This window comes from Rhamphochromis longiceps, linkage group LG20, assembly GCF_057381845.1.
Source record: "Rhamphochromis longiceps isolate RC_006_pf linkage group LG20, R_longiceps_female_GT1.1, whole genome shotgun sequence".
Lineage (NCBI taxonomy): Eukaryota > Metazoa > Chordata > Actinopteri > Cichliformes > Cichlidae > Rhamphochromis > Rhamphochromis longiceps.
The window spans coordinates 12,806,952-12,870,620 of record NC_140576.1 but is presented as its reverse complement, the minus strand read 5'-3'; the positions used below and the strand labels follow the sequence as shown (position 1 = coordinate 12,870,620).

The window sequence follows — 63,669 nt, the reverse complement described above, 5'->3', positions numbered from 1 at the left end:
TACAGTGTCTATTTATGTCTGTCTCCACGTTGGGTGAGTGTTGAGTAATTGCATATGAGAGCATGAAGGTGGGAATGGATGTTTGTATCTGTGTGTGCCTGTTTGTCTGTGTCTATATGTCAGGTCGGGTATCAGACGCCACCTCTGTAGGGACATCTCAGGCCCTCCAATGTATGGAGGCCTATCTCCCCCACCATTCCCCCTTCCATTGGCAGACGCCCTCAGACATCGGTGCATTGGTGGTTCTTTGTGTCCGGGGATGGGCGTCCAGGTACACACCGGCTCACTCCTGGTGGCTGCTTGTCGGGGCCTGGAGCCTGGGGCTCGCTCGGGCCCCTTCGGGGGGTGGGGTGCCCTCGGCCTCTGGGCCTGGGGCTCGGTCACTCCGGCACAGCTGGCTGCCGGCGGAGCTCACGGGCACGTCACTGCAACTCCCCCTGGCCTCTGCTCCGCGGCTGCTGAGTGACCTCTCATCTGGGACTCTCCTCAGCTCTTTCTGGGAGAGTGGCACGGCTGCCCCTCTGTTGGTCTTCCTTGGTCTCTTGTGTTCTGGGGGCCTCTGGATGTCTGGAGCCAGGATCTCCTCTATACCTGCTTCATGTGCTGGAGGACGGGGCTATGGCTCCCCACACCCTCTAGCAGATCATTACATGAAGTAACCTTTTGAATACAAGTGCGCTCATGCTCACAGGTGTACACACGGGTGCTCACACAAACAAACTAAACCTTTTTTGGCTCCTACCTCAAAACACACTGTGCGCTGTTGATCTTATGTGCTGCACAATAATATTCAATATTTAGTATTTACTGTTATATTCACATAGATTATTGTGATGATGTTGTTTATTATATTGCTCTCTTTTTTTGCTTGTTTTCTCTTTTTTCTTTCTCACCAGGTGATTGACATATGTATTTTTTGTCTGTTTTGTTTTGTTTTGATTGTTTTGGTTTTATGCCCTTTATCACTGTTCCTCTTCCCCGCTGTTTTTCTTTCCCTCTTTCTTTCTCCCTTTTCTTTCTCCCAGTCATGTCTATCCCGTGTTTAGCAAGTGAAAATATATTGGTAAAGAAAACCCATTGGGCATCTTTCTTGGCCTTTAGACAATAATTCTGATGGCAAAAGAACCAAATGGGACAGGCGAAAAAAAAAAAAAAGAGTATCAGGAAGAAAGGTGACCGAACATGACGTGGTCGTTGATGTCAGATGGGCTGTATTTCCCACACTTTTTCATGTACTGGGTTTTTCCCACATAACCATCGCTAAGGGTTTATAGAGAGTCATCTGAAATGAGAAAATATCCAGTGAGCAGCAGTTATCTGGGTGAAAATACTTTGATGATGTCAAAGGTCAGAGGAGAAAGCCAGACTACTTTGAGCTAATAGGTTTGTTACAAAGAAGCTACAGAGAAGAACATCTCTGAAAGCAAAACAGACCAACAGACTAGGGCTGGGCCATATTATACCGTTCACGGCAATACCGGTATAATGTTAGGCAACGATAGGAAAATGAAATATCGCGATAGAATGAGTAAAACGCGAATGCGCAGTTTCTTTGTTTTCATACGCACATGGCCGATTGTTGAGTGAAACAGATGAACCAGAATTGGCTTGTAAAAATGGTGCAACTTCAGTGATGTGGAACTGGTTTGGTGTTTGTCCCTCAGATACACGACAAAGCACATTTTTTTGCAGAACATGCAAGCGGCTGTCGTTATTGTCGTATTTGTCGGACTAAGATGCTCTTAAATCTGGGAGTAATCTGGGTCCTAAACCCCCCTCTTCAGGTCAAACGAACACTGCAGCATCACTGAGAGTTAAAAACTGTCTAAATTCTTTCATCTTTAATAAAACGATCAGCATTGCTGCTTTACCAGGTGTAACTATGAAGTTTAACTTCCAGGCATCCATGAAAACAAAAGTTATTACATTTAACGGAGTTAGAAGTTAGCAGGAAGCTAGCGGAATTTAGCTCGCTAGTTTCGCTAGTTACCTAAGCATGATATAGCATGTTCTGACTGAGAGATTTCTGAAAAAAATCAAACGTACAGCTCTGCTATCACTTCCAACATAAATGAAGACAGGAAACTAAACAGCAGTGACGTTTGTAGGGTTACTGAAGTTGGGCTAGCTGGTATATAATGATGTGCTACGTGATCGCTAGCGACACAGCTATGTTAGCATAACATAAACAGTGAAGCTGGAGGACGAACACTAACACTTTTCCACTTATAAAAGTTAACGTGAAGGTTCTTCATGGTTAGAGACAAATGCAATCGCATGGCAGGATGCTGTAAACGGACCAAACTTCAGTCAGGAGAACAACTGAGATAATCCATCCACAATACGAGGTTAGCCATTAATATACTGCAACAACATGGGAATAGAGCAGCTGCCAGAGAATTCAACATTAATGAATCAATGGTACAGAAGTGGAGGAAGCAAGAAGAATGAGTTTAATAAAGTTTGATTTCCTGACTGCTTTGTTTCGCTTAATGTGCCTTATAATCCTGTGCACCTTATGGTCCGAAAAATACGTATTGCACACTGCAGTTTAATGTTGCAAAGCACCTCTTTTTAACTTCAGTGGATATTATACATGGTTATGCTCAGGATATGTCAGCCCATTTCTACTGGAAATGCCTTTTGGTTAAACTTTCAGCAAGGAATTTGCATTTGCACTGTTACATTTTTATAAAGCTTTAATGTACATAAAAACCAGCTTCTTGTTTAAGTGAAAATAAATGGAAGGTTGTCTTTTTGCGCTAGTAATGTTGTGGAGTTGTATTTTGTCTCGCATCAATTATATCGTCAGTTATATCGTTATCGCAAATTTTCAAATATATATCGTGATAAATATTTTTGGCCATATCGCCCTGCTCTACAACAGACCTTGAAGCAGACAGGTTACAGTAGCAGAAGACCACACTGGAGGCTACGCCTGTCAACTAAGAACAGGAAACAGAAGCTCCATTTCGCAGTAACTCATCAAAGTAAGATAATACAAAATTGTAAAAACACTATCAGTCCATTACAGAACCTTTGTGATGTGGCTGAAGGGAACAGCTAACATATCTCTCACTCTCAGGTTACATTAGCTTAGTAAACCTGTACTTTTGACATAAATCTGAGTAATTTTAAGACTGATTTAGTGTTGAATATAGAGAACTAATTTCCTCATAACATTCAATTTTACTGTTGAAAGTAAAATACTCATTTGTTCTAAATCATTATGCAGATTCCACTTTTGTGTGTTTTATCTATACAGTCACCACAACGGCTGAAGTGACACACAGGCTAATTTAACCTGTTATTCTGTGAAAGGTTTTCACTGAGAACTTTAGAGGCGGTACGCCTAAGCAGCTTTGCATTCAACTGCATGCTGACCTCTCCTGTTTGATGAATGTCACTGAATATCACCGATGTCATAACCAGAAAATTCACTAGAGCACAGACGTCAAACTTATGGGCCACATACAGCCAGCTTCGATCTTAACTCAGCCGGTTTCTTTATGACAGTGTCAAGAGGTTTAACAAGGCTTGACATTGTCAGGAAGGAACGTTTTCAAACCTGAGCTCATCATTAGAATAATCATAAAGTAAAAACAAGAATCAAAGACACAATGAAATTAAATTTCAACATAATAATGTAACAGTGATCAAAACAGGAATGAAATGCACAGATATTAGCAGCTAGCTGTGGTTAGGGAAATGTGCTTCTTAAATGAAGAAGACATGCTTACTAAATTATTATTTACTGATGAGCATAATGATGATGGCCACATTGGAACGCGGTGCTTTTAATTATATGTTAATTAGAATCTGCAATATTGATCATAGAGGATTTAATACATTGTATAAATATCTTTTATTCATTAGAAACTCTTTTGTTGCCAGGCATTGAAATAGAAAATATTGGACTCAACAGGCGAACTTAAGACATAAAGCTTATTTCTGAGTCATTTCAGAACAGATTTACTGGATGAAAGTAAAAGCGACTGTTGTTATTGTGTTTTACAGAGGTCTGCGAAGACACTTTGGTGTTTTCAGTAATAAGTCTACAGTATATCTATGTGGGACACAAATACACACATTCACACTCAATGAATCTTCTGTACAGTGTGACCTGTTTATTAATCCTCAGGGCTGGCATCACTCATTTCCACATCTGCATTGGGCTGGTGTTTGGAGCTCCAGGAGGTCTGCTTATGAGAGGGACTGGAATTGTTTTTTTTCAGTCCCTGGAGCTACTGGCTGACAACCAGAAACTCATGGGATACAAACACACAACAAGTCCCACCATAGGAGCTCTGATGGGGTGGCAGGGCCAGTAGGGGTATGCAACAGGAAAGCTACAGATCAATATGGACAAGTTGCAGATAAGTATGGAGTATGTAGGAAGGTTGGGGGTGACAGTGGGGGCAGCTGCAGGAGGTTTTCTATCCTCGTGTACTCACAGCGGGCCGTCAGCAGTGTTCATGGGTCTGTGTGCAGCCATGGTTCCTGCTGCTGTTATCGTTTGTGCAAAGGCATGAAACATGCTTGTGGTGTTTGCATATAGTATTAGCTATACTGCTTTTAATATGGTTCTACTGCTCTTGCTCTTGTCATCATTCTCAAAGTTGGAGGAATTTTCATTTTAGCATTGATAACCTTAGCTACTAAAACTGAATTCTGTGTCCTTTGTAGTGCAAAGGAGGATTTACCACCTAACATTTTCAGCCTTTCTGTACTTCAGGAAGCAGAGGACAGAGTCAAGCAGAAAGGATTTTACTCAAAATGGTAAAGGAGGAGTCAGTCTTCTTGCTGTCAGGAAGGCCAGACATAGGAGCAGGAAGGTGAAAGCTCAAAAGCCGGCGTCTTGTATTTCAAGTCCCACAACTTCAGAGCCCTAGCTAACACAGTACTTCTCATCCATAATGGAATTAAGGTAAAGTTGGTCTACTGTCTGGCCCTCCTCCACCCCATCTCCTGCACTTAAGTAGAAGTACAGATACTTGTGTTAAAAAAAATAATCCAGTAAAAGTACTGAGTCAACTTCTTTACTCAAGTTAAAGTGAAAAAATACAGTCTCTGAAATCAAAGTAAGAAAGTCCTTACTTCTACCATCCATCTACCATCTATTTTTATGCTCAAGTAACTCGATCTTCAGCGATATAAATATAAAACTAATATAATATTAGTACATGACAATACAAATGATCATCGAAGCTAAATTCTAGTTCTAAAGAACAAAGTGGTGTTAGGTGTGGCTGTGTGCAGACAGGAATAGGACCCAAGGTGCAGACTCCGGAGACAGAACTTAAACCAAAACAGCTTTAATGCTGAACTCAAACATAACATAACTGGGGGAAAAAAGGTCAAAAATAAACTAACACCAGCGGATTGACAAAACACACAGCAAAATAAACGGTAGATCGCGACACGGACACAGAGAAACACAGGGCTTAAATACACAGAGGGAGCAATCAGGGAATGGGTAACAGGAGGGAAACACAGCTGGGGCAAATCAGGCCTAACGAGACAAGGGGAAGCAAAACCAGACACATTAACATCAGACATAGACTTTCAAAGTAAAACAGGAAACACATAACACAGACTGAACAAAGACACAGACTCGCACGCACTGCAACAGAGGGAACAGAGACGTGGGACCAGGGCAGACACAAACACTGACTGGACACGGGGATATAGCCACTAAGGACACACAGAGACGCGAACTAGACAAGGGGATACAGCTGACAGGGGAGACAGAGCAGCTAGAGAAGACAGAGACATAAACTATAAGACAGAACTCAAAGAAACCAAAGACTAGAAAGTGTAAATAATATAATAAACTCAAAACCCCTGGGTCAACGACCCAGGCATCCTAACAAGTGGGGGAACACTAGGATCTGTTGTAGTGGCTCAGCGTGGGGAAAATACTAATAGCTCACAATAATAATGGGCTGTGATCAGCTGACCTGCTGTTATTTGTGGATTTACACAAGTGAATTCAACAAAATGTAAGCAGATGTTTCACATCTGGGCTGAGTTCCAACATTTTTCTATATATTGTCTTTATATCAGACAGTATGAAGTTGGTATGAACTTAAATATAAATGAATCTCTGCTACACTTGATGTAACCTTTCGCTGACCACCACAGTCACTGTGATTTCTCCACGTTAATGGTAAATGGACTGGTTCTTATACAGCGCTTTTCTACTCTGAGTACTCAAAGCGCTTCATACAACTTGCCTCATTCACACCAATTCATTTTTCTGCATAAGTGCTTTCTATCTAACAGTCACACACATGTATATGTCATTCATACTCTGATGGACACATCGGAGAACAACTTGGGATTAGTATCTTTCCCAAGGATATTTGGCATGCATACTACTTTCCACATCCTGCTCTACATTGTCACATTACATGTGTAAATCTGCAGTTTATTTCACTGATTACAACACACTGCACTCGTTCCGGCCCAATTTGACTCCTGAGTATGAACACAATCACTGCAGTACTTTCAGCTTTCTCTTTCATTTCTCTGTACCTCAGGAGTTTGATCCACAATGAAAAAACAGCGCACTCTAATGGCTTCAAGCTGGAATTTGAGCTCACTCAACAGACCAATGGACGTCAGATTCCTGTTATGCCTTGTGCCACAGCTGACTGTGATCTTGAGTGGGCTGAACTACTGACACAAGTGTCAGTTTTTCTGCTCTAGTAAATGAAAGAAATCTTTTTCAGCATAAAGTGCAGTAAATACATGTGTCAAGGTTCAGATATCTCATTACTCAAACTGTCTTATAATGAAAAAAGAGAGCTCTTTAATCACTGTAAAATCAGAAATTTCTATAGTTGTGAAATAACAGAAAGATCTCTATCATTTAAACATTTATTTATTGACTGTCTGTCCATGGTGTTACTGTGTCTGCTTGTGAGTCTGTCTGTTGAGTTCAGTGTCTTGTCTGGTTCTTTGTGTCTGTAAGTTTCCTGTTATATTCTGAAGGTCTTTGTCTCATGTGAGTGTGGTCAGTTTACGTTTCCCCTGTCTCGTCAGCTCTGATTTGTCCCAGGTGTGTTCCCCTCCTGTCTCCCATCCCTTGGTTACTGCTGTGTGTATTTAAGCCCTGTGTGTTCTCTTGCCTGTTGCTAGTTCGTCTGCGTTAATTCCCTGTGTCAACCTGTGTTCCTCCCTGCGTATTTCTATGTTCCCGGGTCTCCAGTTAGCGCTTCAGGTTCGTTTTGTTAGTTTTCTACAGTTTAGGTTATGCTTAGTTTCCTACACACCTCCGCCGTTTCTGTTTGTATCTCCATCTTCTCAATAAAACTCTCCTGCATCTCAGCTGCCAGCATCTCAGCTGCCAGCATCTTGGGTCCTAGTTAAATTCCACACAGCTCACCCCACGAGCCATGATACCTCCTAAGGAATTGTTGACTGCATTAATTAAGTCCACTTTGATGTTTAATTGGCTAACTTAATCTGAAAATACCATCGCAGATTTGTTTGATGTTGAATTCTCCCAATTCTTTGAATCTTTGGGCTGAAGGAGGGACAATACTCGGTGTATAAATGCTCAATCAACAATCATTTATTTCCATATAATTCAACAGTCAGAGCATTACAACGTCCGGACGGGAGAGATGCTACCAGAGGGTCAGGCACATGTCTCAAAATGGTGACGGGTTGCTCAGCTTTTTATAGTCTCTAGTGGCCCCCAGCTAGTCGTAAAAGCCAAAACATCACATTTTTTCTCTGTTACAGCGCCTAAGTTATGACCTCGGCAGTTGTTTCTCTGCTTTCTGTAAGGTGGGGGTGTGGAATGTGGTCTATCTATCTCCCCTGTCTTTAGACACAGAGTCTCCTGCTTACAACCTTCTCTTCATGATTCAACAATTAAGCATGTCAAGAAAACAGTGTAACACATTCCCAGCAGATCAAGGATACAGAGTGATGCACATTTATCTAATGAACTAATATGTGAATATGTTCTGTTAACTCAAAAGTATAATGAGAACTAAACTACATACAGCTCACACACTCTATATTAAAGGGTATAATATGATCTACAGCAGTATTCTAATTCAACTACTTTGATTACATATATAAGGTAACATATAATAACAGAATAATCTAATAATTCCCCCTTTTGATCTCTGAAAGAGATCACTTACAACATGCACTCCAGGGTCGCAAGGTCCAAGTTTTCTTGATCCTGAGGCCCTCTGTCCCCCTTTAACGGGTGGACCATATGTGGGATGACCTCTGTGTTCACGCAGTTCAGATGCAAGCAAAGTTAGATTTACAACCATAACAGCAGTTACAGATGACTCTCCCATCACTCCCCAATTCTCCCACAGCTTTATTTTGGTGCTCCAGTTTTCCACTCCCATTTTAATGCCCCCTTATACCTTTCAAATGTACTTAGACTAGAACCTCTGTCTAAGGAGCTTTTAACCTTTATTTTTATTGCTGCAGCTACCAGTGTCTTCCAGTTGGGTGATTCTCAGCTTCTTTCTTCGACCTCCGGGGTTAGACCACCCTTTAGTCATTGCACAGTTCTGGGGATTATTCTGCCCCGATTTCAAACAAAGATCTGTGTATTTTGGGGTCACCGGCGTGTCCCCCTTTTTGCCAAGAGCCTCTTGAACCTCGTTGGTCTGGTGTTCCTGGTTTTCGCCAACCCCTTCATGGTTATTGCTGTGTTTGTGGGATCCATCTTCTCCAGGAGCCCAAACGTCATGACACTTGACCCCAGTTGCTGTCTCGGCAGTCCCTACATCTGTCCCTGCTGTGAAGGGTCCTCACATCTCCGGGTCCCCGTCTGGTGTCTGTTCCTTTCTCTGCAAGAGACAGAAAACCAAAACACCTCTCTCCCTAGCCTTGATAATCTAATATTGTTATCCATTATTGTTCTAATGATTCAAATTTGGTTCAAAATATTATGTTCAGGACTTATTCTAATCATAATCTATGTGTGTGTAAAAGAAATCAAAAATTAATGAGTCATCTCTAAGTCTAACCCATTATATGCTTAAGTTTGACCATATTATGTTCAAACTCAACTCCCCCGTTTTGACACACTCCCATGTGTCAATTCACCGGAGCTAGACACTTAAAAGAGAAGGTTGGTGACATCATATCTCAGAAAGTATCAGAAATTCTTCTCTCGAGTACCGTTGCTCCAGCCTTGTCATCCCTGAGGATCTTCGATCCCGAAAATGTCCCTTCTCCTCATGTAATCAAGTCTGTCATCCTTCCATGCCCTGGTAACTGGTCCATCCAGAGCTGTAACATTTTGAAATGTACATACAACAAGCCAAACCACACCTTGGTCACACCAACCCTTTTCTGCCCTGAAGATGTCCAACACCATCTTAGTCTGGACCAGGGTTGTAATAGTTTTGCAATTTTCATCAGTTTTAATCAGTTTTTACCAATTCTTTGCTAGTTTAGTTTAGTTTTTATTTTCTGAAAATCCTTAGTTTCAATTTAGTTTTATTTGTGTTTTGCAAAAAATTAAGTGTAACAAAATCCCAGTTCCATCATATCAGTCATGCTCTTCTGGTTATCCTTGGGTGTTGAGACTAATAACTATTAACTCTTGCCGCACCGAGTGGTCCTAATTTTGGTTGAAGTGAATTGATAACCTTTTGAAGGCGATTGTTTCACACCTTTATTTAGATGTCCCAGTCCTGTTGTCTCGGGATACATCACGCTGCCTTATCTGGGGTTAGCTGTTTTCTGGGGATGCGGGTTGAGTGGGTGAGCTCTTCAAGGAGGGGGAGTGTGCTCCCCCTGATGAGGTCTTCTAGGTAAGCTAGGTTAACCTTCTTGTGTGGGCTTTTCAAGTGCACTTTAAGGTTAGTGGGACTTTTAGTTTTATAAATGTCCCTCATGACCCCCTGATGACCCAGTATTTCATTTTTGCACACTGTAGTACACATTTTAGTTTTTGCTTGTAGCTCGCATACTCTACTTGCCACTCCTCTAATTCCTGATGTTTCTTAGAGAGGGCAACAGTACCTTTAAAATTATATCACATGTGTGGGGGTGTGGCCTTGCCAATTGCTTTGCCCACCTTTTCAAAATGGCTGGCGTGCCCACAAGCACATTTCATGGAAAAAGAAAGGTAAGCTTGATATTTACATTTAAAATGTTTTGTTAAACTCAGATTTTTATTTTATTCTTTTTGCAAGTACCCCTCCTCGGTGGCGAGAAACTGTTGGTGTGGTCAAGTGGGTGCTCTAGAAACAAACGCTCAGGACAGAACAGTTATCAGTCATGTACTTCCTACAAATTTTGCATATGTTTTATTCCATATTGATCCTCTGAGTGTAATGGTACATTTTAATTTGAATTTATCCAAACTAAACACAATATTTTCTTTATTTACTTTGCTCTTGTTCTTTTTCAGTACCACATCCTATCAAATGTCCCTGTCGATTATATTCTACATTTAATAACTTACTATTTCAAGTGAGAACCTAAATCACGTGGACCAATGTTTATTATTGCATATCTCTATTCTGAATGTGGCCAGTCATTCATAGGTATTGTTCAATTTTGGCGATTTTCCTCTATAAAATTTAATTGACTTTTTACAGTGGCCTGCTGTGGTTAATAATAACATATTCCAGTCATGAGTGGTATCAAAAGTCTTCTCCACTGTAGCATTTGGCATTCCCAATAATATAACATGATACCTTACTCAAAACACAGCTAATATAGCACAGTTTTCTTAATGCAAACATCGGTAACTCAAAATCAGCAACCACAGTGTTAAGTCTGCAGTTCATACTTATGTGAAGCTAGAGTCTCCTCCTCCAGTCTCTCTTATCCTCCTGCTCCTGAAAAAACAAAACAAAACAAAGCGAAGCATCCACCCTTCTCTTGTCGGCTGGGTGAATTGTTTATTGGCATTTACGAATCCTAAAGTTGGTGCAGTCATTGTCTCAGTATCAAGTCAGTCAAAGCTTTTAGTCGTCAGTCCATCACAGTCCATTCACATGCATACCTCCATACACATTCATACCAGATGTTGCTGATAATGGAGTCTCACGCGCAGCCTATTCGAGCATCCATCACCAGCAAGATGACGTCATCATTTTAAAGGAAAACAATTCCTTGTTGTTTTTTTTGTTTTTTTTTTTGGGCCGGATTGACTCGGTGCAATCCTTTTAGACTCAGAACTTCTCAGTGTTCCCTATAAGTGAATTTCTCCCAAGCCAATTACAATCATGGAGAAGCACACTTTGCAACTGTTTTTGTAAGAATATTTTATAGCGCTTTAAATTTCAATCTTTCAGGCCTTGTTTAAAGAGCTGATTGTTAAATCATGAACTCACAAAATATCAACATATCACCACCGGTGGATCACACCTCTCAGATGTTTTTTCTCCAGTGCACTGTAACAAAAACGAAAACAGACGTAACCAACAAAACACTAATAACAATAACATAAACTAGGGCCCGTTGCAGACATGTCCAAGCATAAAACTATCCCTCTCTCGCTTACGAGAAAGAACACAAGCCAAAGCTCACTGATAAAATCAAGCTAGCGCTAAACAAAACCAAACAATCAACCAGAAATTCACAGGAACATTTTGCTTCCTGCCGGGACAATATTGTGTGAGAATGAGAACCTCAGGTGCCGTAACACCTTTTGTTCCTCCTTGAATTAAAACTCAATCACAGAAAATGCCGTACTCCGACCTAAAACTTACACTATTAATTCATCATTTTCACTCTGTGCCACTGTTCCTCATCAGGGCTGTGTGAAGCACAGCAAAGAATTCAGTCAAGGCCTTGAGCCATAAACAGACATCACGCACAGACATTGTTTTCATAACCAAACTTTTTTAGACCTTATTCCTAAAATCTACATAAATGCCCTCTGGGTGACATATAACACATTCTAAGTATTTAATGGTAATCAATGGCTCCTCATAAAAATTATGCATTGGGATGTTTGTGTGCAGCATTTTGCATATCAGCATAAGCAAAGCATTCTTCATTGCATCAGCGTGTATGTGTGTGTGCGTGTGGATCACTCTTCATTGCACAAGCGTGTGCATGTGTATGTGTGTGCATCACTTCTCAGTGAATCAGCATTCCCGTGTGTGTGTGTGTGTGTGTGTGTGTGTGTGTGTGTGTGTGTGTGTGTGTGTGTGTGTGTATGTATATGTGTGTGTGTGTCATTTCTCACTCACTCAACGAATGCACGTGTTCATGTGTGTATTTCACTTCATTCTGAATCTGTGTGTTTGGAGACGTGTGTGTGTGTGTGTGTTTGTGTGGGTGTGTGTGTTCATCACTTTCCTGTTCTGGTGTTCTGGGTAAACCACGGCCTGAAGCATGCCCTGGGGTCCTGCCCCCCTCCTTTTCAGTTTGTTTGCGACCATTGCTGCTGCTGCTGCTCAAAATTCAGTCCGTCCTGGTTCTGACCCCAATTGGGGCAGTCCTTTCTCCAGTGTCGATGTTCACCGCAGGTGAAACCTGCATCTTCTTCTGTGTTTTTGTCCATTCTGAGGTGCCTTCTGTCCTCAGTTACTCCTCTTGTCTCGGTCACGCCCTTTTTCGCCACCCGATCATCCGTGTTGGTCCATCACTGTCCTGCACAGTGTGAATGCAAAGTTATCAAGGTCAGCATTCTTTCGCTCGGCCTTACTTTTCATTCGGGCTTGGCGGGCGTCTCGTCACAGCTCTGTCAGCTGACGCAGTCTGGGAATTTTCCCCCGTGTAGTGAAACGGGCCTTAGGTTTAGTGCTCTCCGTCTCGGCTGCATGAGATCACATTCCTGCAGGTCTGTTGACATTCTCAGGTCGTTGTTGTGGGTCCAGCTGTTGCAGCATTTGGTCAGTGTCACGTATGGGGGAGAGCAGGAGTCCAGTCAGCCTCGGCTTTCAGGGCCGGCAAAGCAGCCTGTAATTAAATATGTATAGAAAAAACAAAAACAAAACAAAACAAAAACAAACAAAAAACAAAAACAAACGAACAGGAAAATGATGTTGTGTTGGCTGTGTTATTCAGAGGGGAGACAATGGGGCCAGGCCCTGTGTCAGCCTTCTCTCCCCCTTTTTTTGTTTTTTGTCTCCCGATATAATCAACTCCTAACCCACCAAGTTGACAGGACAACACCGGTATATGTTAAAATTCTTAAGATCATGTTTAAAAGCCCAAAAAAGGAACTTTCTTTCATTCAGTAATCACTTTTATTAATCAATCAACAGAAAACATGTCACAATTTGAATCTTTTAACCACTAAATTTGTTGTGTCTTGCCTGGTTGGTTAGACCAGTGTTCCTTTTTTTTTTTTAGTTAAATTGTTGTCCTGCAACCCAGAGGGTTTCTTTGTCAGTAATGTATAGACTTCATCATTTAAGTATGTTAATTTTTCTTTAACCTTGCTGGAAAATCTTCACGTGTTCATGAGTGTAAGCTGTTTCTTCATTGCGTGTATGTGCATTTGTATAAAAGCAGGTTAATTTTATCTTTTCTCAAACTAGGCGTTACCTTAAAAGGAGCCTTTCTCTCAGATTTCTCTGCTTGTGTGTTTTTGTTTCACCTTTTTGTTGTGATGCTCCGGACGCCTTCCCAACCTCCACAAGTCCGTTGGCCCCAATTTTATGTGTTAAAACTTCTCTTAATTTCTCCTCTAATTCTCTCCTCGCTGCTGTCTTTTTCACAGCTGCTGATTCGTGCTGGGTGTGGTTCCCATTACCTATAATCACACTGCACCATAGACCAAAATACCCCTTTCTCTGCGCTTATGACCGCCACAACGGGGCAAAGTCGCATCATAAAAGTGATGCTTGCATCCCCGAAGTTATACCTGACATCATAAACCAGGTTTTGCTCTATGTACTTAAAATTTTACTTTGTATTATGACCGCAGCCCTTAAAACTCGACTGACGCCACAAACCACCGTCAAAACCTCTATCCAATGTACTAAAACTAGCACCAACCACTACTGCACTTCACGGCCGCACCACCGGAACACGCCGTATCATAAACCAAACCTACGGACGTGTTTCGCTCTCGCGTTGCCAGCGTTCAACTGCACCGTGAAGCCAGCATCTGCTTTTCCTTAAATCAACTTCTATTTCATTTCTGCACATTTATCTAATGAACTAATATGTGAATATGTTCTGTTAACTCAAAAGTATAATGAGAACTAAACTACATACAGCTCACACACTCTATATTAAAGGGTATAATGTGATCTACAGCAGTATTCTAATTCAACTACTTTGATTACATATATAAGGTAACATATAATAACAGAATAATCTAATATTGAACAATCTGTCTTCACGTCACTGATGGTGGTATAGAAAAGTCTTAGACATGCTCTTGGCAGACAGGGGAGGTGTGTGTTCAGTGTTTGCTATTATTTGCTCCACTTTTGTTCTGAAACACACAACTTCAGGAGACATTGATGGAGTACCGTTGAGGACCTGGAAAGTGAGGACAAGAATCAAGGAAGTTAGCATGATTATCCACTTGAATGCGTTGAATCTTTCTGACCAGTTGATCACCAAAAGGCAGATCACACGAAGCCCTGTTTAACAGCTCGTTTGGAAGTACTGTTAGTTTTTCAAAGAGCAGCAGGATTGTGGGGTCGCAAATTTTAAAGGCTTTGCAGAATTTCTATAGGCTGGAAAGATGTTGATTCAGGCTTTTGGAACACAATTGAAACCAAAACACAAAATCTACAGGAGATGAGTGAAGTGTGATGCCAACAGTTTTATTGAACATACAAGATTAACAAAGATTTAGAAGAAAGAAAAGCCCACTAGGGTGTTCGCCATAAGTACATGCAGGCCAAACACCAATCAAGATAAATAAAGATGAAGACTCCCGGGACTCTTCTGAGGTCCTTTTACAAAACAACAGCTGGGTATCAACAGGTGTTCACATAACAGTAGTGCAAGCTATGTTAAAAATATGAATAATAAATGACCTAAGTATATGGGTCACAAACAATACGAGAACTTGAATCAACCGCCTAACATTGTCATTCCCTAAAATATTCCCTTTCCATCTACAAAGCACTTCCCATTAATGTCAATCTAGTGTATAAATTCATTAAAAAACAAAACAAAATCCCAACAGGAGTTCTGGCAGTGTGCAAGTTAGCGAACAGTGTACAGTTAGTAAACTGTCTCATGCTTTAAACACCTTCAAACTGTGAACTTCAGAGAAAAAACTGATTTCAATAAAGGCTACCGCATGTACACGGGTAGTTTTTTTAAACTGATATTTCCAAGTGTGATTCTGAGAAATAGTTCTTTTATGTCAAGACCCAAAAATATCTCAAGCACTGTTGAGGCCATGCCAAAGAAAATGAAGAAACTTCAGTAAAGACAAAGCCCATAAACAATAAAAAATGATGTCAGAAAATGTGATAAAGGTGCAAACATTTCATGTTGCGAGACAAACACTTTTTCTTGTCCATGTGTGAAAAAAGAAACTGAGCTTCTGAAAACCTTTTCAAAATGAAGTTTTTTTTTCCGAATGCTCATTTTTAAATGATCCAAACACTGTTTATGTGATCTGCCATCACCATTTTCTAAGAATGAAACTTAGCATGTAGGATGGTTTCCGAAATGCATTTTCAACTGTACTAAAGTAATACAGAATGTGGCTTCTCACCTGTGTGAATTCGCATGTGCATATTCAAGTGACTCTTCCTAGTAAATCTTTTCCCACAGGTGCTACAGCAATGTGGCTTCTCGCCTGTGTGAATTCGCATGTGCATATTCAAATGACCCTTCCTAGTAAATCTTTTCCCACAGGTGCTACAGCAATGTGGCTTATCACCTGTGTGAATTTGCATGTGTCTCTTCAAGTGACTCTTGCTAATAAATCTTTTCCCACAGGTGCTACAGCAATGTGGCTTCTCGCCTGTGTGAATTCGCATGTGTATATTCAACTCACTCTTGCTAGTAAATCTTTTCCCACAGGTGCTACAGCAATGTGGCTTCTCGCCTGTGTGAATTCGCATGTGTGTTTTCAAATTTGATTTTACATGAAATCTTTTCCCACAACTACTACAGCAATGTGGCTTCTCGCCTGTGTGAATTCGCATGTGCATATTCAAATGACCCTTCACAGTAAATCTTTTCCCACAGGTGCTACAGCAATGTGGCTTATCACCTGTGTGAATTTGCATGTGTCTCTTCAAGTGACTCTTCCTAGTAAATCTTTTCCCACAGGTGCTACAGCAATGTGGCTTCTCGCCTGTGTGAATTCGCATGTGTGTTTTCAAATTTGATTTTACATGAAATCTTTTCCCACAACTACTACAGCAATGTGGCTTCTCACCTGTGTGAATTCGCATGTGTTTAGTTAAGTCTGACTTCCAAATAAATCTTTTCCCACAGGTTCTACATAACTTAGCTGTCTTGGAATTTTGAAATGACAAGCCTGATACGATTTGCTCCGACTTATTTCTGTGTGAGTTACCATCCTTGCTTTCATCCTCATCTGTGTCAGAAGAGTTGTGAGAAAGGCACTGGTCACAGCATGGTTCTGATTCACTGTGGTCACTTTTTTCACGAGATGGAAAATTTGCAGTCTCCTGCATTAGTACAAGCGGTTTTTCCTCTTCAGTGGTACTGAGTTCCTCCTGTTCCCCTTTAATCTGTGAAGGATCCTCCTGGCCTAAACTGGAGTTCTTCTCCTGGTTACAGACCTGCTGATTTGTGAGCCCCTCCACATCCTTACAGTCATGTTGTGGAAAATCTGAAGGGACAGATCAAAAAGCATACATTTTTTGCCTTAACCATTAGCAAATCTCCACATGGTAAGCATGTTGCTTAGATATACCAATGAAAATCATGTTGTGGGGAGAAACAGTTTTGCTGACTCAGTGAAAACCATTTTGGCTGCTCATTTACAAACTCTACAAATAATATAAACAGACCATCTACGATGAGAAAATAAAGACGATATATAATCAAACAAAACAAAGTCGTATCCCTGAAAATTTTTAATCAAAGTGCACAAAACATTTAAAAGTTTATTTAAAATTAGTTAAAAACTTTACAGGACACTCACTGCAGTATTTTTTTGTTTATTTTTTAGATTAACCATTCATTGCCTGAAAGTTGGGGAGAATGGCAGGTAGAACCTTCACCTTTCAGGTCCCTCTTCTGTGAAAACAGCTGCCAATTTGGATTCGGAAGACAGATACCCTCTCTACTTTTAAGATTAGGCTTAGGTCAGTACTGTTGGGGCAGTTAGCATTCTCTTAAAGTCTCTTTGTATGTTTTCCTGTCTGGTGGCCTCTTGTTGGTTTACATTATGGTTAACACTAGAAATACTGACTTTTTTCTTGGTGCAAGTCCCTACCACTAGATTTACTAACCCCGTGCAAATTTGCGTAAATTCCCTGAACCTAACACCTACTAGCACCCCCAATATATATATATTAGGGGTGCAACGATACACAAAATTCACGGTTCGGTTCGGTTCGATACTTTGGTGTCACGGTTCGATATTTTTTCGATACAAAAAAAATGTTCATGCCTTTTTAATTTGTCATTTATTAAAATTATAAATATATATTTTAACTCAAAAGTACAGTTTTTAAATTTAACCCTAACCCTTGTGCGCGTTTTTTATTTTGACAGCGAATGCGCACCTGTGGACCACTTATGTGCAGCCCTGGTTATATAGCTCGTCATATTGCAGCCACAGAAATTATTTTGTCCATGAAACCATAAAGCTGCACTTTCTTTTTGCCTTATAGTCTGATTTGTCATAACTTCTCCGTTTTGTGGTAAGCTTTTATTTGGCTGTCACTTCTTCACCCTGACCTGTCTTATTTGGCTCAGCAGAACTGAAATGCTTTTACACGCGCACTCACATAAGCTCAGCGATTCTCTGCGCGATCAACCTCTCACATGTTTAAGCTGCGGGAGATTTCACTTGTCATGTTTGCATAGTAAGCTAACGATTAATAAGACGATGTCAGAGGAATTGGTGAGGTATCACTCATCTTTGGAAAAGAGAGTTTATTACAGAGAAATGGCTCTTTCCAAAATAAAAGCTATACTATCCGCTTCTTCTGGGCTATATTCTCAGCAGCATAAGGAGAATCATGTGCTAACAGCTGTCTAAATGACTCGGCTAAAGTTAGTAGCATGCTTGTTGTTTTTGTCTTTGCACTAGGATGATGTCGGTGTAAATGTGCAGTCATATTCGTTGTGTTCCCACTAGTGCTTTCAGGTTAATCTCGTTGAAATGACCTTAACGCCACAACACGGCAAATCTCCGTTAACGAGCTACCGCCGATCGCTCCGTGCATGGGGCTAGACGGCCAACACGTTAACGAGCTAACTGCGCTAACACACTAGTTCACACCAATGTAATTGAGCATTGCATGGCACATCCAACATACTGTTTTACTTTAGTCCATGACTCGCTTACCTTCAGGGTCATACGTCACATGAAAACCAAAATAATTCCAAACGCCAGATCTGAATGAGGGTCAATTTGCCTGTTGCAAGGAGAGCTTAACTTCTGTCTCGCTAGCTTGCCCTGTGCTCTTCCTTCTGACTATGCTGTCTGTGTGGAGCGCTCAGTGGATCTGCGCTCGACAGTGCAGCCTAGGCGGAGTAGTCGAACGCAGATCCACTGAGCGCTCAACACAGACAGCATAGTCAGAATGAAGAGCGCAGGGCAAGCTAGCAAGACAGAAGTTAAGCTCTCCTTGCAACATGAACCTCCCCCACCCTCATTCAGATCTGGCGTTTGGAATTATTTTGGTTTTCATGTGACGTATGACCCTGAAGGTAAGCAAGGCAAGGCAAGGCAAGGCAAGGCAAATTTATTTGTATAGCACAATTCAACAACAAGGTGATTCAAAGTGCTTTACAGAGACATTAGAAACAAAAACAAATAAAAAGCATGATTTAAAATTGATTAAAACAAGCAAACAAACAAACTAACTAAACACACACATTTCACACCTGTTCGCGCGATCTGAACCCTTATCGTAAGGGGAGCTACCAGTCCTTCTGTGGACGAGCTACTTTCTATTTTAAATTCCCTGAATTTAAAGTACTCTCTAGACCCAGTCTAGACCCAGTTGGGGAGCTACCCAGAGCTCTAATCCCACACCTGTTCGCGCGATCTGAACCCTTATCGTAAGGGGAGCTACCAGTCCTTATGTGGACGAGCTACTTTCTGTTTTAAATTCCCCGAATTTAAAATACTCTCTAGACCCAGTCTAGACCCAGCTGGGGAGCTACCCAGAGCTCTAATCCCACTTAACAAACAAACAAACAAACAAACAAACAAAACAGTATATAAAATCAAAACAGATAAAATCAGAACAGTAGATAAAATCAGTAGTTAATGTAAGTTTTGAAATTTAAGCTTAACTAATTAACAAACAAACAAAACAGTATATAAAATCAAGACAGATAAAATCAGAAATAGATAAGATCAGTAGTTAGTGTAAGTTTTGAAATTTAAGCTTAAAAGTGTGGATTTGGTGCTTTATTCAAATGCAGCTGAGAACAGGTGAGTCTTCAACCTGGATTTAAATAAACTGAGTGTTTCAGCTGATCTGAGGCTTTCTGGGAGTTTGTTCCAGATATAAGGAGCATAAAAGCTGAATGCAGCTTCTCCGTGTCTGGTTCTGACTCTGAGAACTGATAAAAGACCGGATCCAGATGACCTGAGGGATCTGGAAGGTTCATACTGGGTTAGGAGGTCACTGATGTATTTTGGTCCTAAACCATTCAGAGCTTTATAGGCCAGCATCAGAACTTTAAAGTCTATCCTCTGACGGACAGGCAGCCAGTGTAAAGACCTCAGAGCTGGACTGATGTGGTCCACTTTTTTGGTCTTAGTGAGGACTCGAGCAGCAGAGTTCTGAATGAGCTGTAGTTGTCTGACTGATTTTTTAGGTAGACCTGTAAAGATGCTGTTACAGTAATCAAGCCTACTAAAAATGAATGCATGGACTAGTTTTTCCAGGTCCTGTTGAGACATCAGATCTTTTATCCTTGAAATATTCTTGAGGTGATAGTAAGCTGATTTTGTTATTGTCTTAATGTGTTTTTCTAAGTTTAGGTCTGCATCCATCACTACACCCAAATTTCTCGCCTGGTCTGTGGTTTTTAGATGTATAGATTGAAGTTCTCTGGTGACCTGTAAAATTGCAAAGTGAAAGCAAAAAAACAAGCGCAAATTCAAACGGGATTTCAATATGTCACATATTGACAGTGGCTCACCGATGCCAATGACATAATTACCCAGCTACATTTCTGAAAGAATGCAAAAGCATTGACATATATTTTTCCTTCCTACAATAGCCCGACGGGCAGGGCAGAGATAGATTTTGGTAGCCCGACTGAAAAAATTGCTAGCCCCAGGATGTCGGGCTAGCGATTTTGCGAGCCCTGTATCTGATTGAGGAATCACTCATCTTTGGAAAAGAGAGTTTATTACAGAGAAATGTCTCTTTCCAAAATAAAAGCTATACTATCCGCTTCTTCTGGGCTATATTCTCAGCAGCATATTAAACATATCAGGTCCCCATAAGGAGAATCATGTGCTAACAGCTGTCTAAATGACTCGGCTATAGTTAGTAGCATGCTTGTTGTTTTTGTCTTTGCACTAGGATGATGTCGGCGTAAATGTGCAGTCATAGTCGTTGTGTTCCCACTAGTGCTTTCAGGTTAATCTCGTTGAAATGACCTTAACGCCACAACACGGCAAATCTCCGTTAACGAGCTACCACCGATCGCCCCGTGCATGGGGCTAGACGGCCAACACGTTAACGAGCTAACTGCGCTAACACACTAGTTCCCACCCATGTAATTGAGCATTGCATGGCACATCCAACATACTGTTTTACTTTAGTCCATGACTCGCTTAGTGGAGCTGTTCTCATCGAGACGACCCCTCCTAACTACAGTTTTATCAGTGAGGCCAGGGTGAGCAGGAGAGGAGGAGGGGTTGCTGTCTTATTTAATGAATCATTTCAATGTAAGCAGCTATCTCCTGGAAGTTTTCAGTCTTTTGAATATGTGGCTTTACAGCTGAAGGCCCCGTCCAAAGTTGTGTTTCTTAATGTTTACAGGCCTCCCAAATACTGCACAGACTTTTTTAATGACCTCAGTGAACTGCTGTCTGTGATCTGTGTTGATTTCGACTGTGTAATTATTGTTGGGGATTTTAACATCCATGTGGACAACCCTCAGGACAAAGGGACTAAAGACCTGAGTAACACTCTGGGCAACTTTGGGCTGACTCAGCATGTAACAGAGGCCACACATAATAGAGGACACACTCTTGACCTACTGATCTCCAAGAGCCTGAGCATTTCAAACATTACTGTGTCTGATGTGGGCTTATCTGATCATTACTGTGTTTTCTTTGAAAGTAAAATCTCAGCCCACACAAATACAGTGGGGCAAAAAAGTATTTAGTCAGCCACCAATCGTGCAAGTTCCCCCACCTAAAATGATGACAGAGGTCAGTAATTTGCACCAGAGGTACACTTCAACTGTGAGAGACAGAATGTGAAAAAAAAATCCATGAATCCACATGGTAGGATTTGTAAAGAATTTATTGGTAAATCAGGGTGGAAAATAAGTATTTGGTCAATAACAAAAATACAACTCAATACTTTGTAACATAACCTTTGTTGGCAATAACAGAGGTCAAACGTTTACTATAGGTCTCTACCAGGTTTGCACACACAGTAGCTAGTATTTTGGCCCATTCCTCCATGCAGATCTTCTCGAGAGCAGTGATGTTTTGGGGCTGTCGCCGAGCAACACGGACTTTCAACTTCCGCCACAGATTTTCTATGGGGTTGAGGTCTGGAGACTGGCTAGGCCACTCCAGGACTTTCAAATGCTTCTTACGGAGCCACTCCTTTGTTGCCCGGGCGGTGTGTTTTGGATCATTGTCATGTTGGAAGACCCAGCCTCGTTTCATCTTCAAAGTTCTCACTGATGGAAGGAGGTTTTGGCTCAAAATCTCACGATACATGGCCCCATTCATTCTGTCCTTAACACGGATCAGTCGTCCTGTCCCCTTGGCAGAAAAACAGCCCCATAGCATGATGTTTCCACCCCCATGCTTCACAGTAGGTATGGTGTTCTTGGGATGCAACTCAGTATTCTTCTTCCTCCAAACACGACGAGTTGAGTTTATACCAAAAAGTTCTACTTTGGTTTCATCTGACCACATGACATTCTCCCAATCCTCTGCTGTATCATCCATGTGCTCTCTGGCAAACTTCAGACGGGCCTGGACATGCACTGGCTTCAGCAGCGGAACACGTCTGGCACTGCGGGATTTGATTCCCTGCCGTTGTAGTGTGTTACTGATGGTGACCTTTGTTACTTTGGTCCCAGCTCTCTGCAGGTCATTCACCAGGTCCCCCCGTGTGGTTCTGGGATCTTTGCTCACCGTTCTCATGATCATTTTGACCCCACGGGATGAGATCTTGCGTGGAGCCCCAGATCCAGGGAGATTATCAGTGGTCTTGTATGTCTTCCATTTTCTGATGATTGCTCCCACAGTTGATTTTTTCACACCAAGCTGCTTGCCTATTGTAGATTCACTCTTCCCAGTCTGGTGCAAGTCTACAATACTTTTCCTGGTGTCCTTCGAAAGCTCTTTGGTCTTGGCCATGGCGGCGTTTGGAGTCTGACTGTTTGAGGCTGTGGACAGGTGTCTTTTATACAGATGATGAGTTCAAACAGGTGCCATTCATACAGGTAACGAGTGGGGGACAGAAAAGCTTCTTACAGAAGACGTTACAGGTCTGTGAGAGCCAGAGATTTTCCTTGTTTGAGGTGACCAAATACTTATTTTCCACCCTAATTTACGAAGAAATTCTTTACAAATCCTACCATGTGAATTCATGGATTTTTTTTTCACATTCTGTCTCTCACAGTTGAAGTGTACCTCTGGTGCAAATTACTGACCTCTGTCATCATTTTAAGTGGGGGAACTTGCACAGTCGGTGGCTGACTAAATACTTTTTTGCCCCACTGTATATTTCTACTTGGAGAAATTTAAGAGGCTTATCCCTCAAAACTTTAAATACAATAAAGTTGCAAAAAATAGTTTCCCACCACAGGAAATTTATTTTGAGTGTCTTCATAGTTTTATTTTGGAGATACAGCAATTTTTATATACTGCAGGAAAAACAAAAAACAATCCTATGATGCAAATTTGCAAAGAAAACAGCATGTGCATCATTTCACTGTGGGAAGTGTTACGAACAGCTGATAGGAACGGCAAAGCGTGTTTCTGGAATATTATGTTTTTGTTCCTGCAAGCGCTTTTTATGCAATTTTTGCAAAGCTATATGTGGAACGAAACCGTGACCGAGGACAAGCTGATGGCATCAGATGTAAGTACAACTCCTCCGGTTTCATATGCAAAACAAATTATTGCGCTAGCTTACACGGTTCAGGTTCTACAGGGATTTAAAAATAGTTACGCAAAACGGAGCGTGCTGCTCTGACCGGCTTTAAAGGGTTAACAATGACTTTAAAAAAATAATATAAAATAGTGTGCAACACCACTGAAGTTTGTTTTTTTTTAAACTCTCTTTTCAACCAACGGCAGTCACTCTCCAAATAACTTCTGCTTAGCTTTCCGAGCTTCCCTCGGGTCCTCTTAATCAGCGGTCTCCAACCTTTTTTGCGCCACGGACCGGTTTATGCCCGACAATATTTTCACGGACCGGCCTTTAAGGTGTCGCGGATAAATTAGGGAGGGGCTAATAATCGGCTCAGTCATTTTTAATGATCGTTGAAAGCCCAGATCGTAATCGTGATTAAAATTCGATTAATTGAGCAGCCCTACGTACTATGGCAATGACAGACCTTAGCAGACTCTGTGGGTCCAGCACGAGTGAAGCACGAGCGATTTGCTACTGCACTGGGCATTCCAATGTCCTCCTCTACCCACACAGTGCCGTCTTTTGCCGTGTGGCTCAGACTGGGCTTCCCAGTACCACGGTGCCTCTTCCATGGAGGCATGTTGGGTTCTTGTTCCGTCTCCTTTTTAGATTCTTCTGAGGAGGTATCAGTGGCCTGCTGGACAAATGAAACCTCTCCTCCATCAGAGTCTGCTTCATCCATTTCCTGAAGCAAGGAAATGGATGCGCGCCTGTTGCGCGCAGATGTTCTTCCTGTGAGGCAGTGATACAGAGGCCATCCTGATGTGCCTTGTCAGAAATGCGAAGAAGAAATGATTCTCCAGCCTGGGCTGTCTGCTTTTATGCACAGCACTGTGCTGAAGTAATGCAATGCCACTCCCTCACATACACAGTCACAATGGAAGATCTGTGGTGAGAGTCAAGGAACTGCATTGCTGAATGCTGCAAACAGACTATGACACAGACAGACAGACTGTGTGGGAGAGTAACCTAAGACAAAAGGCAGAAAGATGAAGAGATGAACCAACCTGGAACTGAGGGACAGAATTAATTTTTTATGTTTTGCTATTTTTACATGAACAGGCAAAGGAGAGAACATGCAACGCTGGGGAGATCACACATGTCACTCATGTCATTGTATTAGCAACTTTTCATTCTGTTTTCACACAATTTTTTATAAATAAAACAGACTTGTGTTTCCATATATTGTGAATGTGTCTTACACATTTGCAGGTCAGTCAATGTGTGGGATATTTTGTATAGATACGGCAGGCATTTCTGAAGGTTGTAACACAGAGGTTTGGCCTGCCTTGGATCTGAGCTACTCTGAGTAAACGTGCCAGGCCTCAAAGATAATGGGTGGTTTGCACAACAAAAGCAGGAGAATTGAGCTGACGACCTTTGAAAATCTCAGTAGGGGTGAATAACACCTTGGGTTAGTAAATTTAGTGTTAAAAAAAGTAAGAAAAAATAAACAACATCATTTTAAAAAATGTTTGAAACTCAAGAGGTCAGAAATTTCACCAAGCTGTGTTACGGCTATTCTTCCCATCCCATGCAAGGACACCTGGATTGGCTGGAGCAGGGCTCTAGACTAACTTTTTGACATGGGCGCACCGGTACGCCTAACTTTAAAAATTTAGGCGTACCGGCACAAAAGTTAGGCGCACTCAAATTTTTCAACCGCATCGCTTAACACCGCAGTTTTACATGTGCACTTTCTTTGGGGGGGGAAGTCCATACAGACAATATTAATTTCTAAATTATTAACTAACAAACTTGTGCTTAAAGTGCTTTGTCAATATTGTAGAAAATGTTAAAAACTTAATCATCATCTTGGCCTCCTCTGACGACCTGTTTGCTACTGTCTGCTGCTGAAAGGCCGTGGGGAGAGGGGACACTTGGGCAGTGCATTTACTGCAGCATATAATGTGTTTTCTGGATACACTGTGCTTTTTCAGCATTCAAATATTGATGGCACCGTGTCAGAGCACTGGCTATGAATTTCAGACAGATCAGGCCTTAACTTAACAAAAAAGTTATCAATAGTTCTTTTCATCTTTTCTTATTACCCACAGCTACAGTACATCCACTTCTCTCAGGCCTAGGCTGCTCACTAGGGCTGAGTATCATCACTGATTTCTATAATCCATTCAATTCCGGTTCTCAAAGTCCTGATTTGATTCAATTTAGCCTCAGACAGTCAGAAATATTATAATTCTGATCATTTATCAGTACTGATACACATGAGACTTCATCAGAATTGTGAAAATCACAGCAGATGCCTTTGTGTGAAAGTAACTGAGAATAAAACACAGGAAAACATGAAGGAGATTTTCCTGGTCTGGCTTTTTATAGCAGATAACCTTAAAAATATTCTGCAATTTTGCATAATTTTAAGAAATTTAAATTTCTTCAGTATTGAACAGCAGAAATTAGGCTTTCTTGTCCGAGGTCATTTAAGTGAAAAAAGAAAAAGCGCTGTAAACAACGCTAGACTGGTGGGTAATAAGCGAATGAATAATGCAGAAAACAGATTTGAGACGGGAAACTGTTCCTGAAGTACAGAGAGAGAGAGAGCTGTGCAGGAAGTGTGATTTTTATCATGGTGGAAGCAAAACAGCAAAAGTCAGAGGGAATTCATGACGACATTGATCAAATGTGAAGCGCAGTTTGCTGCTTCTTTTGCTGCAGGCTCGGTGAATTTTGGTTGGAGAGAGGCAAAACCTGCAGCTCAGAATCAGCGCAAAAAGACGTAAACACAGCGCGGACCCGAAGAATCGCTAAGCTCCGACAGCGTGTCCGTGTTCAGGCCGTCGGGTGAGAAAGCCGAGAAAGACGAAGCTGATTCTGATGTGTTGGGTCCGCTCCGTGTTTAGGTCTTTGTGTGGAATCCGTTAATGAATTGATATCGCTTTATTCAAGCTACTCACCTCTCTCTTCCACCTGCACTTTCAACTGGACCACGGCCAATCAGAGAGGTCCCGCCCCTGACTATCTCTGATTGGTTTAGTCCACAATAGGGGCATAATGTGTGTCTGTTGTTGACCACACGGAGAGTTACAGAGATTTTTTTTTGTTACCGGAACAGTTGGTCGCACCTGTGCGACCAAATATTTATTTTTAGTCGCACCACTGAAAAATTTGGTCGCATTTGCGACCAAATTGGTCGCACTCTAGAGCCCTGCTGGAGGACTGTTTACTTAGCCTGATAGGCCGAAGGACACTGTCTCAGCTAAACTATGGACACGCAGACACACACACTTACACTGATAAGCACTCACTCATCCCCTCTCCCTTTCCAACGCCTTCGATGCTTGTGCCCTACCGGGGAAGATAGCAGTCAACTGGACCAGCACAGATGCTGCAGGACCGGATGCGCTGTCTACACCGGCTCTCTCTTACCCTTTACCCGCCCCTGTTGCTTGTCTTGTGTTTCTATGGTGTATTGATAGTCATGTGCTTTTGTGCTGAGGTGTTTTTTCTGTTATCAAACTGTTCTCCCACTAGGAGCTCAGTCTGAGTGGAGTTTTTTTTCTCCTCCTCTTACCTCATGTAGTGTATTTTCGTTGTTTTTTCCTATCAGCCTACCTTTCTGACATGTTAGATTAGATTAGATTAGATAGAACTTTATTAATCCCTCGGGTGGGTTCCTCTGGGAAATTCGATTTCCAAAAAAGCACAGCACCGACAGAAGTTACAGAGTTACAGAATATTATATATATATATATATATATATATATATATATATATATATATATATACACACACACACACACACACACACACACACACACACACACACACACACACATATATATAAATACAGAGACAATATAAATAAAATATACGAAGGGGATAAATAGAATAAATAGGAATAAAAATAAAAATACAAGTGAATTGCACATTTCAAGTATTGAGTCTATTGCACCGTTGACTATTTACAAAAGTATTGCACAAAAGGTATTGCACAGTGAGGTGAAGAGGCACTACAGCTTAGTTGTTCCCCCCTCCTTTGTCCTCCTGTTTCCCCTCCCTCTCCCCTCCAGGGAGGAGTTAAACAGTCTGATGGCGTGTGGGACAAAGGAGTTTTTAAGTCTGTTAGTTCTTGTCTTTGGGAGAAGCAACCTGTCACTGAACAGACTCTTCTGGTTGTTAATGGCCGTGTGCAGAGGATGCCCAGCATTGTCCATAATGTCCATGTCTGCCCAATGTGATGTTTGTGTAAAGTTGGTCAGAAGGTTCCTTTGTAAGTGCGCATGCGCCATTAGCGTGCTGCCTGCTGTAACCCTAATTTCCCTCGGGATGAATAAAGTATTCTGATTCTGATTCTGAAGCTGAGCATTTTTAAAATCAGGGTCACACCTATACTTCTCTATAGCTCGTAAACATGAAGCAAAGACAGCGCTTTGTATGTTGCAGACATTCATCAGCAGCTGCTTAAAACAAATCCTCCGTATCCAGTGGCCAGAGAGGATTACAAACTGTGGACAAGTACAAACCAGAAACCAATAGCAATACAGTTCTGAGAGAAAGTGGTGCTGGATTGGCCACACAATCAGGAAGTCCACCAATAACATCACTACACAGGCCTTGTGCTGGAATCCAAAGGGAAAGAAGAAGAAAGACCCAGAAACACATGGCACAAGGACACACCTATCATAGTGTTGTGTGGTTTGCTAAAAGCTTAGTTTCAAATCGATATATTTTATTTTTAAATTGATCGTTCAGTCCTCATGGGGATTGTTATGTTATCCACAAAAGGTTTAGTGGATGTACTCAGTCATAATGTACAGGGGCGGCTCCAGAATTTTTTCATATGGGTGGCCATATGGGGGCCACTGAAAACATTGAGATGGCACACCAAAAACATAATTTAAAGTTCTTTTTTTTGTTTTATTTTTTTATATGCTGTTGTCAAATATAGGTCACTTGAAAAATGTGGCCAAAAAAAGAAAGAAAAGTACATGCCTAGTTAATTTCCTGTTATTAAATTTGATATTCACTGTAAGTGTGCCTGCAGGTGCAGGGGCGCAGCACAGGCGAAGGAGTGACGACTGCAATTTGGAGGGACAAACAAAGTGACCATATGAATGACAAATATGAATATGGAGGAATAAATAACAAGCTGACGTTTCAACTCATTGTAGGGTGTCTTCCTCTCTCTTGTACTCAATTATTTTCAACATAAGACAGTCCTGACAGGGGCGACACTGGGAGGGCTAGACATTTTGGCTCTTAGAATATTACGTCAGTTTCCTTATTGCAGTCGGTCTTTAAATTCTTCATGTGCCTCTATAAAGTATATTGGAGGTCTGATTAGGACCCAACATGAGTTAGATTTCTTAATACAAAACTGAATCTATCTATTAAAGTTTTGCATACCTATTCTGTGCAACTTTACTTCAGGGTTCCACATGATGCCCAGCTCCTGCCCGGTCCAGATGATGATGCCTTTGGTTTCCTGCTTCAGTGCAAGCTGCTCTCCTTCCTGATTGGTGGAGATTTCCTCCTGTTCCTCTTTAGTCTGTGGAGGATCTGTGTTCTGCTGGTCCAGACTGGAGTTCCTTTCCTGGCTACAGACCTGCGGGTCATCCAGATCCTCATTTTCCTTACAATCATGTTGCTGTGGGAGGTCTTGATGGACAGAACACACAAGAAAAAAGTCACACTGTGAGCAGGTCTCTCAGATATGTGAGCGATATTTAAATATTCTCTCTCATGCAGCGAACAGAGAAGAATTCTGTTTACATGCAGAAAGTCATCATTTATGAGGCGTACAGCTCACTACTCCAACTTGGTCCTTGTGGCCAATAATCCACAGTTTTCATTGTCTCAACATTTTTCTACATTCTGCGTACAGTTCTGGGCTAACATGACTTAAATCTGAAACAGAAAACATGTCTCCAGTGAGGCAGTATCCCAGGCGGTAATGCACGCCATGTGTCTTTGTGACATTTTGTTATAAGTCATATTCATTTCTATATTATGAAATCTGCTTATTACACTTTTACATACCAAATCTGGTCAGCCGTGATCCAGGTTTCCACAACAAATCCAGCTGTTCTCCGGTCCAGACATTAATCCCTTCATCCTCCTGCTTCAGTGCAAGCTGCTCTCCTTCCTGATTGGTGGAGATTTCCTCCTGTTCCTCTTTAGTCTGTAGAGGCTCTGGGTCCTCCTGGTTGAGACTGGAGCTCCTCTCATGGTCACAGAACTGCTGATCATCCAGACCTTCGTGTTCAACAAAAGGACACAAGAAAATAGTGACTAATGTGATGATAAGAAAGCTCAAGAAGGATGAAAACGGTCACCTATTGAGAATTTAGCTTGCGTTTTATGTTGCCACAGAAACATTCACTGATAGTCATTTGTTCACTGGATGATGTTGATAACCTTACAGCTGTCTGGGGTCTGATTTTTAGATGTGACTGCCAGTGATCATCACACACTGTGAATAAACAAACAAATGAACAGCAGCATGATCTGAATATGATCATGAAAGCTTAAAGTATTTTACGACGGCAGGTAAGATATGCTGTTAATGCTAATCTTTTAACATTTTACTAATAAATATGATGCAAATCTCACGGTCCACTACATTCCAAAGATGCTCTGTTGGGTTGAGAGCTGGTAACTCTGGAGACCCGAGTACAGAGAACTCAATGTCATTTTAAGGGAACTGCATATTTTCTCTTTTTTGGACTACTCTCTGTAAATCATGCAGATGTTTGTGCTGGAAATTTAAACAGATCAGCAGTTTCTGAAATACTCAGATCAGCCAATGTGGCACCAACACCCACACCATGATCAAAGTGATTTCAATCACCGTCACTGATCGCTATATGCTGAAATGCATGGACTGCTGCCATCTGATTGGCTGATTACATTTTGGATTAAAGAGTAGTTGAACGGGTGTAGTTAACAAAGTGGCCGTAAGTATGTTTACATAGATGCAGTGTTAGGGAGTAACGGCATACATGTACCGGCGTTATGCATTTAAAATACAAAACATGAGTAACTGTATTCCGATATCCATCCATCCATTCGCTTATCCTTTTCAGGGTCGCGGGGGGCGCTGGAGCCTATCCCAGCTGTTATAGGGCGAAAGGTGGGGTACACCCTGGACAGGTCGCCAGTCTGTCGCAGGGCTAACACATAGGGACAGACAACCATTCACACTCACATTCACACCTAGTGGCAATTTGGATTTTCCAATTAACCTATCCCCACAAGCTGCATGTCTTTGGACGGTGGGAGGAAGCCGGAGTACCCGGAGAGAACCCACGCAAACACGGTGAGAACATGCAAACTCCACACAGAAAGACCCCGGCCTGATGGTGGAATTGAACTCAGGACTTTCTTGCTGTGAGGCAACAGTGCTAACCACCGTGCCGCCGATAGTTACCGATAATTTGGTAATAATTAGAATACAGTTACTTCTAAATAAATGGATTACACGATGGTCTTTTCCTGTTTCATATGTCAGGCTATACCCTCTCTAATTTTGTTGATTTCACGCATTACCGGAAACCCAAACAAAACACGCAACAAGAAGCTCTAGTGTAAGTGTCTTGGTAATGTTGGTGGCGTCAGTTATACAATGGACCCAGAAACCGAGCTGCTCTCAACTATAAAGACTCCACCCGAAAGAAACATCTGGAAGTACATTCTTTTTTTAAAGACTAACATTAGCTAGGGCTGTGCGACATGACCAAAATCTCATATCCCAATATAAGACGTTTCTCGTCTTATATTGTAGTTTTATTTTATAGTGTTTCTGTGTTCTGCTGGTCCAGACTGGAGTTCCTTTCCTGGCTACAGACCTGCGGGTCATCCAGATCCTCATTTTCCTTACAATCATGTTGCTGTGGGAGGTCTTGATGGACAGAACACACAAGAAAAAAGTCACACTGTGAGCAGGTCTCTCAGATATGTGAGCGATATTTAAATATTCTCTCTCATGCAGCGAACAGAGAAGAATTCTGTTTACATGCAGAAAGTCATCATTTATGAGGCGTACAGCTCACTACTCCAACTTGGTCCTTGTGGCCAATAATCCACAGTTTTCATTGTCTCAACATTTTTCTACATTCTGCGTACAGTTCTGGGCTAACATGACTTAAATCTGAAACAGAAAACATGTCTCCAGTGAGGCAGTATCCCAGGCGGTAATGCACGCCATGTGTCTTTGTGACATTTTGTTATAAGTCATATTCATTTCTATATTATGAAATCTGCTTATTACACTTTTACATACCAAATCTGGTCAGCCGTGATCCAGGTTTCCACAACAAATCCAGCTGTTCTCCGGTCCAGACATTAATCCCTTCATCCTCCTGCTTCAGTGCAAGCTGCTCTCCTTCCTGATTGGTGGAGATTTCCTCCTGTTCCTCTTTAGTCTGTAGAGGCTCTGGGTCCTCCTGGTTGAGACTGGAGCTCCTCTCATGGTCACAGAACTGCTGATCATCCAGACCTTCGTGTTCAACAAAAGGACACAAGAAAATAGTGACTAATGTGATGATAAGAAAGCTCAAGAAGGATGAAAACGGTCACCTATTGAGAATTTAGCTTGCGTTTTATGTTGCCACAGAAACATTCACTGATAGTCATTTGTTCACTGGATGATGTTGATAACCTTACAGCTGTCTGGGGTCTGATTTTTAGATGTGACTGCCAGTGATCATCACACACTGTGAATAAACAAACAAATGAACAGCAGCATGATCTGAATATGATCATGAAAGCTTAAAGTATTTTACGACGGCAGGTAAGATATGCTGTTAATGCTAATCTTTTAACATTTTACTAATAAATATGATGCAAATCTCATGGTCCACTACATTCCAAAGATGCTCTGTTGGGTTGAGAGCTGGTAACTCTGGAGACCCGAGTACAGAGAACTCAATGTCATTTTAAGGGAACTGCATATTTTCTCTTTTTTGGACTACTCTCTGTAAATCATGCAGATGTTTGTGCTGGAAATTTAAACAGATCAGCAGTTTCTGAAATACTCAGATCAGCCAATGTGGCACCAACACCCACACCATGATCAAAGTGATTTCAATCACCGTCACTGATCGCTATATGCTGAAATGCATGGACTGCTGCCATCTGATTGGCTGATTACATTTTGGATTAAAGAGTAGTTGAACGGGTGTAGTTAACAAAGTGGCCGTAAGTATGTTTACATAGATGCAGTGTTAGGGAGTAACGGCATACATGTACCGGCGTTATGCATTTAAAATACAAAACATGAGTAACTGTATTCCGATATCCATCCATCCATTCGCTTATCCTTTTCAGGGTCGCGGGGGGCGCTGGAGCCTATCCCAGCTGTTATAGGGCGAAAGGTGGGGTACACCCTGGACAGGTCGCCAGTCTGTCGCAGGGCTAACACATAGGGACAGACAACCATTCACACTCACATTCACACCTAGTGGCAATTTGGATTATCCAATTAACCTATCCCCACAAGCTGCATGTCTTTGGACGGTGGGAGGAAGCCGGAGTACCCGGAGAGAACCCACGCAAACACGGTGAGAACATGCAAACTCCACACAGAAAGACCCCGGCCTGATGGTGGAATTGAACTCAGGACTTTCTTGCTGTGAGGCAACAGTGCTAACCACCGTGCCGCCGATAGTTACCGATAATTTGGTAATAATTAGAATACAGTTACTTCTAAATAAATGGATTACACGATGGTCTTTTCCTGTTTCATATGTCAGGCTATACCCTCTCTAATTTTGTTGATTTCACGCATTACCGGAAACCCAAACAAAACACGCAACAAGAAGCTCTAGTGTAAGTCTCTTGGTAATGTTGGTGGCGTCAGTTATACAATGGACCCAGAAACCGAGCTGCTCTCAACTATAAAGACTCCACCCGAAAGAAACATCTGGAAGTACATTCTTTTTTTAAAGACTAACATTAGCTAGGGCTGTGCGACATGACCAAAATCTCATATCCCAATATAAGACGTTTCTCGTCTTATATTGTAGTTTTATTTTATAGTGTTTCTGTGTTCTGCTGGTCCAGACTGGAGTTCCTTTCCTGGCTACAGACCTGCGGGTCATCCAGATCCTCATTTTCCTTACAATCATGTTGCTGTGGGAGGTCTTGATGGACAGAACACACAAGAAAAAAGTCACACTGTGAGCAGGTCTCTCAGATATGTGAGCGATATTTAAATATTCTCTCTCATGCAGCGAACAGAGAAGAATTCTGTTTACATGCAGAAAGTCATCATTTATGAGGCGTACAGCTCACTACTCCAACTTGGTCCTTGTGGCCAATAATCCACAGTTTTCATTGTCTCAACATTTTTCTACATTCTGCGTACAGTTCTGGGCTAACATGACTTAAATCTGAAACAGAAAACATGTCTCCAGTGAGGCAGTATCCCAGGCGGTAATGCACGCCATGTGTCTTTGTGACATTTTGTTATAAGTCATATTCATTTCTATATTATGAAATCTGCTTATTACACTTTTACATACCAAATCTGGTCAGCCGTGATCCAGGTTTCCACAACAAATCCAGCTGTTCTCCGGTCCAGACATTAATCCCTTCATCCTCCTGCTTCAGTGCAAGCTGCTCTCCTTCCTGATTGGTGGAGATTTCCTCCTGTTCCTCTTTAGTCTGTAGAGGCTCTGGGTCCTCCTGGTTGAGACTGGAGCTCCTCTCATGGTCACAGAACTGCTGATCATCCAGACCTTCGTGTTCAACAAAAGGACACAAGAAAATAGTGACTAATGTGATGATAAGAAAGCTCAAGAAGGATGAAAACGGTCACCTATTGAGAATTTAGCTTGCGTTTTATGTTGCCACAGAAACATTCACTGATAGTCATTTGTTCACTGGATGATGTTGATAACCTTACAGCTGTCTGGGGTCTGATTTTTAGATGTGACTGCCAGTGATCATCACACACTGTGAATAAACAAACAAATGAACAGCAGCATGATCTGAATATGATCATGAAAGCTTAAAGTATTTTACGACGGCAGGTAAGATATGCTGTTAATGCTAATCTTTTAACATTTTACTAATAAATATGATGCAAATCTCACGGTCCACTACATTCCAAAGATGCTCTGTTGGGTTGAGAGCTGGTAACTCTGGAGACCCGAGTACAGAGAACTCAATGTCATTTTAAGGGAACTGCATATTTTCTCTTTTTTGGACTACTCTCTGTAAATCATGCAGATGTTTGTGCTGGAAATTTAAACAGATCAGCAGTTTCTGAAATACTCAGATCAGCCAATGTGGCACCAACACCCACACCATGATCAAAGTGATTTCAATCACCGTCACTGATCGCTATATGCTGAAATGCATGGACTGCTGCCATCTGATTGGCTGATTACATTTTGGATTAAAGAGTAGTTGAACGGGTGTAGTTAACAAAGTGGCCGTAAGTATGTTTACATAGATGCAGTGTTAGGGAGTAACGGCATACATGTACCGGCATTATGCATTTAAAATACAAAACATGAGTAACTGTATTCCGATATCCATCCATCCATTCGCTTATCCTTTTCAGGGTCGCGGGGGGCGCTGGAGCCTATCCCAGCTGTTATAGGGCGAAAGGTGGGGTACACCCTGGACAGGTCGCCAGTCTGTCGCAGGGCTAACACATAGGGACAGACAACCATTCACACTCACATTCACACCTAGTGGCAATTTGGATTATCCAATTAACCTATCCCCACAAGCTGCATGTCTTTGGACGGTGGGAGGAAGCCGGAGTACCCGGAGAGAACCCACGCAAACACGGTGAGAACATGCAAACTCCACACAGAAAGACCCCGGCCTGATGGTGGAATTGAACTCAGGACTTTCTTGCTGTGAGGCAACAGTGCTAACCACCGTGCCGCCGATAGTTACCGATAATTTGGTAATAATTAGAATACAGTTACTTCTAAATAAATGGATTACACGATGGTCTTTTCCTGTTTCATATGTCAGGCTATACCCTCTCTAATTTTGTTGATTTCACGCATTACCGGAAACCCAAACAAAACACGCAACAAGAAGCTCTAGTGTAAGTCTCTTGGTAATGTTGGTGGCGTCAGTTATACAATGGACCCAGAAACCGAGCTGCTCTCAACTATAAAGACTCCACCCGAAAGAAACATCTGGAAGTACATTCTTTTTTTAAAGACTAACATTAGCTAGGGCTGTGCGACATGACCAAAATCTCATATCCCAATATAAGACGTTTCTCGTCTTATATTGTAGTTTTATTTTATAGTGTTTCTGTGTTCTGCTGGTCCAGACTGGAGTTCCTTTCCTGGCTACAGACCTGCGGGTCATCCAGATCCTCATTTTCCTTACAATCATGTTGCTGTGGGAGGTCTTGATGGACAGAACACACAAGAAAAAAGTCACACTGTGAGCAGGTCTCTCAGATATGTGAGCGATATTTAAATATTCTCTCTCATGCAGCGAACAGAGAAGAATTCTGTTTACATGCAGAAAGTCATCATTTATGAGGCGTACAGCTCACTACTCCAACTTGGTCCTTGTGGCCAATAATCCACAGTTTTCATTGTCTCAACATTTTTCTACATTCTGCGTACAGTTCTGGGCTAACATGACTTAAATCTGAAACAGAAAACATGTCTCCAGTGAGGCAGTATCCCAGGCGGTAATGCACGCCATGTGTCTTTGTGACATTTTGTTATAAGTCATATTCATTTCTATATTATGAAATCTGCTTATTACACTTTTACATACCAAATCTGGTCAGCCGTGATCCAGGTTTCCACAACAAATCCAGCTGTTCTCCGGTCCAGACATTAATCCCTTCATCCTCCTGCTTCAGTGCAAGCTGCTCTCCTTCCTGATTGGTGGAGATTTCCTCCTGTTCCTCTTTAGTCTGTAGAGGCTCTGGGTCCTCCTGGTTGAGACTGGAGCTCCTCTCATGGTCACAGAACTGGTGATCATCCAGACCTTCGTGTTCAACAAAAGGACACAAGAAAATAGTGACTAATGTGATGATAAGAAAGCTCAAGAAGGATGAAAACGGTCACCTATTGAGAATTTAGCTTGCGTTTTATGTTGCCACAGAAACATTCACTGATAGTCATTTGTTCACTGGATGATGTTGATAACCTTACAGCTGTCTGGGGTCTGATTTTTAGATGTGACTGCCAGTGATCATCACACACTGTGAATAAACAAACAAATGAACAGCAGCATGATCTGAATATGATCATGAAAGCTTAAAGTATTTTACGACGGCAGGTAAGATATGCTGTTAATGCTAATCTTTTAACATTTTACTAATAAATATGATGCAAATCTCATGGTCCACTACATTCCAAAGATGCTCTGTTGGGTTGAGAGCTGGTAACTCTGGAGACCCGAGTACAGAGAACTCAATGTCATTTTAAGGGAACTGCATATTTTCTCTTTTTTGGACTACTCTCTGTAAATCATGCAGATGTTTGTGCTGGAAATTTAAACAGATCAGCAGTTTCTGAAATACTCAGATCAGCCAATGTGGCACCAACACCCACACCATGATCAAAGTGATTTCAATCACCGTCACTGATCGCTATATGCTGAAATGCATGGACTGCTGCCATCTGATTGGCTGATTACATTTTGGATTAAAGAGTAGTTGAACGGGTGTAGTTAACAAAGTGGCCGTAAGTATGTTTACATAGATGCAGTGTTAGGGAGTAACGGCATACATGTACCGGCATTATGCATTTAAAATACAAAACATGAGTAACTGTATTCCGATATCCATCCATCCATTCGCTTATCCTTTTCAGGGTCGCGGGGGGCGCTGGAGCCTATCCCAGCTGTTATAGGGCGAAAGGTGAGGTACACCCTGGACAGGTCGCCAGTCTGTCGCAGGGCTAACACATAGGGACAGACAACCATTCACACTCACACCTAGTGGCAATTTGGATTATCCAATTAACCTATCCCCACAAGCTGCATGTCTTTGGACGGTGGGAGGAAGCCGGAGTACCCGGAGAGAACCCACGCAAACACGGTGAGAACATGCAAACTCCACACAGAAAGACCCCGGCCTGATGGTGGAATTGAACTCAGGACTTTCTTGCTGTGAGGCAACAGTGCTAACCACCGTGCCGCCGATAGTTACCGATAATTTGGTAATAATTAGAATACAGTTACTTCTAAATAAATGGATTACACGATGGTCTTTTCCTGTTTCATATGTCAGTCTATACCCTCTCTAATTTTGTTGATTTCACGCATTACCGGAAACCCAAACAAAACACGCAACAAGAAGCTCTAGTGTAAGTCTCTTGGTAATGTTGGTGGCGTCAGTTATACAATGGACCCAGAAACCGAGCTGCTCTCAACTATAAAGACTCCACCCGAAAGAAACATCTGGAAGTACATTCTTTTTTTAAAGACTAACATTAGCTAGGGCTGTGCGACATGACCAAAATCTCATATCCCAATATAAGACGTTTCTCGTCTTATATTGTAGTTTTATTTTATAGTGTTTCTGTGTTCTGCTGGTCCAGACTGGAGTTCCTTTCCTGGCTACAGACCTGCGGGTCATCCAGATCCTCATTTTCCTTACAATCATGTTGCTGTGGGAGGTCTTGATGGACAGAACACACAAGAAAAAAGTCACACTGTGAGCAGGTCTCTCAGATATGTGAGCGATATTTAAATATTCTCTCTCATGCAGCGAACAGAGAAGAATTCTGTTTACATGCAGAAAGTCATCATTTATGAGGCGTACAGCTCACTACTCCAACTTGGTCCTTGTGGCCAATAATCCACAGTTTTCATTGTCTCAACATTTTTCTACATTCTGCGTACAGTTCTGGGCTAACATGACTTAAATCTGAAACAGAAAACATGTCTCCAGTGAGGCAGTATCCCAGGCGGTAATGCACGCCATGTGTCTTTGTGACATTTTGTTATAAGTCATATTCATTTCTATATTATGAAATCTGCTTATTACACTTTTACATACCAAATCTGGTCAGCCGTGATCCAGGTTTCCACAACAAATCCAGCTGTTCTCCGGTCCAGACATTAATCCCTTCATCCTCCTGCTTCAGTGCAAGCTGCTCTCCTTCCTGATTGGTGGAGATTTCCTCCTGTTCCTCTTTAGTCTGTAGAGGCTCTGGGTCCTCCTGGTTGAGACTGGAGCTCCTCTCATGGTCACAGAACTGCTGATCATCCAGACCTTCGTGTTCAACAAAAGGACACAAGAAAATAGTGACTAATGTGATGATAAGAAAGCTCAAGAAGGATGAAAACGGTCACCTATTGAGAATTTAGCTTGCGTTTTATGTTGCCACAGAAACATTCACTGATAGTCATTTGTTCACTGGATGATGTTGATAACCTTACAGCTGTCTGGGGTCTGATTTTTAGATGTGACTGCCAGTGATCATCACACACTGTGAATAAACAAACAAATGAACAGCAGCATGATCTGAATATGATCATGAAAGCTTAAAGTATTTTACGACGGCAGGTAAGATATGCTGTTAATGCTAATCTTTTAACATTTTACTAATAAATATGATGCAAATCTCATGGTCCACTACATTCCAAAGATGCTCTGTTGGGTTGAGAGCTGGTAACTCTGGAGACCCGAGTACAGAGAACTCAATGTCATTTTAAGGGAACTGCATATTTTCTCTTTTTTGGACTACTCTCTGTAAATCATGCAGATGTTTGTGCTGGAAATTTAAACAGATCAGCAGTTTCTGAAATACTCAGATCAGCCAATGTGGCACCAACACCCACACCATGATCAAAGTGATTTCAATCACCGTCACTGATCGCTATATGCTGAAATGCATGGACTGCTGCCATCTGATTGGCTGATTACATTTTGGATTAAAGAGTAGTTGAACGGGTGTAGTTAACAAAGTGGCCGTAAGTATGTTTACATAGATGCAGTGTTAGGGAGTAACGGCATACATGTACCGGCGTTATGCATTTAAAATACAAAACATGAGTAACTGTATTCCGATATCCATCCATCCATTCGCTTATCCTTTTCAGGGTCGCGGGGGGCGCTGGAGCCTATCCCAGCTGTTATAGGGCGAAAGGTGGGGTACACCCTGGACAGGTCGCCAGTCTGTCGCAGGGCTAACACATAGGGACAGACAACCATTCACACTCACATTCACACCTAGTGGCAATTTGGATTATCCAATTAACCTATCCCCACAAGCTGCATGTCTTTGGACGGTGGGAGGAAGCCGGAGTACCCGGAGAGAACCCACGCAAACACGGTGAGAACATGCAAACTCCACACAGAAAGACCCCGGCCTGATGGTGGAATTGAACTCAGGACTTTCTTGCTGTGAGGCAACAGTGCTAACCACCGTGCCGCCGATAGTTACCGATAATTTGGTAATAATTAGAATACAGTTACTTCTAAATAAATGGATTACACGATGGTCTTTTCCTGTTTCATATGTCAGGCTATACCCTCTCTAATTTTGTTGATTTCACGCATTACCGGAAACCCAAACAAAACACGCAACAAGAAGCTCTAGTGTAAGTCTCTTGGTAATGTTGGTGGCGTCAGTTATACAATGGACCCAGAAACCGAGCTGCTCTCAACTATAAAGACTCCACCCGAAAGAAACATCTGGAAGTACATTCTTTTTTTAAAGACTAACATTAGCTAGGGCTGTGCGACATGACCAAAATCTCATATCCCAATATAAGACGTTTCTCGTCCCGATAATGATATATATGACAAAATAGTGCTTTTTCTGTAAATTCTGTGAATATCGGGCAACTTGACTTTCATGAAGTGTTTTCAGCTGGGTGTCGTGTACCTGGAGTCGAGTATTTTGACCAATGCACTATATATTTTTAGATATATGTTGTAACGGCCGCCATTTTCTTTCTGAGTATTTATTACACGTGGGGGAAAAGCCTGTTCTAACGTATGAGTCTAAGGTTTATTTTGAGCACCTGATGGCTCTTTTTTGCTTCTCATCTATAAACTCTCTCCACAAACTTTCACGTGATTCATGCGTAGGTGGTCGAAGAGGTTTGTCGTGTTTGAGTCCGTGGTGGGAACCAGTCTGGGCATAATTTCCATAGTACAGTTTTCTGATCCGTGTCAGACTTTTCATAACCAAACCATGTCCATGCAACAGGGGGAGCCCCTCATTTAGGAATAACATCCTCAATTTGTTTTGACTGGTCCTTCTGTTTGGAGCTACCAGGTTCTGCCTCATCTTTATTGATTGTACAGCCCTAACGTAAGCCTACTACAACTACCTTGTATTAGTTTATGTAGCTATCTAGGTTATGTCTCACTTCAGAATCTTCGATGTACTATTGCTGTGTGACTCATTACTATTACTGAAGGCTGCATTACAACCTGCTACTTGCAAATAATTATGTGCAGTTCTGAAAGCAAACAGAAAGAAAACCTATTACTGATACAGAAATTGTGTTCTATACGAGATCGCTGCAAAAACTGCAGCCTTGCCTAATGTCCACCCTACTGTTACTCATTTTACATCACGATTTAAAAATTTACTTGAGATTGCTTTCAGAACTGCACATGATTGTTTGTAGCTAGCAGGATGTTAATGCTATGAATCAAGTCTAACAGTCTTTAGTCTATGAAATAACTTTAGCTAAAGCCAGCTAACAATGTTAGCTTGGTGGCTAGTAGCCTTCAGTTATAGCAATAATTCACACAGCAATAGTACATTCAAGTAGTTGTAACAAGCAAGTAATAAAGTAATCCGGACCAAAGTATTCAGAATACGTTATTCACATTGAGTAACTTAATGGAATAGTTACAAACTCCATTTGGGCCATGTATTCTGTAATCTTTCGTGGAAAACATTTTAAAAGTAACCTTCTCAACACTGCACAGATATAACTTCATACACTTTACTGTGGTGTATTACTAGTTCAATGCATTTAGATCATGCCCACGTGAATCACACGATGATCCCGCAACCCTCACACCTCCACACCTGTATTGTGTGACTTTATCCCGGGTCTGATATCAAGCAGTCTTAGCTGACGGATCTCTTCCTCATACCGGACGATCGTTTTTTCAAACTCTGAGAAGATTTCTTCTGCAGCAGAAGTTAATCTCTCCTTGATAAACTCTCTAAGATTCTGAACTGAAGACATTATTGCAACAACAACCGACACGGCCAAACCAACATCTTCAAACTTAATTCAGGATCGCGATGGGATCTCTCAATGGCGCCATTGCTGCTATTCTTCTTCTACTGAATTTACGGTAGGCTGGAGGTAGACTACTTGCACTAGGGCATGTGACGTATTTCCGTTTCCAAATAGTACCGCTTGTGCGTTTCCGGTACGTTTGCTTATCTATCGGTAGCTATGCTAATGTCGCTTCAGAATGAGTATAAAAAGGAAAGTATTTAAAACAGAACATTTTCAAAAACAGGAGAAGAAATACTCCGAGCATTGCTGTGTCCCACTTTGTTCAGCTTCAGCCAAATTTAACGGCATACTAAGTTTTCATGCCTTTCCGACCCATTCCGACTTGAGAAGACAATGGCTGGTAAATATACGCCGGGATCATTTCACGATTACCTCTCACACCAGGGTCTGCTGCAGACACTTTGCCAGTGATCAACTCATAGAGCCAACAACCCTCGATGGTCGAAGGCGGCTTTTTAAAGGTGCTGTACCAACACTTTTTGAGTGGAATGGCTATAAAGTTGAACCACCGCGGCGTAGTGTTTGGGAGAGAACGGAGCGACGCCCTGAACTAGTTCCTCCTGACGATCAAGAAGAGCACAGTCTTACAAGAGATCATGACTACTGCTCAGTCCCTGAGCCATCTGCATTGGACATATCTGCATCAGCTGCAGAAGACCTGTCCGAAGACGTGGAGACTCTGAGGAAGGAAATACAGGAGTTACGTGTCCAGCGAGAATTTGGGTTACAGCGTTTTGCTGGCTCCGACACTGACATCCGATTCTATACCAGGTACACCTAAGTTCTATTCAAGCTAACTGTTTAAAATATACCAAGGTCACCATCAGTTAAATTTCGAAAGTTTTTCCAGTCTTAATGAAAACAAAATAGAAATTTACTTTTTCTCTGCTGATTGTATGTTTTATGTAGATGCTTTAGTATTTAAACAATATCCTAATGCTACAGGTAAAATACAACACCAAATACTCTTAATCAGACTATTTTATACAGCATTCCATTAGCATATTTGTCACAGTTCACATTATTTTTATGTCAGTGTGTAATGTTAATTAATGATTGACATGATGTATGTCTCTCTCGTGAATAGATTTCCAAGCTATGATCATTTGATGGCATTCTGGGTTTTGATTGAGCCTTGCATCTATAAAATGATCCGGGTTTCAAGAGCCAAGTCAGCTGCCAATCGGACCGAAGAAGTGTTGAAACCTGCACGCACATCAACAGTAGGTTATGGGTTTGTTGGTAGTTAGAACTAGAGGTGTAATGTTATTGTATTTATGTACAATAACATTACATTATGTACAGTAGCATACATACACAGGTGTATGTATGCTAGACTCAGTATCCTTTACATACATACACCTGTGCACTACAGCACCTCATTGTTTACCCCATGGTACAGTATGGTATGCCTAACCATTACAAAACATTTAGCCAAGAAAAGAATAATTTTACTAGTTCATAGCTTAAGGAGTAACATTTTCCCTTTTGTTTTCACCTTCCAGAGGCAGCTGCTACAGCCAATTGATGAGTTTTTTCTTTTCCTGGTTTTCCTGTCAGTTGGTTTGAAGGAGAGGGACCTGGCACACCGATTTAACATACACCAGTCCACAGTGAGCCGCATTATTGCAACATGGACAAATTTTCTTGCCACTGCACTGGGGTCTCAGTGCATCTGGCTTACACGTGAAGAAGTGCAAGCTTACCTCCCTGAGGAATTCAAAGATTTCTCAGACACCCAGATGATCCTTGACTGTACAGAGCTGAGGTGTCAGACACCATCCTCACCACTTCTCCAAAGTGAAATGTACTCTTCGTACAAATCCCACTGTACGATGAAAGCCCTGGTTGGCATAGCTCCACATGGTCCAGTGACATTCATCTCTAATCTGTATGCTGGTTCGGTTAGTGACAAGGAACTATTCAAACAATCAGGCATTGCTGAGAAGTTGACTGAAGACATGGCAGTGATGGTAGATAAGGGCTTCCTAATCACTGATTGTTGTAAATGCAAAGTGTACTGCCCACCTTTTCTATCTAAGCAGAAGCAGATGCCAGCATACCAGGTTAAGGAGACGCAGGCCATAGCCAGACTCAGGGTACATGTGGAGCGAGTCATTAGGAGGATCAAACAGAACAAACTTTTTGATAGCATCATTACCATGTCACATGTTTATAATATCAACCAACTGTTTGCAGTGGCATGTATGCTGTCAAATTACCAGAACACAGCATTAGTTAAAAAATGGGTTAAGTGAGACAAGATGGATTTTTCCCAAGACACCAGTGCCAGTACAAGTAACTTATGGAAAATGACCTGCAGCTGAGGCCACTACAGTTGAATTTCTTCCTTCTCAGCTGACAATACTTGATTACAGAACTGGTACTTGAGTGCCGATAGTTGAGTTTCAGTTATTGATAATTCAAATTCATTGCAAATGTTTAATGTTAATAATACTGTTTAATTATACTACTATTATTACTATTCAGATTCAACAAAACTATTTATCAAAATTATAAAGTAAATCACTAAATCGTTTTAAAACCATAAGTGACATTGAACTTTTGTAACATCAAAAATACCATTTGTCATTTTCTACAGTTCAGTTATTGTCTAAATGTATATCAGTATGCTAGGCATGGAGTTTTAAATACTTACCATGTAAATAAGTTCTGCACAAATTCAACGTTTTAATGTGTGTTTTTAAAAATTAAATTGATGCCATTGCTTAAATAACAGTTTATTGATGTCACATAAAAGTAACATGTAACAACAAAAGAATTCATGAAATATATTGAAAATAAAACATCAGTTATTTTGTTCCAGCCAGCCTGAAGGATCTGTTTTTCTTTTTGCTGTTTTCACTGTTCATTTTTTCAAACACAGGTATCTTGGCATATATATGTAAAAAAAGAAATAGTCTGCCTTTTCTCTGATTGCATTGTGCACATCTATATCCATGTATATTCTTTGCACTAGGTAGTCCTCTTGTGCCCACACAACAAAGTCACACCACTGCATCCCACTGATGAGCAGTTGTCCTTGCACTTGCCAGTAATATGCGTGGCTCTTTTTTAGTTTAGGGGTACCACATTCCATCTGCACATATTTGCAGTCAATAAAGTTTTGTACATTGGGACATTTGAATTCGACGAAGCCAAACTGGGGGTATTCATTGGGGTCAAAAACAACACCATCAGGAGATGCAGCAAGCCAGGGGGCAATGGGGTGAATGACCAGACCACAGGGTGAGTAGTTAACATTCATTAGCCTACTATACTCTGCTGCTATTACAGGCTCCATCTCAGTTCCTCTCCTCATGTCTGCTGTCTGCCTTGTTCCCTTCAATATACGCTCTGCTAGTGACTCGGCCGAGCTCTGGCCTCTGACGTGACACACCTCCCGAAACCTAGAGGCAGTCACTCTGGGCCTGCGGAGCTGATGCCACTCAGACGAAGAGCTTTGCTCACGTGTAGCTTCCTCTATTTTGTGAGCCATTTCCAGAGTTACAGACAAGCTTTTCAGATGCAGAAGCTCTTCTTCTGAGCACACAAACACACAATCTGATGGCAAGATGTCATACCCCTCCAGAGGCAAGTGCGGTGTTGGTGGTGCATCGCGGTGTAGTGTGATGTACCGGGTTGTCAAAACCGGCTGCTGATATGACAGAACACTGCCCTCCTGCACCAGCCCAAAGGCACTTTCCACAAGGGGCTTGTCAGGTCTCATGTTCATTGTGGTCACAAGTGGCCTGTCCTCAATATTAAATTTTGCATATGCCTCCGTTATTCTGAACAAGCAGGGATCTGGTAACGGACCCACCATGCCTCTGTAGAAGCCACTCCTAAAGAAAACATCAATGACAATAATGTAAGGGAGAAGGTTATTATACTGAACAACAACTAAACTAAAAACTAAAAGGTGTAAAACAGTGGTGCATAAGTTAGAGACTGGGATGTATATGTACATGACTGAGTTAGCCGTCTTCAGAAAGTGTAATGTTGTATGTAAATTAATACCTATTCTGACACATGTATGTATGAAAAAAATAGCAACATACATTTGTAACACATGAAACCAAATTTTACAAATGTAATTACCGTACTCCAGTCTGGGCCATTCTATTTGGTACCGGCTTAGTGAAGATCATGGAGTTGATGGGTCCTGGCTTCACACCCTAACAGAAGACACATTTACTATGGATGGTGTTGCTGTTCATATGTAAACATGGACTAATTCAAAAACATTAACCTCATTTAAATTACCACTGTCCGTGGCTTGTGCCATTGCTGTTCAGATTCCGTGCAGCTATGCACAGGGGGGACAACCGGCACTCTGAGTTGTGAGTAGTGTGCTGTTTGGAAGAGCAGTGCCACTGTGTGATTGCACATAACAGCGCCTGCCACACAGGAGCACTGGCTATGTGTCAGTATCACCGGCGATGAATCCAGAAGCTTAATCTAAGAAGAAAGAATGAAAATTAAAAATGTAACATCTTCATGGAAGAGCTGAACAGGAACATAGTTCAGTGTTATGGTTACGTACCCTCCTGAATGCTTAGTGTTTCCTTCTCTCCCTATTAAAACAACTTAACCATGCTTGATAACTGTAATAACTTAGATTGTGTATATTTGCAGTATTAACTTGTTGTCAAATGTTTCTGATCACCCAAACACACGTTGATTTAACTATCTGACTAGTCAAATTAGGAGTGATAAAGCAGGGAGACAAGGAAAACATTCAAGTTGATGGGCCTTTAGGAATGAACTTAACTAATGCTTAAATGAACTGAACCCCACAGAACGGGGATTAACAACTTTACACAGCTTCCTGCCTACACTTAGTCTGTGTGGTGCCTCACTCTTCCTCATCGACCTGTAGCACAGGTCTCTCACACCGACCTCCCCTGACAACCTGTCTTTATTGGACACTGAATAAAGATACAAGTACCATTAGCATTATTTCTGTATTACTCATTTCAGCATGTCTTAAACATATATATTTTACACTTAGCAAGAGTAGCATTAGGTAGTTAACTACCTCCATAGTTAGCCAACTATAGGGTTGCCAACCGTCCCTTAAAATACGGAATCGTCCCGTATTTCGAAACAAAAGTACACGTCCCGTATTGAGCTAATAAGGGACGCACTTTGTCCCGTAATACAGTGAGAATCAAAAGTAGTCTATAAATGTTAATGGAATTAACGCTTTGTTTGAAAACATAATTCCCAGCCCCTCTCCTGCTTTGTGACCAATGAGCTGACAGCACACTTATGACAATTCGAGTATGACAATTCAGATTACCGCTCATCTCATTGGTCGAGGAAAGGTCGCTTACGGAGAAAATACCGGAAGACAACAGATGACCACAACAAGAAGCATGGCCAACAGGGAAACAAACGCCGACTCTGCGGTGCAAGTCTCGGACGACAGTACACCTAAAGCTGGGCAAACACTGTGTGATTTTTTCAGTCACGTTATTCAGCTCCTGCTCAAACTGCACGATTGACTCGCAGGGGTTAGAAGTTGGTAGGTCACGATGCAGGGTCTCACACTATACCGCCCGATGCTCTGATGCGACCTGAGTGCTCACACTGTGCCTCCATAACACGAAGGTTATAACAGAAAATCTGTCGCGCTCTCTCTCTCTCCGTCTTACACTCACACAGACACACACACCACCACCATCAACTTTGCTAAATTGCTAATGAAAAACATGATCAGGCAGCTGTGATTGAGCAGCAGTGTAAATCCAACTGTTTTCACGGTTGTTGTGGTCGTGATAATTTTGTGATGCCACATCGAAAAGGCTCGGATGAGCTTTCCAAAGTTCTACAAGTTGTGCCTCCATCGCTTGTGTCCAGATCACACGCTGCACAGCCGTGCTGCTCCATCTTTTACACCAACGTTTACGTGTTTGCGCGCGAGCAGTGTGAGCGGCTGTGATGAGACCCTCACGAGCGATTGATGATCGGGAGCTGGTCGTGAGGTGTTAATCACTTCTCGTTACCCCACGTATACTACACGATGCACGATGAAGGCCAAAATCGGTCAAAAATCGGCTCAAAATGGGCCTAAAACCGCACAGTGTGAGCCCAGCTTTAGAGCAGCAATGTTTGTTCCCCTCAGAGAAAGGGAAGAATGGGAAAAGGAAAACACCTGGCTGGAAAAAGTTAATATGGGCATGTGCAATGAATATCAGCGCTATGTGGCCAGAAGTGTGATAATATAATTTATTTTGTGTAATAAACAACTGCAAGGATAGATGATTACAACAAATAGATGACTAATACATAAAAGTAATACATAGATGAATAATGATGATGAGTTAAGATGCGTAATCATGGGAACAAGCGGGTTTACAAACAGGAGCAGCTGATTAGCATTAGAAAAGCTGAAATAATATTTCAACTGAAGCCGATTGTACTAAATGCACTAAATGTGCACTGTTACAAGAATGTTTTTCTTTCTATTGTTTTCTATTATTTTAAGTTAAGCAGGACAGAGTTCTTTTAAAGAAAGATTTACTTATATTCTCAAAAGTTAAGCATGACAGGCTTCTGTTTAAGAAGGAGACCTGTTTTATTGTGTTAATGTTGTCATTTTGAGCTAAAAATAAATGGCTAAATGATCATTTGTTTCACATGTGTTCATATCACAAAGAATAAACATCTACTTAAATCAAATTCAAGTCAAAGGGTTAAAAAAATAATTTCACACACAAAAAAAGAGCTAGAAAATTCACCACACTGGGAAGGGTGAAGACAACTGGGTCGCCCGGCCCTGGCCACGAGGTGTCCCTTATTTATTTTTCAGGGAGTTGGCAACCCTAGCCAACTACCTAACGCTAATATAACAGTGTCTAACAACAAAAGTGACATTAGTTAAGAAAACCTCAACTATAGTTTAGGACGACATAAAACACCGTTTAAGAAAACATGTAATGTAGAGAACTGACATCAAATGAAGGACATAGCGGAGTAACGTAGTGTTTGCATTTGACGTTAGCTAGCGTTTCTTTGTCGGTTAATTTACGTTTTCTTACCTTCGTAGTTGTGTATATAAGATGCAGCATATAACTTAAATCCTTTATCTAATTTGCTGGCGGGGGTAGTCGTCACTCTGCAAATCCGATGAACATCGGTGATGTTCAATTTTGGGAGCTCTTGTAGGCATCGAGTGTAGAACGTCGCCATGGTTTAACCGCACCGGAAGCACTGGAGCAGGACTACATAGAACGCGGAAGTGTTAGTGCAAGTAGTCCATACTGCCCTCGTCAGGTCTCCTGATTTCTCTAGTACAGACTCTGCTTTGTCTTTCTACAAAGAGTTGATGACATTAAATACAGATGTTTTAACAGTGCTTGAATGTTTTATTTTGTTTACTCTAGCCTCCAACTCAAACTTTGGCTGCTCCTATGCCCACGTCACTTCCTCCACCAATCAGAATGAGGGTCCGGGTTCAGGAAGACGTCTTCCTGATCCCAGTTCCACAAAGGTCGGTGAAAACTTTTAAGTTTGAGCAGTATATAAAAATAAATCCCAATCTGATTGGTATAGTGTTTTTTTTTTGTTGTTGTTGTTGTTTTGTTTTTAATTTCTGTTTAATCGCCGGTCATTGCTCTGCATCCCAGTGAGGCCAACTCCTGCTCTGTGTCGTGGCTGTGTGAGCAGGCAGCTCAGCGTTACTACCAGAAATGTGGCCTCCTGCCTCGTCTCTCTCTGCAGAAAGAAGGCGCTCTGCTCTCCCCGCAGGACCAGCTACTGGCCGTCCTGCACACAAATGAAGAGGTGAGGTGACACTGAGGAGAGCCAGAAGTGACCATACTTGGACCACAGACAATTTAAAAGATGCTGAAGACTACCATGATTGGTTGATGAAGTCTGATCACGAGTGTTTAAGACAAATGTTGTCACTGTTGCTATCTTGGATTTTTTTTAAAAAAACCCACAGTGACAAGAGGATGGCTATGACTGTGAAACAGCTTGCATGTCAGCCAGTGAGCATACTCCTTTTCTTAGGCAAAGTATGACCCAAATTCATAAAATAGACTTTCTCATAGACACAGAGGTCTTTTTTAAATCACTGATAGAAGGAATGGAGGTTCTAGGTCCTTCCACAATGACTTCATCTTTCATTACCCAGATGAGGCGTGCAGGTTTTAGACTGTATGATTCTGGTAAGAAGGTGAAGGGCTGGTTATGTTAAGCTGCCTGAGAAACTACAATCTGAGAAACTGTAAAGATTAGAACCATTTCTATTACCAGACTGGATGCTGACTTGCTTTTGGAGCCAGCTTCCAGAAGACACTGAAGGAATCACAGTTTTTGGGATTGAATCCTTGGCTTCACTTTCCTGCACCAGTGCAGGATAACTGATGGGTTTGTATTGCAGGTTCTGGCTGAAGTTTGCTCGTGCACTCTCAGAAATAGAGGTATGAGAGAAGAACATTTTTGTACCTATAGGTACATTTTTTTAAAATGTTCCCTTAAAAGTATAATACTGGCCTTTAAAAGTCCAGAAATGCCCCTTTAAAGGTACAATTTAAAGTACAAATCTGTACCATTTTGACCTGTACTGCAGTGACAGTGGCAGAATGTGGTAATGGGTCAGCATGGGAAAATCTGGATGGGCCTGGTTAATTGTAAAATTCATATGAGATGTGAGTGTGCTCATAAAAGCTACATGTTATAATCAAATCTGTTGGTCCTCTCCTCTGTACGTAAATTATCCTATGATGCAAAGAATATCTGTAACCTACCTTTGTGTAAGTTATGTTAAATTATATTTAAAAAAAAAAACACACAATGACATGCAGGCACAACCAAATGATGTTAAAAAAAACTGGTCCATTTCCATTTTATTAAGTTCCAGTTATAATTTTTAATGTTTTAAATCTTGGTTGTAGCCTTCAAAAACGTGAAATCATATTACTGTTATGTTTGGCCATTTACTTTTTCGCTTTTACTACATCCTAGAATTGTTCATTAATTGGGAGGTTTTTATGGAATTTGCAACATCAAGTTAAACCGAGGTTCTTTGGAAGTTAAAATGTCAAGCAGATTTTTATGTTACGGTGACTACATTTTGTAAGTTACAAATATAGTTCGCCAAGACAGCATAACGGTTTCTAAACAACTGCGCATTAATACCACAATGTTGTATTTCCATGTATCAAGTTCGCAACGCGCATTAATCCCAAAGGCTGAAAAGCCAGCAGCGATGAGTGCTCCGCCTCCGCGCTGACTGACGTTGACGCAGAAAATGACTCTCAGGGGGTTATCGATGGAGGAGCTCCTTATAAAGTTGATGGAAGAAGGCATTGATGTGTCAGACGACGAGGCGCAAAGGTTTAGAGGTAAGTCGGGTGTGATTTTGTGTTGTTATAAAAATTACAACGTGTAATTTTACAGTAGAGTTAGCAAAAGTCCGAAGAGCTAGCTTTAACATGGGTGAATGCTAGCAGTTAGCTAAGTTTTAAACAAAGAAAGGTACAAATGTGGACTATTTAGACTGTTGGTGGAATCGTCAACGTCTGTCTTCCCGCCGTATTCCAGTGCTTTATCAATAAATAGTCACTAACCTTGTACAACAATGTAAAAAAATCAATAATTTCTCAAAACATGCTTGTATGTAAATATAGCTATTAACAAAAACGTTTTCTAAGCAAAATTTATCGCATCTAACTTGTTTCCCGCTCAAAGGGATTTTAAACAATGGAAGGTACACATTTGCACCATTCCACCTACTTAGTGGGATTTGGGATTTTCGAATCTGAGAGCTGTAAGCTCTGCGCAGGGACACTGTCTGCAACCCAAGAATTGTTAAGATGATTGGGGAAACAGCTAATGATTTTTTTTTTGTCTCTAAATCTGATTATTATTATTATTATTTTCTGTACTAGCTGATTAATCAATCTGTTTATTAGCTTTAGAATTTTTTGATCAAGGGTTAAAGCACTTTACATTTATCTCCAGTCTGTGTCTTTAAACATGTCAAAAGTTTAAATCCTCAATGTAAAATGTCATTCTTTTGTCTATTCTGCTCTTTTCATTTCCAGTTGTGTGATGAGGTTGATTTAATGCATCCCTGCCAAGACAACATCTGTCGCCGCTTTAGCAAAAACTTCACTGCTGTTCTTCAAATGACCAAGGATTTGCCACTGAAGAAGGTCTACATGGAGGGAGAATGCACTGGCTGAAGACATTACAGGTGCTAATTTGACCGCATACAAATAGTAAATTTTGTGACAATTCATTTGCTCTCTCTTCCAAAGATAATTGATGTACCTTAGGCTACGTTCACACTGCAGGTCTTAATGCTCAATTCCGATTTTTTGATCAAATCCGATTTTTTTGTCTCCTCGTTCACACTACAAATAAAATGCGACAGCAAACGCGCTCTAGTGTGAACGCTCAAAGCGGCCCGCATGCGCAAAAGAAGATGTCACACACAACGCGCTCTGTTTAGACCAAGAACAAACAGTATTGTTTGACTGATGGCCGTTAATATAAAGACTTCGGACTTTACGTTTCCCAATTTTTGCTTTAAGTTATTTTGTTATTTACATAATAATGTAAATAACCTAATAATGATCCTTATTGCTGTTTAAGAGAGGAGCGGTGCTTCAAAGGATAGCTGCAGATTTCTGTCAGAATCTGCAGATTATACAGTACAAATAAAATGTTTACGTTGTCTTCCCAACAGTTTCACTGACATCTACACTGGATGGCTAGGAAGCGTTCGCGATGTCTTCTCGGGCGCTGATAATTGGCTTCAGTCTTGTGTCGGTGACGTAAAAGGCGGATTTAATGCGACTTGACCGTTCAAACAGCAGTCGCTTTCTAAAACATCGGATATGTATCGGATTCAGTACCACATACGAAAGTGACCCAGATCGGATTTGAAAATATCGGATTTGCGCCGTTCACACTGTCATAGCATGATCGGATATGGGTCGCATAGGGTCAAAAAAATCGGATTTGATGCGCTTTCGCCTGCAGTGTGAACGTAGCCATAGTGTCATGTGAAGAGCATGTTAATGGGAATTTGCATGCTATCAAAATCTAATGAAGTGCATTTGCATCTGTATGACCTAGGAATTGACTTCAAGGGGGCACTTCTCTTGCCATCCATCTTCAAGGAGAAGATAGAAGATTTCATCATCCTTGGAGAGGTAAATGCATGATGCAATGCATAGCCTTTGGCCACAAGTTTCATTCTCGGTGTTTTGTTGGCATGGAGCTGAATTCAGCTGCGGTTCAGCATCACAGCTAAGCTAATGTAGGGGAAACACTGCTGTTAATCCACAGTGCTGCTGTGCTCTTGGGTTTTGTCTGGTGTTTATATAGATAGATAAACCTTTATTGTCCCCTTAGGGAAATTCTTCTTCACAGGTACTGTCACTGTCAGGGGTGATTGCTTTTGCCCTTGAATATTATGTCAAACTTTAGCAGCTTATCAAACACTACCACAACAGTCATTGGTCAAGAAGCTTTTTGTTTGGAGTAGGGGCCATGTTTACAGGTTATCAGAATAGACAGTTTTGTTTTGCTGCAAATAAAGAAGGTAATTTGAGGAATCTGTTGAAAATCCACTTGGCACATATTGCTTAAACATACTGTATACTAATGTTTTTCTTCCTCTTCTGCAGAATACTCCCACGAGTCCATACCCAACCATTCGAATGAAGGATAAGAGTTGGACAACTGCCCTCTTAAGACAGTTTCGCTGTGTTGTGACAGTTGAAGGAGTGGATGTTTGCTCGTGCCGCTCGCTGGATGAGGCCTACATCTCAGCATTCTCCACCTTCTTCGTGTTCAACATGACCTACCCTGCATACTTCAAGAAAACACTTGTCTTTCTTCAGAACTGCATTGTCAACATAGGAGACCAGGGAGACAAACCCCTGCCAGTAAGTGTCACCAGGGTACTTAACCAACTCTATTAAATATGCCCCCACCCAAGTGTCACTACCTTATTCACTACCCAAGGCTGATTTTGATGTATGGTCCTCTTCGCCCTTTGTGGTGTATGGGATATGAAAGCAAGCATCAATATTTCAAAAATCTAGCGAGTAAATGCAAAAACTTTGTAAACATCACTGCAACTCTTAACAATCGTCATCAAATGAAACAGTGCTGGGAGTTTTCTTCAGATAAGTTGCTTGTTGACTTTGAACATTCACTCAGCACAAGTGTCAGTGTGCCATTTTCATCTCTGCCAGGTGACTTACAGAATGCTCTGGAAATGAACAAAAGTTTTACAGATGTGCATTTTCAGGATAAAGTGCTTCAGTGTGTGTCTGCTATATCTGTCAGCAGTAGGGCTGGGCGATATGACCCAAAATTCATATCTCGATATTTTTTAGCTGGATGGCGATATAAGATATATATCTCAATTTTTTTTTTTTTTTTAAAGCCATAAGTTAAGAACAAAAAGAGAGTTCTTAGTCACACTGTGTCCCAGATGTCACACGGGCACTTTTATTTACATACAGCGTAGATGTACATGAAAAAATTACTCAAAAATAAATTCTCAGCATTTATTAAATAATCATGGTCCATAAATAAAAGAAAACTATGTTCTTTTTGTGCATAACAAAAAGCTCACAATTGTGCAGTCAAAATGTAAACTAACAGACGCTGAGCATAATAACAAAGACAGATTTCACAGCTGCACCACGTCTCTGAACAGGTGCCATTTGTGGTCCTTATACACACACAGTACGGTAATATTACGTTGAAGCACAGTATGTATCACTCCGCGAAGCTCCTCCTCGGTAGCCGTAATCATCCGACAATCCATCAAGCGGTGCAGCTCTGTAGCTTAGCAAAGTCATATTAAAACATTTTTTGACAGATTGCTGAGCGCTGTGTACCACATAAAATCGGTTCGCGGTCAGTAAGCACAACCAGAATTCATACATAGGGCGCACTGTCGAGTTTTGAGAAAATGAAAGGATTTTAGGCCGTGCAGCCCGGTTAGCGCGGTTAGCTCGCTAACACGTTGACGCCGTCCAGCCCCACGCACGGGGCGATCCGCGGTAACTCGCTAACGGAGATTTTCCGCTTTCATCTTGTCATTGCCTGCAGATGAAGCTATGGCGGAGGGGCAGTTGTGTTCAGTGAAGGAGAGGCGAGGCCGAGTAACGCAGCGTAGAGACAAAAGTGGACGAAAGAGAGGCAAACCTGCGGCTCCACAAGTATACTATATCGATATAAACGATATTGTCGCATCTTATATCTCGCATGAAAATATATCGATATTTTTAAAAAACTCGATATATCGCCCAGCCCTAGTCAGCAGTGTCAAATATGAACTTGAGGATGTTTTTGTAGTTGGCCATACACACACTGAAGCCATACCTATATTCCTTAAAATCAAGTATATTTTGAATGTTGATACTTGTTGGGTATTGTGTGGGAAACTGTTACTTCCTTGCACTTATGAATGTCATTTCCATGCTTACCAAGTTCAGTTGACAATGACTGGATCCTGTTCAATCCAGGAAATGAATTAGACTTTCAAGCTCTAGACACGTATTTAGTAGATGATAGGCTGTTTGTGTCCTTGAGGTATTCTGTGTGACGTGATTGCAAGCACATTTTCCATTGTGTTCAGGTGTTTAATGTCTTTATGTGATTTGTTTACTTTTTTTTTTTTTTTTTTTTTTTTTTTAAATGAATGTATTTTTCTTGACATGTCCTATGGCAATATACGAAAGTAATCAAGGATGTATTCCTGTGGTTGTTTAAATGCTTTGATGTGATTCTATTATCGAGAATAAATGGTTAAATAACCAAATATTTTGGAATATTGGGGGTACATTTTTGTCTCTTTAGGTACGAAATAGGTTGTCGCTGGGGGGGTACCCTCATAGGTACCCTACTGTACCCTTTTCAAGGGAACATTTCTGTACTATAGTTTCAAGGTACATTTATGTCTTAGGAAAGTACATGATTGTACTTCAGATGGTACAACTTCATAAGGTACAAAAATGTCCTTCAAAAAGGAACACCCCCAGCGACAAGCATTTGTACCCTTTTTGGTACACTTTGGTACCCCTATTTCTGAGAGTGTGGGGATCTCCCTCCTCTCCCTGAGCGATACAAGAAGGCCTGTCAAAGTCTGGCAGTGGGTGAGCAACACAGAGGAAATGCATTATAAAACGCACACAAGTGCATTTTTGTATTCTGTTATGAAGTACCATCTCTTTCTACCTGTAGATGAGAACAAGCGTGTCTCCCGGCTATGAGGTTCGGGACCGGGGTTCCTCCGTGTCAGGACTCCAAGTGTCTCGGTTTGGCCGCCTCTTCCCTCGGCCCGCTCCTCCGTGCCCTAAAACTTCAGGCCAGCCTCACGGAGCTGCGAATTTCTGGAAACCGTATGTCTGACGACCTTCTCCCTGAGCTGATTGCCACAACGCTCACATGCCTCGTCTGCAGCTGCTGGACATTTCTGCCAACTGCATTACAGGGGACAGCCTGGAGAAGGCTGTAAATGCTTTAAAGGGACAGAGTGCACCTGCATTCCCGGTAAGGGCCTCAGCTAGCCAATAGTGGCAGCTCTAGGTTTACCATCTAACCTGTATTTAAGTACCTCTGGTCTTAATAACTACCTTAGATCTTAATAACAAGCTAACCTGATTCGTATCAATGATATCTGTCAGAGAGAATTGGCTCTCGTGATCATTTGCTTTTTCTGCTCGTTTCCACTCAAAGTGCCTGGAGGAGCTGGACCTCAGTATGAACCCACTGGGGGACGGCGTGTCTGAGTCTCTGTCCTGTCTGCTGTCCTGCTGCCCTGTGCTAGCCAAGCGGTCTCTGCAGGCCTGCGGCCTCACTGCTCGTTTCCTTCAGCAGCATCGACTGCTGCTAGCCAGCGCGCTCACAGGTGACTCTAACAAGCAGCTGACTGAAGCCTTAAGCTTCACTGAACTCCCACCCATAAGCAAAACTGCAACTAACTTTACATCTTCTGAACGTTCAGGCACAGGCCATTTGAAAGCAGTGTGCCTGTCCCTCAATCCCCTAGGCTCCACCGGCTTTGAGCTGGTGTTAAAGACTCTGCCCCTCCACTGCCTCCCACACGTGGGCCTGTCAGCTGTCTGCAGAGGGCCTGCTGATTACCCGGCACTGGAACACCTCGCCAAAGTCCTGTCACAGGTGTGCATGCAAAAATCATGCAATGTCATTTATTGTCGAAAGATATAATTGTGCAATCAGGTTAAGACTTTTGTGTTTTTGCAGGACGAGTGCTCTCTGACCCACCTCAGCCTGGCTGCAAATGGGCTGACAGACAGCAGTGTAGCTACCTTGGCGAGGTGTGCGTGTGTGAGAGTCAAGACCTGGACAGTTTGTCAGAGCTGGTCCAGGATATCCGTCTTTGCTCTCAGGCCCTCAACAAGCTGGACCGACAGACCTTGAAGCAGAGCTGGGACAGGACTCAGTCACACGGACACTTTCTCTGCCACCTCTACTTGAGGGTGGCAGGTGTGTTCATAATAAATAATTAATAATGAATTATTAATTTCATAATAATTCATAATAAAAGTGGTCATTTTTATAAACATTTTGTTTAATGAGGCTACACCAAAAAGAAACAAGATAAAAACAAAATAAAGTGACATGGCGTCCACGACAGTCTGTGGATAGCTTGTGTTTTATGCATTTTTGTCTGCCTTATTTATACATGTAAAGCTCTGTATCTGTATAAAGAGTTTGTGTTAGTGTGTGAGAGGTTTTGTGTCACAATGGTCCTGTTTTGGAGGATTTGATTAAAAAAAACCAAACATAATTAAAGTAACCAACGATGCTATACGTTGACATCGTTCTTTCACTGTAAGACTCAGCAGGCTATGGTGAATAATCACAGCGATTTTCAGGTCTCTGAAGAAATCTATCTAGGAGCTATGACAGTGTAAAGACACCCTGCAATTTTAAATGTGTGGCGACATTTGAATGAGGCGCGTACCAGTAGAGGGAGCCAACGCACCACGAATGGTACACAGCCACAGATGCGCTTTGTGCAATGCAGGAGTGTCCGCAAAGAAATGTGGATAAGTTGTAAATCAAAAGCTAAAGAGCTCATTCTTGCACTGTTTTGATCAGAACACACGTGGGAATAATCAAGTGTTGAGAATTTGTAATTATAAAGTGAATTAGGGAAAGATATTAGATACTGCCACTGGCTAGATTTCAAAATGGGTCTCTCGTTCCCAAAGCGCGTTCTCTACGCCGCGGCCTGCCCTATAATATATTTCAAGCGTTTACCACAACTGAGAGGTGAAAACTGCCGTTTCTTCGTGTTACAAAATGTTCTGTAACTCCAAAAGTACACGGACTGTCGACATCATTCTTTCACTGTAACAATCAGCAGGCTTTAATAAAAAAGAGAAAAAAAATCAAGGCGGTTGTCAGGTCTCTAAAGAAAAATACATCTAGGAGATATGAGGAGTTGACAACACCTCTGTTACAGAATTTCAGCTGTCATTTTCACTCAAGTCTCCATAGACTTTGAATGTGGACATTTTTTAACTGTGTTGCTTCGAGGCCATTTGCGAGGAAACGGCAACTCCGACAATAATGACAGTGCTATTTTGTGAAAGGGTCTTGTAGTGGAGAGGGACGTAATGTCCTCCTGAGACCCAGAGAATAAGAAAAAACAGGGAGAAAATATTTTTGTTTTTTCTTTTTTCTTTTTTTTCTTTTTTCTTTTAAATGAATCAAGTGTTATTAAAATAACAATCTCATAAGATGAAGATCAGGGACCAACCCAGAAGTCACTGACACTTCACTAGCTGTAAACTATTGTTTTAGGAATAAGTGATGGCACTGAACTGTCTATTTCACAAAAGTCAATTTATTTAGGATATCTGAGGAAGTACTGATTTTATTTGGAGACACAAAGGAACATTTGGCACTTCCCTCATCTCACATCTGTTTCATTGTTGTACCCAATCATTCTACAACTGAAATGCCTTGGACTGCTAACCATTTCAGGCAAGTGGAGTGAACCATATTTTGCTAGACTCTCATCAGATTGGGGCTTCCTTTTATTGATCTTTGGAGAGAAGTCTTCATTACTGGTATTATTCAGGTCTTGTTCACATGTTTGTCCCAGGTTTCTCAGCCAAGAGGAGCTTAAACCCCAGATATTGTGAGTTCTTTTCACACATTGAGATCACTGATAACTCTCAGCAACGACGTGATCTCGTAGAAACAATTAGGTGTTATGGATTCAACTATAATTGCGACACTTATTTTTTTACTTTACTGGAAAAGATTTCTGCATTTTACCCATATTTTATTTTTAACTCAAAATCAAAATTCCAGATTCTACTACATGTTGGTTTTGCACCAGATAGGACGACAGATTTCAGGTGGCCCTGTGTCTTTCTCTATTACATCTGCCACTGCATCTCGATAATCTTCTCTGTGGCTTTTAGTGGGTCCTGACCCTCTCATATTTTGAAAAATCTATGTTTGAATCTCCCTTAATAATTGTGTTAAGAATTCTCTCCGCCTTTGTCAAAAGTTGGGTATTAGGAAAAAGTGAAATAAATATAAATATAAAGTCCCAATGTGTAGAGCACACATTAATAAATTAGTCATGTTCCCTGTGAAAGTAAATGAGCCTAATTCTTAAAGACCCCTGAAATTATTTACCAGATGTTTATTTTTTGAATAAAATAGAAATCTGAGTTTAACAAAACATTTTAATTGTAAATATCAAGCTTATCTTTCTTTCTTCCATAAAATGTGCTTGTGGGCACGCCAGCCATTTTGAAAAGGTGGGAAAAACAATTGGCAAGGCCACACCCCCACACATGGGATATAATTTTAAAGGTTCTGTTGTCCTCTCTAGGAAACATCAGGACTTAGAGGAGTGGCAAGTAGAGTATGAGAGCTACAAGCAAAAAACTAAATGTGTACTACAGTGCGCAAAAATGAATTACTGGGTCATCAGGGGGTCTTGAGGGACATTTATAAAACAAAAAATCCCACAAACCTTAAAAGTGCACTTGAAAAGCTCACACAAGAAGGTTAACCTAGCTTACCTAGAAGACCTCATCAGGGGGAGCACGCTCCCCCTCGTTGAAGAGCTCACCCACTTAACTCGCATCCCAAGAAAATAGCTAACCCCAGATAAGGCAGCGTGATGTATCCCGAGATAACAGGACTGGGACATCTAAATAAAGGTGTGAAACAATCGCCTTCAAAAGGTTATCAATTGACTTGAACCAAAATTAGGAACACTCGGTGCGGCAAGAGTTAATAGTTATTAGTCTCAACACCCAAGGATAATTAGAAGAGCATGACTGATATGATGGAACTGAGATTTTGTTACACTTAACTTTTGCAAAACACAAATAGAACTAAATTGAAACTAAGGACTTTCAGAAAAATAAAAACTAGACTAAACTAGCAAAGAATTGGTAAAAACTAATTACAACTGGCAAAAATTGAAAATCTGGAGTCGAAACTAAATAAAAGATAAAACCTAATGAAAATGGCGAAACGTTTAAAACTCTGGTGCAGAGATTGGCAAATCTGACCAGGAACGTTATAAAATGGATTGTCAGAACAGTCAGCGTTAAAGCCACATTTGACAGTCCATACTAGGATGGCATTGGACATCTCGGGGGTGGAAAGGGGTTGGTGTGACCAAGGTGTGGTTTGGCTTGTCGTATGTATATTTGAGATCATATGGCTCTGGATGGACCGGTTACCAGGGCATGGAAGGAGGACAGACTCATTAAAGGAGGAGAAGGAACTTGCTGGGATTGGAGATCCTCTGGGTGAGTGGTTGATTAAAAGCATGCATAAAATAGAAGTTATCTGTTGTTATTGATTGGTAATAGATTGATAATTGGCCACATTTACAGCTGTATTGACTTGTTGTGGACGTAGTCGACTTCAGGTTTAAACACTCTCATTAACAGGTTGAAAATAGTGATATTAAAGGAAGAGTATGCAGCGCCACCCTGTCAGACGCCAGTGATGGTGGAGCTCACTGATGAATCAGGTGAGCTGGATTCATGGCTGATTCAAAACTAAGATCCCCCTGCTGTGGTCAGTAAGGGGAGAAAAGGGGGAAATAAAATCAAGAATTAAAGAGGCATTTATAAACGTTTAGGTGTCAAGTGAAACGGGACAAAAGGGGGTGTTATACTGTTATTTTCAATGTCAGCATTATTATTGTATGAGAATCATGCAACAAGCATTGCATCAATGATCATTTATTGAAGCTTTTGACCTTATACTAACATTTGTGTTCCTGTGATTGTTATAACCTCTGATGAATCTTCTATTTACAGGTGTTAGGATAATGATATAATTTTTCATTGCAGGTGTAACCATGATCATTTTTATACATATTGCAACTTGTTGCTCATTGTAGAGTTGTGCTCAAGTTAATAAGGGTTAAAAGCTACAGTCAGCGCGAATGTCTGACTGATCTATTGAGGGGAAAGGCTTCGAGCATAGAAGGCCGCACGCGCTTACAAAACACTGATATCATGTTATTCTTTGTGATCTTTTCTTAAATTATGTCTTTAAGGTTAGTTTAAATAGTGGCAGTTAATTAAACGAGATTTATTAAAATATTAAATACCTGAGTCAGAACGTTACACGCGGATCACCTTAAGAGTCTGGGAAACTTTGTAGCTGCCTAACTTTTTTTTTTGAATGTTCTAGCTCCGTTGATTTGACACATTGGAATGTGTCAAAAAAGGGGGGGAAGGTTGAGCTTTAACATCAAACCAGGATTATTTGAACATTTTATAACTTCATTTGTGTCTTTAATAATTTAGGAATGGTAAAGCTTAAGCTAATAGCGGTCCGAGAAGACGGACCTTTTAGAGAATCAGTGAAAAAGCATAAACTATCACTTTCATGTTTAATCGTTACTCATTGAAATGAACTGAATAGCGTTTAGAAGATTTGTTAATTTTTTGTCTTTTGTTAAAAAGAGGGGTTTCAATAATTTTCAGACACACCTTGCAAATGTGCTTATAACGAGTTGGCACTCGGCCTTTTGAAGGTCAGAAGCTTCGTTCGGCGTGACTGTCCGGACTGATAAAGTGTAAGAAATGCCTTGAGTGCGGAGGGCTAAATGCAAACATGCTTACACACACATAAGATATGATTAGAATAAGTCCCTGGGACATTCTGAATGTTTTAGACCAATTCTGAATCACTAGAAGGTCAGTAGATAATAACATTAGATTATTAGGGTTAGGAAGAGAGGTGTTTTGGTTTTCTGTCTCTTACAGAGAAAGGAACAGACACCAGACGAGGTCACAGAGATGCGAGGATCCTCCGTAGCAGAGTCAGACACAGTGACTGCCGAGACATCAACTGGGTCCAAGGGTCATGGCGTTTGGGCTCCAGCTAGTCACCACAAAAGGATGGATCCCATAAACACAGCAATAACCATGAAGGGGTTGGCGGAAATCCGGGAACACCAGACCAACGAAGTTCGAGAGGCTTTTGGGCAAAAAGGGGGCACCTTCCTGTTCCTTTTTCTGGAGAATACACAGATCGTTGTTTGAAATTGGAGCAGAATAATCCCCTGATCTGTGTTACGACTGAAGGGTTGTCTAACCCCTAAGGTTGAAGAATTAAGAGCAGAGGATCACCCAACTGGACGACACTGGTAGCTGCAGCAATAAAATAAAGGTTAAGAGCTCTTCGGACAGAGGTTCTAGTCTACGTCTGAATGGTATAAGGGAACACCAAATAAAGCTGTGGGAGAACAGGGGAGTGTCATCTGGACCTGCTATCCTTGTAGTAATAGTTTGTCTTGCACCTGACTTGCGCAAACACAGAGGTCATCTTACATATGGTTTGCCCCTCAGGGGGACAAAGGACCTCAGGAGTGAGAAGAGATGAACCCGGCCACACTGGGCTACAGGGTGTTTGTGAGGTCATTATTCTAATGACCTCATCAGGGGGAATTGTAAAATTATGATATTATTTTATGCCATGTTATACCCCTAATTAAAGATTGTGAATTATTATGTAGTTTTAGTTTGCATTATTCTCCTGAATTAGAAGAAGCTGATAACTATTGCATTAGTTAAACTGATTTGCATTACATTAAATTGCTGACTTGTTGTGAATGAATGATATTGTTTTATGATGCATTATATTGCTGAGTTATAAGAAATACTGTTTGCAGAAGGTTATTGTCTAATTTGTCTGAGTAGAAGAGAACAGAGTGTGCTGGAGTTTTCTGCCCCATTTCAGCAGGAGCAGATGAACAGGGAGCCAAGGTCGTAGCTTAGGCGCTGTGTGAGAGAGACCATGTGAATGTTTAGGCTTTTTATGATAAGGTGGAGGCACCAGAGGTTATAAAAGTTTGAGCAATGCTCCACCATTTTGAGATTTTGAGGCTGTCTGCATCAGTGTCCATCTCCCACGTGTGTGATCATTAAATCATCGTTTGACTCAACCCGGCCGGACCAGTGTTGTTATTGTGGTTTTTTCTCTTGTCTCCATCCCCAATATTTTGAACCTTAACACAAGAAAAATACCTACATTTTGATGTATAATTTGTGTTAATGAAGGCAAAATTGAGCATTTGTTCGGACATGAAGAAGAGATTGAGAAAGCGACAATGCATGGTGTGTTTGGCGTCCATAGCAACCATAACAACCAATATTGATTGATGGAAGAGATTTTGAGACAGGGGTAAAAAAAAAAAAAAGGCAGAGAGAGCCCATTCTGTAGGCTCGCCTGTAGGCTTCTAGCAAGCGTAGCAAGTGAATTTCAGAGCCAGGGATTTTTTTTATTTTTTTTTTTTTGTGTCCCCAACATATGGTCCGCATGGGATTCGAACCACTGCCCTCTGTCCTCAATCTCTGCCATAGGGCCTGTCACGTTCCCATGAGCCACTCGGGCGGCCAGAATGACAGGGCAAAAGTGCTATATTTAAAGTGCACACCCGCGCAGCCGCACCCCAATTTTCGGCTCTTTTTCATTAGCTGGACACCAGGCCTTATCTAGTCAGCCGTTCCAACCACATCCCTGCCAATGTGTGCCT

At 41.4% G+C, this 63,669-nt stretch overlaps 4 protein-coding genes, 1 long non-coding RNA gene and 1 pseudogene across 6 annotated transcripts; 3 read left to right on the top strand and 3 right to left on the bottom strand.

Moving 5' to 3' along the window:
• Nucleotides 1–14,739: 14,739 nt before the first annotated feature.
• On the bottom strand, nucleotides 14,740–41,647 carry LOC146645058 (uncharacterized). Its single transcript, XM_085393146.1, has 4 exons — nucleotides 41,396–41,647; nucleotides 38,398–38,613; nucleotides 28,803–29,054; nucleotides 14,740–16,738 (listed from the first exon to the last, which is right to left on the bottom strand). Exons 1-4 carry the CDS (start codon nucleotides 41,556–41,558, stop codon nucleotides 15,618–15,620), a joined length of 1,752 nt encoding a protein of 583 aa, XP_085249272.1. The 5' UTR covers nucleotides 41,559–41,647; the 3' UTR covers nucleotides 14,740–15,617.
• LOC146645059 (uncharacterized) lies at nucleotides 31,187–37,661 on the bottom strand. The gene is made up of 5 exons (XM_085394180.1): nucleotides 37,634–37,661; nucleotides 36,162–36,377; nucleotides 33,920–34,135; nucleotides 31,678–31,893; nucleotides 31,187–31,296 (listed from the first exon to the last, which is right to left on the bottom strand). Exons 1-5 carry the CDS (start codon nucleotides 37,659–37,661, stop codon nucleotides 31,187–31,189), a joined length of 786 nt encoding a protein of 261 aa, XP_085250306.1.
• Nucleotides 41,648–41,690: 43 nt separating the features above from the next.
• On the top strand, nucleotides 41,691–44,146 carry LOC146645057 (uncharacterized). The gene is made up of 3 exons (XM_085393136.1): nucleotides 41,691–42,389; nucleotides 42,706–42,841; nucleotides 43,124–44,146. The coding sequence occupies exons 1-3, from the start codon at nucleotides 41,794–41,796 to the stop codon at nucleotides 43,874–43,876; spliced, it is 1,485 nt and encodes a 494-aa protein (XP_085249262.1). The 5' UTR covers nucleotides 41,691–41,793; the 3' UTR covers nucleotides 43,877–44,146.
• A 200-nt stretch (nucleotides 44,147–44,346) lies between these two features.
• Nucleotides 44,347–48,832, bottom strand: LOC146645056 (uncharacterized). Its single transcript, XM_085393137.1, has 4 exons — nucleotides 48,665–48,832; nucleotides 45,885–46,079; nucleotides 45,720–45,796; nucleotides 44,347–45,463 (listed from the first exon to the last, which is right to left on the bottom strand). Exons 1-4 carry the CDS (start codon nucleotides 48,692–48,694, stop codon nucleotides 44,488–44,490), a joined length of 1,278 nt encoding a protein of 425 aa, XP_085249263.1. The 5' UTR covers nucleotides 48,695–48,832; the 3' UTR covers nucleotides 44,347–44,487.
• A 149-nt stretch (nucleotides 48,833–48,981) lies between these two features.
• On the top strand, nucleotides 48,982–57,963 carry LOC146645055 (tonsoku-like protein; annotated as a pseudogene). Its single transcript, XR_014908998.1, has 6 exons — nucleotides 48,982–49,116; nucleotides 49,253–49,409; nucleotides 55,848–56,156; nucleotides 56,343–56,514; nucleotides 56,611–56,786; nucleotides 56,871–57,963. The product of XR_014908998.1 is annotated as a tonsoku-like protein (transcript).
• A 1,530-nt stretch (nucleotides 57,964–59,493) lies between these two features.
• LOC146645054 (uncharacterized) lies at nucleotides 59,494–62,491 on the top strand. Its single transcript, XR_014908999.1, has 2 exons — nucleotides 59,494–60,421; nucleotides 60,566–62,491. It is a non-coding gene; the product is annotated as an uncharacterized LOC146645054 (long non-coding RNA).
• The last annotated feature ends 1,178 nt before the right edge of the window (nucleotides 62,492–63,669 follow it).

Coding starts and splice junctions, on each gene's coding strand:
- LOC146645059 (XM_085394180.1), bottom strand. CDS start 37,661: ATGCGTGAAATCAACAAAATTAGAGAGG. Junction 34,136..36,161: donor ATCACGGCTGACCAGATTTG/GTATGTAAAAGT, acceptor TTGAACACGAAG/GTCTGGATGATCAGCAGTTC. Junction 31,297..31,677: donor ATCACGGCTGACCAGATTTG/GTATGTAAAAGT, acceptor CTGTCCATCAAG/ACCTCCCACAGCAACATGAT.
- LOC146645058 (XM_085393146.1), bottom strand. CDS start 41,558: ATGTCTTCAGTTCAGAATCTTAGAGAGTTTATCAAGGAGAGATTAACT. Junction 29,055..38,397: donor ATCACGGCTGACCAGATTTG/GTATGTAAAAGT, acceptor CTGTCCATCAAG/ACCTCCCACAGCAACATGAT. Junction 16,739..28,802: donor AGTAAAGTTGCACAGAATAG/GTATGCAAAACT, acceptor CTGTCCCTTCAG/ATTTTCCACAACATGACTGT.
- LOC146645057 (XM_085393136.1), top strand. CDS start 41,794: ATGAGTATAAAAAGGAAAGTATTTAAAACAGAACATTTTCAAAAACAG. Junction 42,390..42,705: donor GACATCCGATTCTATACCAG/GTACACCTAAGT, acceptor TCTCGTGAATAG/ATTTCCAAGCTATGATCATT. Junction 42,842..43,123: donor AACCTGCACGCACATCAACA/GTAGGTTATGGG, acceptor TTCACCTTCCAG/AGGCAGCTGCTACAGCCAAT.
- LOC146645056 (XM_085393137.1), bottom strand. CDS start 48,694: ATGCTGCATCTTATATACACAACTACGAAG. Junction 46,080..48,664: donor TTATATACACAACTACGAAG/GTAAGAAAACGT, acceptor CTTTCTTCTTAG/ATTAAGCTTCTGGATTCATC. Junction 45,797..45,884: donor GGCACAAGCCACGGACAGTG/GTAATTTAAATG, acceptor GTCTTCTGTTAG/GGTGTGAAGCCAGGACCCAT.